The sequence below is a fragment of the Mobula birostris genome, chromosome 4, assembly GCF_030028105.1.
Source record: "Mobula birostris isolate sMobBir1 chromosome 4, sMobBir1.hap1, whole genome shotgun sequence".
NCBI lineage: Eukaryota > Metazoa > Chordata > Chondrichthyes > Myliobatiformes > Myliobatidae > Mobula > Mobula birostris.
The window spans coordinates 4,560,326-4,632,414 of NC_092373.1; the positions used below are offsets into that span (position 1 = coordinate 4,560,326).

The 72,089-nt window shown below is 43.4% G+C and overlaps 1 protein-coding gene and 1 long non-coding RNA gene across 2 annotated transcripts; both read right to left on the reverse strand.

Moving 5' to 3' along the window:
• Positions 1–10,439: 10,439 nt before the first annotated feature.
• On the reverse strand, positions 10,440–17,531 carry LOC140196134 (uncharacterized). Its single transcript, XR_011885623.1, has 3 exons — positions 17,471–17,531; positions 17,299–17,385; positions 10,440–10,972 (listed from the first exon to the last, which is right to left on the reverse strand). It is a non-coding gene; the product is annotated as an uncharacterized lncRNA (long non-coding RNA).
• Positions 17,532–19,177: 1,646 nt separating this feature from the next.
• On the reverse strand, positions 19,178–45,211 carry LOC140196961 (scavenger receptor cysteine-rich domain-containing protein DMBT1-like). Its single transcript, XM_072256898.1, has 9 exons — positions 45,148–45,211; positions 44,675–45,016; positions 39,764–40,072; positions 33,269–33,580; positions 29,532–29,846; positions 21,934–22,248; positions 21,141–21,215; positions 20,132–20,437; positions 19,178–19,317 (listed from the first exon to the last, which is right to left on the reverse strand). The coding sequence occupies exons 1-9, from the start codon at positions 45,209–45,211 to the stop codon at positions 19,178–19,180; spliced, it is 2,178 nt and encodes a 725-aa protein (XP_072112999.1).
• Between the last annotated feature and the right edge of the window lie 26,878 nt (positions 45,212–72,089).

The window sequence follows — 72,089 nt, forward strand, 5'->3', positions numbered from 1 at the left end:
CCTTTCCCTGTCTCATTGGAACGCACCTATGCAGAACTCCACGCAAATATCCCCTGACATTTGCCACATTGCTTCCGTGCATTTCCCTGAGAAAATCTGTTTCCAATTTATGATTCCAAGTTCTTGCCTGTTAGCCTCATATTTACTCTTACACAAATTAAACGATTTCCTAACTTGTCTGTTCCTATCTCTCTCCAATGCTATGGTAAAGAAGATTAGATTCGATTATTGGATTATGAGGACACGCAGTACTATTTTATTCTCATTTAGTAATCCATGCATTAAGAAATGATACGATGTTCCGCCAGAATGATATCACAGAAAACAAGAGAAGCCAAGTCTAAAAAAAAACTGACAAAAGCCAAGTAGTTATTACATACAGTAACAAAAGTGTAAAACAGTCCCGTAATTTGATAGAGACAGACCATGGGCACGGTAAAAAAAAAAGGTCTCATAGTCTCTCGAAATGCCGATCATCTCACGCAGACGGTAGAATGAAGAGGTACTCTCTTCCTGCCATAAACGTCCAGCACGGCAAACTTGCGGATGCAGCGCCCTGGAACCACACGACCACAGCCGAATCTTGAGTCCATCCGAAAACCTCGAGCCACCGACCGGCCCCCAGACACCGAGCATCGAGCACCATCTCTGACGAGCGCTTCGACCCTGGCCCCAGCAACAGGCAACAGAGAAAGCCGAGGACTTGGGACCTTCCTCTCCGGAGATTCTGAATCGCACAGTAGCAACGGCAGCGAAGCAGGCATTTCAGAAGTTTCCCCAGATGTTCCTCTGTACTTCTCACGTCTGTCTACATCACATCAGGATTGTGCATGGCCCCTACTTACAAATACGACATCAATTCGGAGCGGCCTCGCGCGCTGCGTCGCGCCGCCGTCTTCTCCTCCCCTCTCCTTGAGATTGAGATCATTATCTCCAATATGCTCTCCCACTGAAAGGCCTGACACCTGACCAGGTTCAATTCTCAATACTAGATCAACTACATCCTCTCCTCTTGTAGGCTTATCTAAATACTATGTCAAGAAACCTTGCTGAACGCACCTAACAACTCATCCAAACCTCTCGCCCTAGCCAGATGCCAATCGATATTTGGGAAATTAAAATCTCCCACCACAGCAACCCTGTATTATTATACCTTCCCAGAATCTGTCTCCCAATCTGCTCCTCGATGACCCTGTTACTATTGGGTGGTCTACAGAAAACACATAGCAGAGTTATTGACACCTTCCTGTTCCTAACTTCCATCCTCAGATACTCCGCAGACTCCATGACTTCCTCCTTTTCTGCAGTCGTGACACTATCTCTGATCAACAGTGCCACGCCCTCACATCTTTTCCCTCCCTCCCTGTCCTTTGTGAAACATCTGAATGATGCTGATCAGGCAGTAATGGGGGACAAACAAATTGAAGATGAACTTAATGAGTACTTTGCATCAGTTTTCACTGTGGAAGATACTAGCATGTGCCAGAGGTCCCGGAGTGTCAGGGGCAGAAGTTTGGCTCCAGTGATTAGTAAATTTTCAACGGTTCTTGTTTCACTCGAAGCAAGCAGCCGAGAAGGAGTGAAGACAGCGGGTAGAAAAAGTCGTTTTTTCTTTAAACACTGCTCGGGGAGAAGGGTCTGCACTGCGCAGGCGCGTGACGTAGCGCGCAAAGGTTTAAAAAGCAGACCACCATATACAACGGCCATCGTCGGAGTGGACTGAGTCAGAGTGGGACGGCTTTGGCTCAACAGGCTTTGGCGAGAACAGGCAGAGGCCAGGGTAGGTTCTGGTAAGTTTTTTGTTTAGTGCAGTGAGAATGCCAGGCAGTATGTTGGAATGCTCCTCTTGCAGGATGTGGGAAGTCAGGGAGCCCTCTGGTATCGCTGACAACGACACCTGCAAGAGGTGCATCCAGCTGCAGCTCCTGACAAACCACGTTAGGGAACTGGAGCAGGAGCTGGATGACCTGCGGATCATTCGGGAGAATGAGGAGATTATAGATCGTAGCTACAGGGAGGTAGTTACGCCAAAGGAGCAGAGGACAGGAAATTGGGTCACTGTCAGGCGAGGGAAGAGGAAAGGGCAGGCAGGGCAGGGTTGCCCTGTGACCATTCCCCTCAACAACAAGTATACTGCATTGGATACTGTTGGCGGCGGGGGGGGGTGGGGTCGGGATTACTTACCTGGGACGGGCTGCAGTAGCCGGGTCTCTGGCACTGAGTCTGGCTCTGCAGTGCAGAAGGGAGGGGGGAAAAGGAGGAGAGCGGTAGTGATAGGGGACTCGATAGTTAGAGGTACAGATAGAAGGTTCTGTGGTCGTGACAGAGAATCCAGGATGGTTTGTTGCCTCCCAGGTGCCAGGGTCAAGGATGTCTCTGATCGATTGCATGACATTCTGAAGTGGGAGGGTGACCAGCCAGATGTCGTGGTGCACATCGGTACCAATGACATAGCAAGGAAGAGTGAAGAGGTCCTGGACAGTGAATATAGAGAGCTTGGTAGGAAGTTGAAAAGCAGGACCTCACGGGTGGTAATCTCAGGATTGCTACCTGTGCTAGGTGCCAGTGAGGGTAGGAGTAGGATGCTCTGGAGGAGGAGCAAGTGGCTGAGGAACTGGTGTAGGGGGCAGGGTTTCAGATTTCAGGATCATTGGGACCTCTTCTGGGGCAGGTGGGACCTGTACAAGAGAGACGGGTTACACTTGAACCACAGGGGGACCAATATCCTTTCAGGGAGGTTTGTTAGTGCTATTGGGGAGGCTTTAAACTAGATTTGCAGGGGGATGGGAACCAGAGTGCCAGAGCTGACAGTGTGGTTGAAGTGAAAATAAATGATATTGACATTTTAAGCAAATCCGCTGATAGAAAGGTTGTGAGTTGTGGTAAAAATCTTCTGAGGTGCATATATTTCAATGCTAGGAATACTGCGGGGAAGGTGGATGAGTTGAGGGCGTGGATTGACACGTGGAATTATGATGTTGTAGCAATTAGTGAAGCTTGGCTACAGGAGGGGCAGGACTGGCAGCTTAATATTCCAGGGTTCCGATGTTTCAGATGTGATCGAGGCAGAGGAATGAAAGGTGGGGGAGTAGCATTGCTTGTTAGGGAAAATATTACAGCAGTGCTCAGGCAGGACAGATTAGAGGGCTTGTCTACTGAGTCCTTATGGGTGGAGCTGAGAAACAGGAAAGGTATGGCCACATTAGTGGGATTGTATTACAGACCACCCAATAGTCAACGAGACTTGGAAGAGCAAATCTGCAGAGAGATAGCAGGGAACTGCAGGAAACATAAAGTTGTGGTAGTAGGGGATTTTAATTTTCCGTACATTGATTGGGACTCCCATACTGTTAGGGGTCTAGATGGTTTAAAATTTGTAAAATGTGTTCAGGAAAGTTTTCGAAATCGGTATATAGAGGGACCAACTAGAGGGGATGCAATATTGGATCTCCTGTTAGGAAAGAATTAGGGCAAGTGACAGAAGTCTGTGTAGGGGAGCATTTTGGTTCCAGTGATCATAACACCATTAGTTTCAATTTGATCATGGATAAGGATAGATCTGGTCCTAGGATTGAGGTTCTGAACTGGAAGAAGGCCAAATTTGAAGAAATGAGAAATGATCTAAAAAGCGTGGATTGGAGCAGGTTGTTCTAGGCAAAGATGTGATTGGTAGGTGGGAAGCCTTCAAAGGGGAAATTTTGAGAGTGCAGAGTTTGTATGTTCCTGTCAGGATTAAAGGCAAATGGAATAGGAATAAGGAACCTTGGTTCTCAAGGGATATTGCAACTCTCATAAAGAAGAAGAGGGAGTTGTATGAAATGTATAGGAAACAGGGGGTAAATCAGGTGTTTGAGGAGTGTAAGAAGTGCAAGAAAATACTTAAGAAAGAAATCAGGAGGGCAAAAAGAAGACATGAGGTTGCCTTGGCAGTCAAAGTGAAGGATAATCCAAAGAGCTTTTACCAGTACATTAAGAGCAAAAGGATTGTAATGGATAAAATTGGTCCTCTTGAAGATCAGAGTGGTCGGCTTTGTGCGGAACCAAAGGAAATGGGGGAGATCTTAAATAGGTTTTTTGCATCTGTATTTACTAAGGAAGCTGGTATGAAATCTATGGAATTGAGGGAATCAAGTGCTGAGACCATGGAAGCTGTACAGATTGAAAAGGAGGAGGTGCTTGCTGTCTGGAGGAAAATTAAAGTGGATAAATCCCCGGGACCTGACAGAGTGTTGCCTTGGACCTTGAAGGAGACTAGTGTTGAAATTGCGGGAGCCCTGGCAGAAATATTTAAAATATCGCTGTCTACTGGGTGAAGTGCCGGAGGATTGGAGAGTGGCTCATGTTGTTCCGTTGTTTAAAAAAGGATCGAAAAGTAATCCGGGAAATTATAGGCCGGTGAGTTTAACGTCAGTAGTAGGTAAGTTATTGGAGAGAGTACTAAGATACAGAATCTACAAGCATTTAGATAGACAGGGGCTTATTAGGGAGAGTCAACGTGGCTTTGTGCGTGGTAGGTCATGTTTGACCAATCTGTTGGAGCTTTTCGAGGAGGTTACCAGGAAAGTGGATGAAGGGAAGGCAGTGGATATTGTTTACATGGACTTCAGTAAGGCCTTTAACAAGGTCCCGCATGGGAGGTTAGTTAGGAAAAATCAGTCGCTAGGTATACATGGAGAGGTGGTAAATTGGATTAGACATTGGCTCGATGGAAGAAGCCAGAGAGTGGTGGTAGAGAATTGCTTCTCTGAGTGGAGGCCTGTGACTAGTGCTGTGCCACGGGAATCAGTGCTGGGTCCATTGTTATTTGTCATCTATATCAATGATCTGGATGATAATGTGGTAAGTTGGATCAGCAAGTTTGCTGATGATACAAAGATTGGAGGTGTAGTAGACAGTGAGGAAGGTTTTCAGAGACTGCAGAGGGACTTGGACCAGCTGGAAAAATGGGCTGAAAAATGGCAGATGGAGTTTAATACTGACAAGTGTGAGGTATTGCACGTTGGAAGGACAAACCAACGTAGAACATACAGGATTAATGGTAAGGCACTGAGGAGTGCAGTGGAACAGAGGGATCTGGGAACTCCCTAAAAGTGTCGTCACAGGTAGATAGGGTTGTAAAGAGAGCTTTTGGTACATTGGCCTTTATTAATCAAAGTATTGAGTATAAGAGCTGGAATGTTATGATGAGGTTGTATGGGGCATTGGTGAGGCCGAAACTGGAGTATTGTGTTCAGTTTTGGTCACCAAATGACAGGAAGGATATAAATAAGGTTGGAAGTGTGCAGAGAAGGTTCACAAGGATGTTGCCGAGACTTGAGAAACTCAGTTACAGAGAAAGGTTGAATAAGTTAGGACTTTATTCCATGGAGCGTAGAAGAATGAGGGGAGATTTGATAGAGGTATATAAAATTATGATGGGTATAGATAGAGTGAATGCAAGCAGGCTTTTTCCACTGAGGCAAGGGGAGAAAAAAAACAGAGGACATGGGTTGAGGGTGAGAGGGTAAAAGTTTAAAGGGAACATTAAGGGGGGGCTTCTTCACTCAGTGAGTGGTGGGAGTATGGAATGAGCTGCCAGACGAGGTGGTAAATGCAGGTTCTTTTTTAACATTTAAGAATAAATTGGACAGATACATAGATTGGAGGTGCATGGAGTGATATGTTCCGTGTGCAGGTCAGTGGGACTAGGCAGAAAATGGTTCGGCACAGCCAAGAAGGGTCAAAGGGCCTGTTTCTGTGCTGTAGTTTCTATGGTTCTATGGTTCTATGGCAGAGGTGAGTGCCGTTGCAAACACAAAGGACAAAGTCCTTGGCAAAATGAAAGGTCTGATGGTGAATCAGTCACCTGTGCCAGATGGAATGCATCCCAGAGACCTGAGAGATGATGCAGAAGAAATGAAGTTTGCAATAGCCATGACCTTTAAAAAAAATCACCTGATCCTGGCATGATCGCGGATGACTGGAGAAATGGAAATATGAATCCTTTCTTTAAGAAGGGAGGAAGGCAAAATAAAGGAAATCATAGGACAATTAGTCTAAACTCAGTGGTTGGGAACCTTTTTGAGTCCAAAATCAAGGATGATGTTTCAGGGTACTTGGAAACTTATGATAAAATACGTCAAAGTCAGCATGGTTTCTGTAAAGGGAAATATTGCCTTGACAATCTGCTAGAGTTCTTCGAGGAACTAACGAACAAGGTGGACAAAGGAGAGGCAGTGGATGTCTTTTGCTTGGATTTTCAGAAGGCATTTGATAAGGTGCCTCACATGAGACTGTTCAACAAGATAAAATCCTATGTCGTTACAGGAAAGATACTGGCATGGACAGAGAAATAGCTGACAACAGGAGGCAGACAGTGGGAATAAATGTCGCATTTTCTGTTTGGTTGCCAGTGACTAGTGCTGTTTCTTGGGTGTCAGTATAGGGACCGGTAATTTTTACATTGTTTGTCAAAGATTTTTATCGTGGAATTGATGGCTTTGTGGAAAAGTTTGCGGATGATACGAAGATGGGTGGAGGAGTGGTTAGTGCTGAGAAGGTAATGTGTTTGCAGCAGAACTTAGACAAATGGGCGTATGGCAAATAAGTGTCAGATGGAATGCAGAGTTGGGAAGCTATTGACAGTGCATTTCAATAACAGAAACTATAGCGTAGACTATTATCTAAATGGGAAGAAAATGCAATCAACAGAGGTGCAAAGGGTTTTAGGAATTCTTGTGCAAGACTCCCAGAAGTTCATTTTACAATTTTAGTCTGTGGTAAAGAAGGGAAATGCAATGTTGTCATTTATTTCAAGAGAATAGAATTTTAAAGCCAGGAGACAATGCTGAAGCTTTACAAGATACCGGTCAGAACGCACTGGGATTATCTTCAACAGGTTTAACCCCGATGTCTCAGAAATTGTGCGTTGCCATTGGGAGAGTTGAGAGGAGATTCCGGGAATGAAGGTGTTAACATAGGAGGAGCGTTTGACGGCTTTGGACCTGTATTCACTGGAAATTAGAAAAATGCTGGGAGATCTCATTGAAAACCACTGAATGATGAAAGGGGTAGATGTGGAGGATGATTCCTATGCTACTGCTATGGATGGGGGTGGAGGAAGTGGCAATTAGACTACTGCCAGAAGAGTGACCGCTCCCTTCGCTTTTTTGACTTCCAGCCACATTAACAGTAGTTGATCCCTTCACAACGTACTCCGTATCTACAGCTATGACACCATGCCGGAGTAGAATTGCCACTTTCCACCTCCTCCATTTTTGCCCTTGTAAGCAGTGTAGTCTGTGTTATGGTCGCATTATTATAGATACAAGTGCTGACCAAGCTCTAATTTCAACATCCTTGTTTTGGAAATTCCTCTAAAGAAAGTAAATATATTTCAACCCATCAATTGGACTATATTTATGCTCTAATAGCAGCCTATAATTCCTCACAGTCGTTCTGCATTTTGCTTCGCCCTTTACTCCCAAATTACATCATCGACTTGTCATTCTGGTCCCTAATCCCCTGCCAACACGATTTTAACCGTCTCCAGCCGGCTCACAAGGATGTTAGACCGTCGAGCTCAGATGTAACCCGTCCATTTGGTACAGATCATACATTCCCCATAATGTATCTACAATGATCCACATATATGATGCATTGTTCCTTTCTTTCAAAATTGTCTACGTTGTCGCGGTGGAGAAGCTTGTGTGGTCCTGAGATCCCGAGTGCGATGCCGTCTGGAGCTATGCTCCTGGTAGGGTCACCCATGGCGGTGAGGTCGATGGCGAGGTCCATGACAAAGAACAATCCAACCAAGACCTCAACGTTGGAAGTGGTGGACGACGATACTTCAAACTCAACGGCTCTGATGGCGGATGAAGGCTGCAACAAATCCATCAGCTCCAATCGTCGTGGTTTCCATGCCATTGGATCTGTTGGTTGATTTGTGGAGTATCCTGTGCTTCTTGCAGTGCAACATCAAGTACTGTACACCTTAAACAAATACACACACTGGCGTCTTCGCTCTGTTCAGAACGAAGACTATCATCCTCGACCTCGAGGGATAGCCACGACGATGACGGATTGCAAAAAACATCCCAAGAGCACAGAAAATTACAGACCAGTTAATTTGACATATAGTTGAGATGGAATTGGATTTGATTCTCAAGGATGTGTTTTCGGGGTAATTTGGAGCCGTTTCCTTAAGGAAAAATCTTGCCTGACAAATCTATTGGAATTCGCTGCATAAATAGCAAGCGGGGTAAACATCCGAAAATCGTACTCGCGTTTCAGAAGGCCTTTGACAAGATTCCACACATGAGGTTGCTAATAAATTAAGAGACCATGGCATACAGGAAATATATTAGCATGGATAAAACATTTACTGAATTGTAAGAGGCAAATATTGGGAATAAAAAAAGTTGGTTGCCGGTGAGTAATTATGTTCACAGAGGTCTGCATTGGGATTGCTTCTTTTTACATTACATTCAATGACTTGGATAAGGGATTCGATGGCGATTTGACCAAGCTTGCGGATCATACGAAGATAGGTCGAGGGACAGCTGGTTTAGAGGAAGCAGAAAGGCTACAGAAGGACTTAGACATGTCAGAAGAATGAGCTATGAATTTGCAAATGGGATACAGCGAAGGAAAGTATATGGTCATTCACTTGGGCAGAACGAATAAACGCACATATTATTTTCTAAATGGAGAGGAAATTCAAATACCTGTTGTGTAACTGGACTTGTAAGTCCTCGTGCAGGATTCTCTAAAGGTTGATTCGCATGTTTAGACCGTGGCGAGGAAGGCAATTGAGATATAATTTCAAGATAAATAGAATATACACTCAATTATGTCAAGCCAAAATTTATAATGCAGAGGTGAGGCCTCGTTTGGAGAATTGTGAGCAGTTCTGGGCCTGTATGTAATTACACCATTTGAGAGTTCAAAGGCTTTTCCTGAAAGCGATTCCGGGGAATGAAAAGATTGTCTTATAAAGCGGCCTCTACTAATTTGGAAATCAGAGGAATGAGAGATGACCTCATTGAAACCTGTCGAATGTTGAAAGGCCTCGATAGCGTGGATGCGGAGGGATGTCTCCACTGGTGAGAAGTCATGTGGAGGTCATGTCACTGGGTATATCTAAGGCGGAGGGTGATAAATTCTCGATTCGTCAAGAAGAGGTGGAGCTGAGTTATGATGGCGCCTAACGGAACTCCTTTGCTTCCACCTTCGGAAAAAGATTTATTTCTATCTTTGATATCTGTTTTTCCCTTTCAAGGTTCTTCTGAAGACCCTGAAGTGGAATTATATTTTGACTTTTGTTCTTTGCGGGTATGGCACCAGCTCCAAGGGCCTCATGACCAGCTGATTTTTTCGATATGCCAAGGACGCGGCCTAGGAGACTCGCGCACCTTCAGGGTGCCGGATTTTCGTGGCTCTGGAGGCGGGCGGATTCAAGGCTGGTTCTGCCGACTGATGCGTCATGGGAGAACCAGGAAATCGGAAACAACAGGTCTACTGTCGGCTGTGTGCTTTCAACACCATAAATCAGCGAGTTGTGTTGTTATGTCTACCCTCTCGCTATGAAACGGGGACACTTCCTTTTCCCTTATTAGGGAGGGAGAGAGCCTGTGGTATGTCGAATACTGACTGAAAGTGTCGTCTTTGGGGTACTGTAAGTTTGTGTCTTTACGAATGCTGGCTGCACGTTTGAGTGCTCGGTGTGGGCGCCGATGTTTTTTCTCCTGGTGTGGGAGGGTGGTCGTTGCCTTGCTACTTCTAGTGCGTAGGTGGCGGTGTTGGTGGGTGTGGGGCGAGTGGCTGGGGGATTCTAACATTTAACTGTCATTCATTCTTTGGGGCAGTTCTCTGCTTTCTTAAATGTTTGAGAAGATGAAGACTTTCAGAATGTAGATTGCACAGATTTCTGTGACATTAAGTGTACCTATTGAACCCAACTGAAAACTATTGCACGAAGGGATAAGGGGAGAAGGAAAGAGATGGGAGCTGAGAAGGAAAAGAGATCAACCACGATGAAAATGTGTTGCAGAGTCGATGGGGCACATGCCGCATATTGATCAAATATATGCTAGCATTCTTACCCTCATGGCGGGAGGCACCGGTGACAATATAGAGATTACGACCTTTAGCCCCTTGTATTTATCGATAAAGGAAGGTTTTAATGTCCTCCAACTGGGAAAATGCACTATTCTCTGCAAAAAAAACTCGACGAGTGAGGTACGACAATGTCCCTCCTGATAGGTCCAAAGTGCTATTTACCTCACTTCAGGCCACTAGTACGTGAATCATTTCGATCCTTCTGCATTTCCATTTTAAAGGTAACAGAATTATTTTTCCTCGAACCAAAGTGCTTGTCGACAGATACCTCCACCACTTGTTCAATTTTATTCTTTTGGAAAATGTTAAATGTTATACATTAATAAAGGAAGCTTTCTTGCACACATTTCACAAATTCTGCGATATCCAAACTCTTGTTTTTCAGAAACATTATTATGAAATTTACTGAAGTTAACGATTTAAATTCAGGTTCAAGTTCATGGTTAACTGTCATTCAGCCATACACTCGAATACGGCCAAAAGAAATATCGTTCCGCCGGGGCCAGGGTGCAAAACACAGTGCCAATAGTTACATCCAGCTCAAAGCACATATAGCACATCAAATAACGTAAGCGCTAAATTCAATTTAAAGCCGTTTTACATTTTGCATCACTGGTATCTGCGAAACTGTTGAGAAGTTTTGCTTTGTTTTCCACTTCCGGAAGGATCTCACTTCAAATCGCAGAGGGGGTTGAATTCCATGTACAACATGACATTAAATGAATTACAAAACATACAGGGAAATTGCACGGTGGTTGCAAGAAAGCATAAAATGTTTAATCTAAATGATTGTAATTCGCATTTCTGCAAGCACATTATTCAATACCGTCATGTTCTTCTCCGAAATTTTCGTCAAGTGGCAAAGGGGATTCTGAAAAGTGAAAGACAATTCCTGAGTGCATTGCAGAAAATGCTGCCGCAATACATTAAATGAAGTGAAGTTAACTGCCACTAATCCACATTAAGTACCCATTCGGCTCATTCTCAACAAAGTATTTCTCACTGTCTCCTGAGATCTGAACAGTACACATGTTGCAAATAGGAAACAACGACAGAGACAACCTCCAATCGTGAGTTGGCAAGGTAGCAAGGCCGACACAGGAACAAAGTTAAGGTTATCATAAGACCATAAGACAGAAGAGCAGAATTAAACCATTCGGCCAATCAAGTCTGCTCCGCCTGTCTAATGCCGATAGAACACCACCATTATACACCATTATATCTTTGTTCTTATATTCATGTCCTCTCACGAATGTTCACATTACAATTGTCTTCCGCACCACCGACTCAACCTTACAGGCTAACCTTTACGGAATCCCACACAAGGCCTGTTCAATCCCTCTGCAACTCTGAATTGTCGAATTTTATTTCTGTTAGATAACAGTTACACATGTACTCCTTCGAGTAAGTTATTTAATCGCTCAGTAGACACTAGGCACTAGAATACGACAGTACAGTACAGGCCCTTCGGCCCTCGATGTTGTGCCGACCTATATATTCCTTTAAAAAAGTACTAAACCCACACTACCCCATAACCCTCTATTTTTCTTTCATCCATATGCTTGTCCAAGAGGCTCTTAAATACCCCTAATGTTTTAAACTCAACACCAGCCCTGACAAGTCATTCCAGGCACCGACAACTCTTTGTGTAAAAAAAACGTAAAACTTTAAATTTAAAAAATTCTTCATCCAATTTTCAGCATCAGGACGTTACTCTCGAGCCCATTTCGAATTACGTTTTACAACGTAAAGCTCAGCCTTGGCCTTGTATCTCCCTCGTCCTGCTGTGAAATCATGAACAAACTTCTGCTCTCAAACCGCTGCAGTGGAGGTTCCCAAGCCCGGCTGCGAAAGAAGGAGGGTTGGGCATTGGTTTAGCAAACCCATCCTGAAAATTCCCAGAGCTAGAGAAACGTCAACAGAAACTACAGAGTCCTTACACCTGCGAGGGAAAGGATCTATATCGAAAGGGATACACCTGAGGATTAACTGAAAGACTGGCCCAGGACTGAGATCTTGCAAACTTTGTCAGCAGCCTATGTCCCAGCAGAGCTGATGGGCTTAATTAACTAAGCTGTTTCCAAGAATGTTCCCTAGTCATTTCAAAACAGGATTGCACAACAACTGGAAGGAAGCTACAGTGGTGACAGTACGCTTCATCAGTAGCTTTAATATTTGGTGATATGATTGTTGTCTCACAGATTTTCTGTCGGAAGAACCTTGTGAGAGAAATCAATTGTTTTGTCAGCAATCGCTGCATAATGTTCCTGAAAGATATCACCGTTGTGGGTGGAGTTATTCAAAAAAGGGAACTCCTATTATATCGATGGTGTCCACAGTCTACACCATTGCTAGAGTAGCTCATATCCAGGAAAATAGAGTATATCCATTTTACTCATGATTTATAAATTGTGGATTACCCTCGGGGTCTCTTGATCGCAGATTTGTCAGTCTCCTTACTACTCTTGTAGTCACACTGCATATGTGTAAATCAGTATGTAGAGTCTCACTAAAGCAGAGACAATGCTGAACCTGATTTTGGAAATGAAGACAATCAGGTGAGTAACCATTCAGTCGGAGACAATACATGGGGAAATGCCCAACATAATGTTTAAGGTAGCCATGGAAAAGGTCGCCAAGGACTTTGCCTGAGATCATTAAACGAGACTTAGCTAACTACAAAATGATTAAGCAAGAACTGGAGAGAGTTAATTGAGAGCAGCTATTTTAGGGCAAGTCCATATTGCAGATGTGGAGGGTGCTTAAAGCCAAACTGCACTGACAGCAGTGAGAGGGAACGATAGGATGTCAAGGTAAAAGAACCTCGGATAGCAAGAGAGCTGGTATGTTAAGGCAATCACAGAAAGGAAACTAAAATAAAATCGATCCCTCAAGATAATAAAGATGATGGGTTCCATGGTTTTACATATTACTTCTCTGTCTTTCTGTATTTTATGGCTATCTAGTGAAGAGAATTCTTAGAGTTGTGTCTGCTTACGTTTTTTGATAATGAAATGAACCATGGATTCTTTGAAGATTGGAAATAACTAATGAAAAGGATGCGGAGATCCATCAAGACTCATGAAATGACATTGAGAAGCAGAATTGAAGAAAAACTTAAGACATTTTCGATATAAAGCAAGAACATAATGGGGGGCGACAATTGGAGTAGCAAATTTATAAAGAGATAGCAGATATGTTTAGTAAGCACAAGACTGTGATTGTGGGAGATTTTAATTTTCCATACATAGACTGGGAAGCCCATTCTGCAAAAGGCTGGATAGTTTGGAGTTTATAAAATGTGTGCAGGATCGTTTTTATTTGCAGCAATACATTGAGGTACCAAGGAGAGAAGGGGCAGTGTTGGATCTCCTGTTGGGGAATGAGATAGGTCGGGTGATGGAGGCATGTACTGGGGAGCACTTCTGTCCAGTGATCACAATGATGTTAGTTTCAAAATAATTGTGGAGATGGATAGGACTGGACCCAGGTTGATAATTTTGATTGGTGAAAGGCTAACTTTGAGGAGATGTGAAAGGATTTAGAGGGAGTGGATTGGGGCAATTTCGTTTATGGGATAGATGTAATAGAGAAATGGAGGTCATTTGAAGATGAACTTTTGAGGGTACAGAATCTTTATGTTTTTTGTTAGGTTGAAAGGGATGGTTAAAAGTTTGAGAGAGCCATGGTTTTCACGGGATATTGGAAACTTTGTTTGGAAAAAGAGAGAAATCTACAGTAAATATAGGCAGCATGGAGTAAATGAGATGATGGAGGAATATAAAGAATGGAAAATAATCTTAAGAAAGAGAGGAGAAAGCTAAAAGAAGATATGAGGTTGCTTTGGCAAGTAAGATGGACATAAATCCGAAGGGTTTCTGCAGTTATATTAATATCAAAAAGGACAGTGAGAGATAAAATTGGGCCCTTAAAGAATCAGTGCAGCTATGTGCGGAACCAAAAGAGATGGTGAAGATTTTGAACAATTTCTTTTCTTCGGTATTCACTAAGAAGAAGGATATTGAATTGTGTAAGGTAAGGGAAACAAGTAGAGTAATAATGGAAACTATGACGATTAAATAAGAAAAAGTACTGGCGCTATTAAGGAATATAAAATTGGATAAGTCTCCGGGTCCTGACAGGGTATTGGCTAGAACCTTGAGGGTACTTAGTATAGAACTAGAAGGGGCTCTGACAGAAATATTTCAAATGTCGTTATAAACAGGGATGGTGCGGGAGGATTTGTGTATTGGTCATGTGGTTCCATTGTTTAAAAAGCGTTCTAAGAGTAAACCTTGCAATTATCGGCTTGTGAGTTTGACGTCAGTGTGGGTAAATTAATGGAAAGTATTCTTACAGATGGTATATGCAATTATCTGGATAGACAGGGTCTGATTAGGAACAGTCAACATGGATTTGTACGTGGAATATCATGTTTGACAAATCTTATTGAATTTTTTGAAGAGATTACTCGGAAAGTTGACGAGGGTAAAGCGGTGGGTGTTGTCTGCATGCACTTTAGTAAGGCCTTTGACCAGGTTCCATACGGAAGGTTAGTTAGGAATGTTCAATCGTTGTGTATTAATATTGAAGTAGTAAAATGGATTTAACAGTGGCTGGATGGGAGAGGCCAGAGAGTAGTGTTAGATAACTGTTTGTCAGGTTGGAAGCCGGAGACTAGTAGTGTGCCTCAGAGATCTGTACCGGGCCCAATATTGTTTGTCATATACATTAATGATCTGAATGATAGAGCGGTAAATTGGATTAGTAACTATGCAGATGATACTAAGCCAGTTGGCGTTGTGGATAATGACGTAGATTTTCAAAGCTTGCAGACAGATTTAGGCCAGTCAGAAGACTGGGCGGAGAGATGGCAGATGGAGTTTAATGCTGATAAATGTGAGGTGCTACATTTTGGAAGGAAAATTAAAAGTAGGACATACATGGTAAACAGTAGGGCATTGAGTGATGCAGTAGAACAGAGGGATCTCAGAATAATGGTGCATAGTTCCCTGAAGATGGAATCTCATCTGGATAGGGTGGTGAAAAAAAGCTTTTGTTGTGCTGGCCTTTCGAAATGAGAACATTGCGTATAGGAGTTGGGATGTAATGTTAAAGTTGTACAAGGCTTTGGTGAGGCCAAATTTGGAGTATTGTGTACAGATCTGTTCACCAAATTAGAGGAAATATGTCAGCAAAATTGAGAGAGTACAGAGGAGATTTACTAGAATGTTACCTGGGTTTCAGCACCTAAGTTACAGAAAAATGTTGAACAAGTTAGGTCTTTATTCTTTGGAGCGTAGAAGACTGAGGGAGGGAGGGGGGTTGATAGAGGTATTTAAAATTATGACGGGGATAGATATAGTTGATGTGGATAGGCTCCTTCCATTGAGAGTGGGGGAGATTCAAACAAGAGGACATGAGTTGCGAGTTAAGATGCAAAAGCTTAGAAGTAACACGAGAGTGAACTTCTTTACTGTGAGAGTGGTAGCTGTGTGGAACGAGCTGCCAGTAAAAGTGGTAGAGGCAAGTTCGATTTTGTCACTTAAAAGAAAAATTGTATAGGGATATGGCCAGGAAAGGCATGGAGGGTTATGGGGTGAGTGCAGGTAGATGGGACTAGGTGAGATTAAGCGTTCGGCACGGACTTGAAGGGCAGAGATTGCCTGTTTCCGTGCTGTTATTGTTATATGATTATATATAGCAAAAGGATTACCAGGGAGATTTTATAACCTCTTCAAGGATACGGGAGGAAATATGTATTTGGAGGTGGAGGATGCGTAATTGACTGTGCGTTGGTATCTACAAAGGAGAAGGACGTGAAGGATAAGATAGCATTTACATAAAAAGGGAGACGTATGGTTGGATGTATTGAAGAAGGTGAAGGTAGATAAGTTCCACCAAGCACGGTGGGAGATATACCACATATTAAGAGAGTTACGATGTCCAATGTTTTCATGTCCTTTCTGGAGCAAATGATGTTGCAGCAAACTGAAATTAGTTAATGTTCTGTTACTCAATAGAGGACATATGAATAACCTTAGAAACCATAGACCTGTTATTTTCACGTTAGTTGCAGGGAGGCTATTGGAAAGCATTCATAGCGATAGGATTTATCAACACAGACTAACTAGGAAGCGTGATCATGACTTACTACTAGAGAGGCTGTGTCTTATTTGACTGAGATTTTCGAGTATGCAAAGGTAATAGATGAAGACAGACGTGAGGAAGATGTCTGTATTGGATTTATTGTGAGGTGTTTGAATGTGTCGCACAACTTGTGCTCAACCGGAAGAACAAAATGTTCAGGATCAATAGTGACTTGTCTGTTTGGAGTCGTAGAGGTTTGCCCACAGACATAGAGAAAAAAAAAGTATCGTGCTCTTTGGGACATTTAAGCTGGAGGTCTAATCACTACTTTAATTACTTTAGCATAACATTGTGAACCAGAAGTTCAACTGTTGCAATGTCCCATGTTCTATGGCCCGTTCAGTTGACTACGGCTAATGTTAATGGGATATGCAGAGATTATGCCGCCGTTGAACGTGCACATTTTGTTTTTACCGTCTTTCTTCCAAGACTAGGTTAATATCACAAGACATTTCTCGAACCTCTTTATTATGCATTCTCCAAAGAAGGCAGGGATAGTTTCTTCTGTCATATCTTTAAATCTATCAGCGACTATAATGATTTATTTTTGTGTTTGAGGAAAGTAATTGCATTTCAAAGTTTACGGTAAAGCATCAGAGATAAAAGCCTCAATAACAGTAATAGTTAATACGTACATCTTGACGGAAAACGTGACCGAATTGTATGCATGCTAACGAGATTTGCGTGCAGAAACGTCAGAATGTCGATTGAGATATTCCTGATGAAACTGTTTCGATATGACATATTTTCTCAGCCTTTTTGTTGTCCCTGTTGTTGATTGCTTTTGTAGGTATTGCCAAATGATTAGATTTTCCGATATTTTCCCTACTTCTCTTGGGAGTAGACTCGAAGTGCAGAAAGGCTAAAATCTGCTCCAATGCGTTATGGTATTCTCATTCAAATTTCCTCAATCTGCATTTGATTGATTCCATTTTAATTATTTTCGTTGCTGTGTGTTGTACTGTCGCTGCGTCTGGTTCTAAGACCATGACTTATTTCGCTCTCTTCTGATGAGACTAGAGTTGGGTAAAATTTTATCGAACTTACCTTCCATCTCTTCATTTTGGTAGGCATGCAAATCACCGACCAGACAATATTCTAATTTATCTGCTGAGCTGATGGATGGCGAGTCACCTGATGAAAGACAAACCTGGACTTAATATAAAATAATTCACTCACATTGAAAGATAACTGATGCATACTGTTTAAATACAACTACCGACTCCAGGCCCTGTCTCCTGAATGGCGATCTCCTCATAAAACGGCTCAGCATACTTGTGTGCAGAAGGCCGTGACTTCTTATCGGCTGAAATATCAAAAGCGAAATTTATCCGGTGAAGAAAATGGGGAAAATGGTGGGGGGGGGGGGGGGAGAGAGAGAGAAAACAAACGCGTACTTGTGCATGCACGCATAGTTACTTATCAATCATGTATACATGACTTATAACATACTTATAAGGTAGTGGGCAGTGGCTTCATATGTCACTACTACAGAGCGTGACGACCCTGCCTTACACGAGTCCCGGGCTCAGTTGGCTCCGGTTGACAGTACCCGGTATGGGCCCCTATCCAGTGTTACGGATCCCACTGCCTTGTGGGTATCTTCGGGAGAAGAGAAGGCTAAGGAGTAAACCCAACACAAATCCGGAGCGGAGCCCCTAAGGCGGTTGGATGACGTATCACGTCACCTCCCGGCAGCTCCTGCAGCCAAGCTGATGGCAAATGTTCTGCTTCGTATTCCTTTGGACCACATCGTGAGGTCGAGAGGGGGATCTTGATGTCTGGGCAGCCCAGGCTCTCCATATTCATTGCCCAGACGGACGCATCCATTGTCCACTTAGACAGACGGAGCAATTACACTATTACATATATTACTGAATTAACTTCCTCCCATTTTATCAATTCATTAAAATATCCCAAAAACATTATTCGCAACCCTCCTTCGTGTGATAGAATTAAAACTAGAACCAGCAACATCATCTGTGCCTTCATCAAAATCATCTGCATAAGTTCCAAAGTGCAGTGACCCAACAATGCTTACATCATCTCAACCACACCGAAATATTTGTCATTACTGACTGCTCTCTGTTAATCAGACAATCTTCAACATCCAGCAGTATTCAGAATTGTCTGCTAAACATTGGGTAAGGGGACTAGTGTTTTCTGTCTGCAGTGAAGGACGATAAGAAGTGGCTGTTGGAGGCATGAAAAATGAGAAGAGGCATAGAATAAGTGGATAGAATGAGTATTTATTCCAGGGCGGAAATGGAAAATACGAGGGAGCATCATTTTAAGGTGATTGGAGGGCAATATATGGCAGAACCTTTTTTTTATACAGGGCGGGGAGTGATACATCTTGATACGGGTGGTGTTGGAGGCAGATACATGATGGACACTTACAAAACATTAAGATAAACGTACAGGTGATAGAAAAAAAAATAGAGGGCTCTGTGGCGGATGGGGTATATCGAAATTAGGGTAAGTTAAATTGTCGGCGCATCATCGGAGGTAGAAGGGTCTGTACTGCGCCGTAATGCTATGAGTTCAGTAACAATGTCATCCCAATTCCCAGAATGTGTTTCTTTCTGCAACAACCTCCGCGTTACTTCCACGTGCTGTTTCGTCCGTCCATCCAGCGAGCAGATAAGTCTGACAGCATCATTTCGCCTTACATACGCTGCATTCAGCAGTACCCTTCAAGCTGCGTTGTGGCGCCAGCTTGTATTTTCTAGCTCATCTTACCAAGGAAAAATACATTTACTATCCACGTGTAAATAGTCGACACCTGAGTATTCTTGACAGCCATTTAGAGTCTATTTATGCGTTTATGGACTCTCAATTCATGGAACATACCATATAGCAAAGATTCAAGATGATGAATGTTAAATTAGTTCATAGTAATTCATGAACGCTTATGAGAATAGATTTACCAACCATTCTGGAACTGTCTTCGCTGGCTTTTGATCAAGTAGAGAGAAACGATGACCAGAAGAGAACCAAGGACGAAAGGGATGGCGTAAATGAAGGCTCTCAGATTACTAAAAGGAGGAGTATGTGGCTGGTGATCTGAAAGAAAGACGTTAAACAAATTTAAATATATTTTGTCAGGAGCAACACGGAAGCGCATAGCGTCAGAAACCTCTGTTGAATTCCACTGCTGTCTGAAAGTAGATTGTACATGTACCCCCGACAGCGTGGGTTTTCTCCGACTTTCCAAAGATGTAAGGGTTATTAGGTGAATTGGTCACCTGACTGTAATTGGCGGCGCGGTCTTCTTGAGCCAGAAATGCATGTCACCGTGCTGTATCTCCGAGTAAATGACTATTAAAACATGCCTTTCATTAATTCACGGATTCAGCTATCGCAGCAGACATAAATTGTCAGATTGCTTTAAATAACATTTCCATGCGTGTGCCAAGATTTGATTTTCATTCTGAACATTATAATGTTAAACATAAACTTAAAAGTACTGCTCAGTGAAGATAAAGGTATATAAATACCAATCTCAACTAGGCTTTTTCCGGGAAGTTCGAAGTAGTGTGAAGATTTCAATTCGAACACCAGCGACGTCACAGGGGTGCAAATAGAGCGAGAAATTTTAAGAGGTAAGGAGATGGAAAGCTGGATTTAAAACAAGGGCTTCAGGGGAAATAAATGCTCTAAGAAAATTACAGATATGCATAGGAAGAAAATTGTGTTGAACATAGATGTAGAACAGCACCATCAACTGAGGACCAGGACGACCAAAGACGGAAAGGTTAATTTTGTGATACCCATTCGAAGATATCAAGGTTTCTTCTAGGGTTGTGTTAAGAAATTGAGATATGACGAGAAAATACGTGGAATTCACGAAAAGTCGCAGCATAATTCGATTACTGACCAGAACATATCACACCGACGGTTTCTTTGCGCCCACAGTCATGACGATGCAATGTAGAAATTTGGCAATCTGACAGAAAATTCTCACTCCCTTTGCATTTGACCTCGTCCATCCAAATAGTGCCGTTTCCAAGGGGGAATAGCATTCCCCCGGAAGCCAGGACTGGATCCCCACAGTTTAATTGGCGACAGACGACAGCAGCATCGTGTCTGTCCCATGAATCGTCACAGACCGTTCCCCATGTCCCACTGAAGAAAACTTCAATTCTTCCAGAGCAATTATCGAACCCCGCCACGAGCCGCAGGTCTGAAAGAAAAGACGCACGAGTTCTTATTTAAGAATTAACTTGTATTGGAATTCCTATGTACCCACTTCTCCCTCTCAACTTCTGGAGATCAGTCATGTGTTTCATGTTTTGCGTAGCTAATTGTTCGTGGATGAAATCGGGCAATAAAGTTGAAGAACAAAATGTTCGATAGAATATGTTGATCCACTCTGATGTTGTCAATAATTTCATTGAAAACAAATATTCATACAGGTATGTAATATCCTATATTGCCCTGTCACGATGGAATTCAGAATTTAGCAAACAATGTATCAGGATTTGTAATGGCGTCATTATACTTTTTTTGTATTGAACGATGAAATTTTTTTTTGACATCCGAGCCATACGCCGGTAATGTCTGGCAAACAATTTACTGTCCTTTTGTAGTTAAACGTTCCGATACTCTCCAAATTTAGTCTGTCTCGAACTTTCGATTACAACGCGTTCAGCAAGAATCTTCTATCGTTTTTTTAAAGCAGCGAATTGGTCTACATTGTACTTAAATATTCTCTTGCACTGACGAGACAAGAAATCAAGTGAGAGAGGAAAAGTTAAATTGAGGGAGGAAAAGTCTGCATCCTTCTGAGACCAGGAGCAGAGAAAACGCCTTAAAATAAGAAGCATGAAAAAAAAAACAATGTATAGATGTCGCATATTTTGAATAATGAAAATATCAGTAATTACTGGAGGTTTTTGGAAATGAGTTCATTATCTTCTCCTTCTTGACCTTCTTAATTAGCGGTTTCGTTGGCCATGTTTCTGTAAAACATTCAACTCCTCATTTCAGTGAAATATTCCAAATGCAGGTCCTTACGTTTATAGATAAGTAATATAATAAAGATATCAATAACATTGTCAGAGTGCAGAGAACATTGCCAATTATGCCTCCAAGAATTGAGGCTATGAGTTATCGGGTAAGGGTGAAAAATGTAACACTAAGAACACGCTGGAGGAACTCAGCAGGTCGGGTAGCATCCGTGGAAAAGATCGGTCGACGTTTCGGCCCGACCTGCTGAGTTCCTCCAGAGTGTTGCTTTGACCCCAGCATCTGCAGGTTATTTCGGGTGAATAAGGTAGGACGTTATACCCTAGAACGTAGAAGAATGAGGTGAGAGTTGTTAGAGATAGCCACCATTATGATTCGCTTAGATAGGATCCATTCAAAAACGCTTTTTCCTCTCAGGGTCAGGTAGTCTAGAACTACAGCTCATAGTTTAAGGGTAAATGATGAAGTCTTTAAGGGAAACATGAGGGGATATTTCTTCGCTCAGAGTGTGGAACGACTAGTCTGTGGATCTGTGGGAACGGGTTTATTTCAACATTTAAGAGAAATTTGGACAGGTCCGTGGATGGGAGGGAAATGAAGAGCTATGATCCGGGTACGTGCCGATGGGGCTACGGAGATTACTAGTTGGGCACGGGTAGGTGGGCCGAAAGGCCTGTTTCGCAGTCTACAACGCTATGACGATATAATTACCTGAACAAATGATCCCAACATCCTCCTGATGTTTGCAGTTGTGCTGGCCCCATGCTGAAGATGGGCATTGCCATAAAAGTGAGTCGCCCAACCGACATCTCACGTCATCCAGCCAGATCGGTCCAGTCCCTTCTCCAAATGCAGCGTTGATTTCTACTAATTTTGCCGAGCCGCAGTTGAGCTGGGAGCAAACGACTTGTGCATTCTCCATGCCAAACGAATCAGAGCAAACTGTTCCCCATGTTCCGTTAAAGAAAACCTCAAGTCTGCCCTGGCAGGGATTCTCCCCATTTGCCAACCTTATCTCCCTGTGATCTGAAGAACAAAGAACAAACCTGATTCCTGATTATAGCTTCATGCTAATAATTAATTGTGATGGGGGTATATGGTGATCAGGGATGTGCAGCGCCTCTGATGATGGGGCTTATGGTGTCAAAACTCCCCTTTGGACACTCAGATTTCACCAACGACTCGATGTAGCTGTTTGCATACGACACCGGCCACACATTGGTGCACTGCTTCGACAGGCAAGCTAAACCAGGCGAGGGGGACGTTCACATGCCTCCGCTAGCATGAGAAGACAGCTCCGGCAGAGTGGACGTAAAAGATCTACAGTGAGATCCAACGGACAGGAAGATTGAATATTTTGATTCAAAACCAGTGTATTATGCCTGAGCAATCGGACGAGGAAGGATTTGGCTCGTGTGGAGTGGGTACACTGGCTATATTGTGAGATGGCTAAGGAACAGTGGAAAACCTTCAAAGAGATTTTCTAATGGTGCTCAACAAAAGTATATTCTACTTAAAAACAAGAACAGTAAGAGTGGGGATAGTAAGCCTTGGATAAAAAAGGAGAGGGGCACTGCCTTCGGAGATTCTCAGGTTAGCGAACGAGGGTTGGACACGCGAATAACTCTCCACCGCTCTCACCCATTTGACACTGCAATAACCACTGATCGATCCTCCAAAAACCCACAACAGCACAACAAAGCTCATTGAGTGTCCAACGCCATGTGTCTGTCAGTCTGTCAGCTGACCTTCTATGTATCTCACCGTGCTGAACACCAGCTGTCCATCAAACAGCTCATCCCTTCTCTCTCTGTAAGAACACAGAAGCTGCCAGTGTCCTTGCAAAGTGTAAACATGCTGCAGAGAAACCTCAACACTATTTCAAAGCAGTTTTCGCCTCTCTCTCTCTGTCATTTACAAGGTGTCTGGTGTTGAACAACTCTCTCTCTCTCTCTCTCCCTCTCTCTCTCTCTCTCATTTCAAAAGCACAGTTCATTGGGGTAATTCTGGACCCCGTCATACTGATGATATCATATTGAGTGGAAAATCAAATTGTACAGAAGATACAGAGACTCCGCAAAGACCCATAGATAGTTATAGTGAATGGGCAAGGGCGTGGCAGATGGCATAGAATGTTGGTAAATGCGAGGATATCCACTTGAAAAACGGAAGAGCAGATTATTATTGAAATGGTAAAATATTGCAGCACGCTGTTGTGCAGAGGAGCTTATGGGGACTTGTGCATGAATCTCAAAAGGTTGGTTTACAGGTACAGCTGATTATGTAAAATAATGTATTGTTTGCCTTCATTGCTAGAGGGATTGAATTTAAAAGCACGGAGGTTATGGTGCAAATGCACAGCGTATTGATGAGGTCACACTTGGAGTGTTGCGTGCAGTTCTGGTCTCGTAATTTGAGGAAGGAGATACTGGATGCGGAGGTGATAAACAGGAGGTTCAGCAGTTTGATTGCAGAGATGAGGGAATTAGGCAATGAAGAGAGATTGAAGCGCCTTGGACTGGACTCTCTGGAATTCAGAACAGATCTGATAGAAATATATAAAGTTATGAAAGGGATAGATAAGATAGACGCAGGAAAGTTGTTACCTCTGGCAGGTGACACTAAAACTAGGGGATATAGTGTAAAAACTCTGGTGGGTAGATTTAGGGCGGAGATGAGGAGAGACTGCTTTTCTCAGAGAGTGATGAATCTGTGGAATTATTCGCCCACTGAAGCAGTGGAGGCTACCTCATTGAACGAGAATTTTGCATCAGTCTTCACCGAGGAAGACATCAGCAGTGCACCAGACACTCAAGCGTGGCAGGGAAGAGAAGTGCGCACAGTCACAATTACGACAGAGAAAGGACTCAAGATGCTGAATAGTCTAAGGGTAGATAAATCGGCCGGACCAGATGGAATGCACCCTCGTGTTCTGAAGGAAGTAGCTGTGGAGATTGCGGAGGCATTAGCAATGATCTTTCAAAAGTCAATAGATTCTGGCATGGTTCCGGATTCCACTATTTAAGAAGGGGGCAAGGAAACAAAAAGGAAATTATAGACCTGTTAGCTTGACATCGGAGGTTGGGAAGTTGTTGGAGTCAATTGTCAAGGATGAGGTTACGGAGTACTTGGAGGCATCTAACAAGATAGGTAGAACTCAGCATGGTTACCTTAAAGGAAAATCCTGCCTGACAAACCAATTACAATTTTTTGAGGAAATTACCGGTAGACAATACAAGGGAGATGCAGCGGAGTTTGCATATTTGGATTTTCAGAAGGCGTTTGACAAGGTGCGGCACATAAGGCTGCTTAAGAAGGTCAGAGCCCATGGAATTACTGGAATGTTACATATGTGGATAGAGCATTCGCTGATTGGCAGGATGTGGCAGAGAGTGAGAATAAAGGGATCCTATTCTGGTCGGCTGCTGGTTACCAGTTGTGTTCTACAGGGGTCCGCTTCTTTTTACATAGTACATCAACGATTTGGATTATGAAATAGATGGCTTTGTGGCTGAGTTTGCTGAAGATACGTGGAGGGGCCGGTAGTGCTGATGGAACAGAGTGTCTGCAGAGAGACTTGGATAGATTGGAAGAATGGGCGAAGAAGTGGCAAATGAAATACAATGTTGGAAAGTGTATGGTTGTGCACTTTGGCAGAAGAAATAAACGGGCAGGCTATCATTTAAATGTGCAGAGAATTCACAGTTCTGAGATGCAACGGGACTTGGGAGTCCTCGTGTAGGATAACCTTAAGGTTAACCTCCAGGTTCAGTCGGTGGTGAAGAAGGTGAATACAATGTTGGCATTCATTTCCAGAGGAATAGAATATAGGAGCAGGGATGTGATGTTGAGGATCTATGAGGCACTGGTAAGAACTTACTTGGAGTACTGTGGGCAGTTTTGGTTTCCTTATTTAAGAGGTGATGTGCTGACGTTGGAGAGGGTTCAGAAAAGAATCACTAGAATGATTCAGGGAATGGGAGGGTTAACATATGAGGAACATTTTTCCGCTCTTGGACTATATTCCTTGGAGTTTAAAAGAATGAGAGGGACCTCGTAGAAAAATCTCGAATGTTGAAATACATGGACAGAGCGGATGTGGCAAAATTGTTTCCCCTGGTGAGGGAATCTAGTACGAGAGGGCATGACTTACGGATTGACGGGCTCCCATTCAGAACAGAGATGCGAAGATTTTTTTTTTTAGCTGGAGGGTGGCGAAGCTATGGAATTTGTTGCCACAGGCTGCAGTGGAGACCAGGTCATTGTGTGTAATTAGGGCAGAGATTGTTAGGTATCTGAGTAGCCACAGCATCAGAGGTTATGGTGAGAAGGCGGGGGAGTGGTACTAAATGGGAGAATGGATCAGCTCATGATAAAATGACGGAGTAGAGTCGATGGGCCGAATCGGCGACTTCTGCTCCTTTATCTTATGTTGCTGTGATCTTAACTACCCTATCTACCTGTGCGGCAACTTTCAGGGATGTGGACATGTACCCCGTGATCCCTCTGCTCCTCCAGACTACCAAGTATCCTGCCAATTACTTTGCACTCTGCCTTGTAGTTTGTCCTTCGAAAGTGTACCACCTCACACTTCTCTGGGTTGAACTCCTTCTGCCACTTCTCAGCCCACTTCTGCATCCTATCAATGTCTCTGTGCAATCATCGACAATCCTCTACACAATCCACAACACCACCAAACTTTATGTCGTCTGCATACTTGCCAGCCAACTCTTCTACACTCACATCAAGGTCTTTAATAAAAATCACGAAAAGTAGAGGTCCCAGAACCGATCGCTGTGGGACACCACGAGTCAGAGCCCTCCAATCCGAATGTACTCCGGCCACCACGATCCTCTGCTTTCTGCAGGCAAGCCAATTCTGAATGCACCTGACCAAACCTCCCTGGATTGCATGCCTTCTGACTTTCTGAATAATTATACTGTCAGAAGGGGGGCGCTGGTAGGGGGGCGCTGGTAGCGGACGCAAGTGCAAGACACAGACACTGAAGTACTAGGGTCAGGACTAGGATACAGGGTGAGGGATAGGACATGGACACGAAAACCGGGAACCCGGAACAGGACTGGACAAGAGAGCTAGGAGCCCGGGCATGGACTCTGAGCCAGAGACTTGAGGCGAGGCTTGAGACAAGAGACTTGACGCAAGGCTTGAGACTAGAGGCTTGAGGCTAGAGGCTTGAGGCTTGGGATGTTGAAGCTTGGCTTGGGGCGAGGCTCGAGGCTTGCGGTCTTGAAGCTCGGCTTGGGGCGAGGCTTGAGGCTTGGGGTCTTGAAGATCCTCCTGCGCAGGGCACGGTACTCCTGGGCAGGGCGCGGTACTCCTCCCGACGGAGGCAGGAGAGAGGAAGGGAAAGACCGAACCGCGGGGTAAGGGCATTACGGCCTGTCTTTCTTAGCGGAGGAAAGGGACAGGAAGGGACAGAACCAACCGCAGGGTAACGGCAAGACGGCTTGAATTACCCGACGGAGGCAAAGGACAGGGAGGGACAGAACCAACCTAAGGGCAACGGCAATATGACCTGGCTTACCGAAGGAGGCAAGGGACAGGAAGGGAGCTAGGTACAGGGTGGCTGCAAGACAAGACTATGGGCGAAGCAAAGCGAGAGGTACCGGCAAGATAAGGCGGGGCTTCAGGCGAGGAAACAGAAGGCAGGGGAAGGAATACATGGAGTAAGGACAAGAGCAATCCAGCAGCCACGCCTTGGTCTCTGGTGGTATTTATGCAGCCAGTCCCAACGAAACTCAGCTGCCTCAATTAGTGCTCAACAGGAACAGAAACAGTGTAGACAGGAAAACCTGGAGCAAGGGTCGATGGACCGGACCGTGAACCGGAATGCGGACTTCATGGACCGGACCATGACACATACGTTGTGCAACCTTGTCAAATGCGTTACTAATATCCATGTAAGTCACATCCACTGCACTACCCTCATCTATCCGCCTGGTCATTTTCTCAAATAAGTCTATCAGGCTTGTTAGACACGATCTGTCCTTCACAAAACCATGCTGACTGTACCTGATCAGACCATGATTCTCTAAGTGCCCATAGATCCCACGTCTAAGAATATTTCCCCACAGATTTTCCACAACAGACGTAAGGCTCACTGGTCTATAATTATCCGGACTATCTCTACTACATGTTTTGAACAAGGGGACAACATTCGCCTCCCTCCAATCCTCCGGTACCATTCCCGTTGACAACGAGGACATAAAGATCCTAGCCAGAGGCTCAGCAATCTCTTCCCTCGGCTTGTGGAGCAGCCTGGGGAATATTCCATCAGGCCCCAGGGTCATATCCGCCCTAATGCATTTAACAACTCCAACACCTCCTCTCCCTTAATATCAACATGCTCCAGAACATCAACCTCACTCATATTGCCCTCACCATCATCAAGTTCCATCTCATTGGTGAAAACCGAAGAGAGGTATTCATTGAGGATCTCGCTCACTTCCACAGCCTGCAGGCACATCTTTCCACCCGTAGCTCTAATCGGCCTTCTTCACTCCTGTCATCCTTTCGTTCTTTACATAATTGAAGGATGCCTTTGGGGTTTACCTTTACCCTACTCGCCAAGGTCTTCTCATGCCCCCTTCCTGCTCTCCTCAGACCCTTCTTAAGCTCCGTTCTTGCTACCCTACATTCCTCAGTAGACCCATCTGATCCTTGCTTCCTAAATCTCATGTATGCTGCCTTCTTCCACGTGACTAGATTTTCCACCTCACTAGTCACCCATGGTTCCTTCACCCTACCATTCTTTATCTTCTTTACCGAAACAAATGTATCCCCAACATTTTACAAGAGATCCCTAAACATCGACCGCATGTCCATCGACCCTGCAGAAACATCCGCCCAATTTGCTCCCGCAAGTTCTAGCCTTATAGCCTCATAATTTGCCCTTCTCCAATTAAAGTTTATCCTGTCCTCTCTGATTCTATCCTTTTCCATGATAATGCTAAAGGCCAGGGAGCGGTGGTCACTGTCCCCGAGATGCTCAGCCACGGATAGCTCTGCGACCTGACCCGGTCCGTTACCTAATACTAGATCTAGTATGGCTTTCCCCCAGTCGGCCTGTCAACATGCTGTGGCACGAATCCGTCCTGGACACACGTAACAAACTCTGCTCCGTCTAAACCATTGGAACTAATCAGGTGCCAATCAACATTATGGAAGTCAAAATCACCCATGATAAGAACTCTGTTATTTTTGCACCTTTCCAAAATCTGCTTCCCAGTCAGCTCCTCGGTATCTCTACAGCTACCAGGGGGCCTATAGAATTGAATTCTTCCATTACCATTTTAATACTGTCCTTTTGGCATTCATTTTCTATCTTGCGTTACAATTGGTAGGACACATCCTTACTACTGTTCGCGGGTCTGTATATAAATCCCATCAGTGCGTTTTTATGTTTGCAGTTCCTTAGCTTTATGGATGTCACCTCTTTCGAATGATTTGATTTAATTTTTAACCAACAGAATTATGCCGCCCCCTCTGCCTTCCTGCTTGTCCTTTCTATACAATGTGTATCCTTGGATATTATGTTCCAAGCTGTAATCGTCTTTTAGCCATGATTCAGTGAAACCTAAAACATCCTACCTGTCAATTTGCAATTGTGCTGCAAGTTCATCTACCTTATTCTGTGAACTGTGTGCATTCAAATACTGCATCTTCAGTGCTGTATTCATCGGTTTTAGATTTTGCCCACCATCCACGTTGCAACTCATCCTAGTGACTGCAATTTTGCCCTGTCAACAGCCTCAGCCTCTCCTGACTAGACACTGTCTCTATTTGCAAACCAGTGACCACTTCTCCCGCACTATTATCCGCCTTTCCCCCGTTACGTCTTGCATTGAAATATATTCAGCTCAGGACATAGACTCACCATGCTCAGCCTTTTCATTCCTAACTTTGTCTGAAGTCTTACAAACATATGCCTCCATAACCTCTCCACTAACTATTCTGGCACTGTGGCTCCCCTCCACCGACAGCTCTGGTTTCAATCACACCACGCAGGATCAACAAACCTTTCCTATGGATATTAGTATCGTTTCCCTTTAGACTACCACTGGAATCAAAAACGATTTAATATATAGCACGATTATCGATTTACGTGTAGTTAATTCATTGAACCTTTGTTGGTTTTGTGGTAGTGTTCGTGTTTTTTCAATAAGAGAATTAATGCCAATTTTATCGATTACTATTACGAAATTATCTTACACGGGAATGTCAAAATGGACTTCATCACAGTGAGGGCAAAACATTCTTTTGTCTGCATGCCTTAAGAAACTACTGACCTGAACAGATAACTCCAGCATCTTCTTTGTGAGCACAATCGTTCTCGCCCCATGGTCTCGCCGCACATTGCCACAAGGCCGAATTATTCGCTGAACACTTGAAGTTGTCCAGCCAGACAGGGCCTGAGCCTTGGCCAAACCAACTGGACTTAGTGATATTAACAGCATGTCCACAATTCATTTCTTTGCAGACAACATGTGCATCTATGAAATCCCAAGCATCATCGCACACGGTGCCCCAGATTCCGTCATAATAAACTTCTACCCTTCCGGCACAACGACTTGCACCATTCACCAGCCTTACGGGAACATTATCTGCAGCACGAAATATTATTAATTAAATGAGTTGGCTTTCTGGAAACAACTTGATTAAGGCTTGCAATCAATCAGGCTGGACAGATAATTTTCAAGTGTAACTTCAATACTCTGCTTAATATAAGTTCTCAAAACACTGGCTATTTATAAGAAAGGAGACGGCGATTGCAATCGTTCAGCTCATGGTCAAATTCAGGAATGTTTAATTTTGTTTCCAGTACACAATTGAATAGGAGAACCTAATAATTCATTCTCCGGTTCCGATGCAGTGGTGAAAAGAAAAGCCCAATCAGATAAAGAACACAACAATAAACCTGCAGAATAAATATAAAATAATGTCTATAATGTGACATAAGGCACAGGAGTGTTTGTACATAAGATCACTCTGACAGGAAATGATAAAGCAGTGTGGGTTGGGTGCGCAAAAGGTTCAGTTGGTGACTGGAGTTGTTGATCAGCCTGACTGCTTGGGAAAAGTAACTGATTTTGTGTCTGATTTACCTGGCGTAGATACTACGCAGCCTCCTCCTGATGGGGGTGGAAAAAACAGTCTATGAACAACCATGTTTCGCAAATTGTTCCTTGAAGAACTGAAGATATTTGCAATGGATATAGATTGTTCACATCCACTCAACATTTTTCTGCACTTTTTGAAAGTGCAATCTTTCTTAATTCCTTCCAGTCTGTGGTTCAAATTTTCACAGACTTGATCTGACAGGAGTGCGTGTCATACGTATTTGTTTAGATGTGATTACCACTGCCCTAAGAATGTGATTGTAAACTTGAATTATATCAGTTTGGGGCTCTCACTGTGGCGATGGCCAATCGTATCAATATCTCAACATGGATCTGTAAGTAAAGAAAACTGTAGATTGTGATATACGTAGGAGGTTTTGCAGATGTTGCAAATGAAGAGTAACACAGACAAATTTTTGGTGCAACTCAGCAGGTCAGAATCATCTTTCCAGGAATACAGAGTGGTCGTTTTGGGTGAAGACCCTTCATCACGACAACACTGTGGAAATGCTAACAGTAACAGTATTAGACAGACATCTGGCATCCTTTATATATATGGAACCAAGGAATCTAGAGGACTAATGTGGTCATAGATTTTTCTTCGTTATAATAACTTGGTGCCGAAGTTTTGTCTTTTAAACTTGAGGCAGAAAAGGTTGAATTTATTGTGGGGAACAGGGAAATGGCAGACGAGTTGAACAGGTACTTTGGATCTGTCTTTACTAGCGAAGACACAAACAATCTCCCAGATATAATAGTGGCCAAAGGACCTAGGGTAGTGGGTGGCATCCGTTTGTCTTGCGAGACCATGGATCTGCACCTGGAAAGTCCTCACTCTCCAGGGCGCATGCCTGGGCAAGGTTGTATGGAAGATCAGCAGTTGCCCATGCTGCAAGTCTCCCCTCTCCACGACACCAATGTTGTCCAAGGGAAGGGCATTAGGACCCATGCAGCTTGGGACCAGTGACGTCGCAGAGCAATGTATGATGAAGCGCCTGGCTCAAGGACACAACTCATTTTGCCTCCGCTAGGGCTCGGACTCACGACTTTCAGGTCACTAGTCCAATGCCTTAACCACTTAGCCACGTGCCCAAGGTAGTGCATGTACTGAAGGAAATTTATATTATGCAGGAAATGGTGCTGGATAGACTGTTGGGTCTGAAGGCTGATACCTCGCCGGGACCTGATGGTCTGTATCCCACGGTACTAAAGGAGGTGGCTTTAAAAATCGTGAACGCATTGGTAATCATTTTCCAATGTTCTATAGATTCAAGATCAGTTTCAGTGGATTGGAGGATGGCTAATGTTACCCACTTTTCAAGAAAGGAGGGAGAGAGAAAAGAGGGAATTATAGGCCGGTTAGCCGGACGTCAGTGGTGGGAAAGATGCTGGAGTCAATTATAAAAGATGAAATTACGACAAATTGGGATGGCAGGAACAGGATAGGTCCGAGTCAGCATGGATTTACGAAGGGGAAATCGGGCTTGACTAATCTTCTGGAATTTTTTGAGGATGTAACTATGAAAATGGACAAGGGAGAGCCAGTGGATGAAGTGTACCTGGACTTTCAGAAATCCTTTGATAAAGTCCCACATAGGAGATTAGTGGCCAAAATTACGGCACATGGTATTGGGGGCAGAGGACTGACATGTATTGAAAATCGGCTGGCTGACAGGAAACAGGGAGTAGCCATTAACCATCCCTTCCAGAATGGCAGTCTGTGACCAGTGGGGTACTGCAAGGTTCAGTCCTGGGACCGCAGCTGTTTAGAATATGCATTAATGATGTAGATGAATGGATTAAAAGTAACATTAGCAAATTTGCAGATGACACAAATCTGGGTGGCAGTGTGAAATGTGAAAAGGTTGTTATGAGAATGCAGGGTGACTTGGACAGGCTGGGTGAGTGGGCAGATGCGTGGCAGATGCAGTTTAATGTGGATAAATGTGAGGTTATCCACCTTAGTAGTAAGAAGTGGAAGGCAGATTATTATCTAAATTGAGTCAAGTTAGGAAAAGGGGAAGTACAACGAGATCTAGGTCTTCTTGTACATCAGTCACTGAAAGCAAGTATGCAGGTACAGCAGGCAGTGAATAAAGCTAATGACATGCTGGCCTTCAAAACAAGGGGAATTGTGTATAAGTACAAAGAGGTCCTTTTGCAGCTGTACAGGGCCCTGGTGAGACCACACCTAGAGTATTGTGTGCACCTTTGTTCTCCAACTTTGAGGAAGGAATTCTTGATATTGAGGGAGTGCAGCGTAGGTTCACAAGTTTAGTTCCCGGGATGGCGGGACTGTCATATGTTGAAAGATTTGAGCGAATGGGCCTGTCTACACTGGAATTTAGAAGTCTGAGAGTGGATCTTATTGAAACATATAAGATTATTAAGGGATTGGACACGCTGGAGGCAGGAAGCATATTCCCGCTGATGGCTGAGTCCAGAATCAGAGGCTAACGTTTAAGACTAGGGGGTAGGCCATTTAGAACGGAGTTGAAGATAAACTTTTTCACCCAGAGAGTGGTGGATATGTGGAATGCTCTGCCCCAGAAAGCAGTGGACGCCAAGTCTCTGTATGTTTTCAAGAAAGAGATGAATAGAGCTCTTAAAGATAGCGGAATCAAAGGTTATGGGGATAAGGCAGGAACTGGATACTGATTGTGGATGATCAGCCATGATCACGGTGAAAGGCGGTGCTGGCTCTAGAGGCCGTATGGCCTACTCCTGCACCTATTGTCTATTGTTTATTTGATTGTTTATTGGGTAAAAAAAAAAGATCACAATTGTATTTTGATCCAGAAGACCACAGCAAATGGGATCCATTTGAGTATAATATTAGCACGGAGAATACACACGCTATGTCCGTACGCGAGTACATACTTTATGAAGGAACAGAATGTTCTTACCAGAACAAAGGACACCAACATCACCACCGAAAGGTAAGTGGTCCGCTTGTGTGAAAGTGCAGTTCCAGAGGTAGGATTCATCTCCAATACAACTGACGTTGCTCATTATCACAGGCCCTTTCCCGATTCCATATTTCCCGAGGTTGTAAACATATACTGCAGATCCGCACTTCAGCTGTCTGCATACCACATCTGCGTCTTTGTAATCCCACAAATCGTCAGTTACTCTGCCCCACACACCGTGGTGATAAACCTCCACTCGGCCATCGCATCGGCCCTCTCCAGCAGCCAGCCGCAAATGCCAGTGATCCACTGAAAAATATAATTAGTTATCGATGTCCTTCCACATTCAGCATCATCATATTGTAAACAACAATTACACATCTACATGTGTCCAAACTGGTTAACATTAATTTAATTAGACTCTTTTGCAAATATGCTATGCGACTGTTACCAGGGAAGAAACAGAATAAAATGCTTCCGCTTCACCATACTTTAAGAACATGTCCGAACCGCAGTGGACAGAGGACACCTGGCAGACTCAAGGAATGTGATGATTCAGATCATTTTGGAGGGAAGGTTGGCCGGAGGTTCGTGAACCTCAGATAGGAATGTTACCAGAAATATGCGCCAAGATCTCAATTTATGTTATTTTGCTCTGTCCCTCAGAAAATAACCTCTGAAGACAAAGCTGGATTTTAATAGTATCTGCTGTAGTCTTTCTACAACTTGCTGCTGATTTTACTTGATTGGAAGCATAGCTCATCTGTCATTTTAGGCACGTATGCTCAACAGAGATGTTTACGAAGTTTAAACAATGCAGCTTAGCCGAGAACTCATTGAACTGGCATAGGTATGCATGGGCTTCAATTATTTAAATTACTTTATGCATTATCTTGAAATTATTGTTAGTTATCGGCCGAAAATGTAAGTTTGTATATGAAGCAATGTGGATTATAGATTATTAGTATTCAATAATATTTTTCTCACGAAGTTTCAGCACTGAACGTTCTTCATTTATTATCATATGTAGTTACTCAACGTTAATACAATAATTGCTTGAGCTACATTCTTAATTATATATTTATTTATTTTCTATATATTTTATTTTGTCAGGTTAACATAGATTGCCTTAATCCATTGGTTAATAGTGAATAACTGGTTATCAATATTTGTAAATCATGGATGGACCACCAAGATTTTCGGTTTTAATATAAAAGCGTATCAGCAGGTGCATCTTAATCATTGCTGTACATTGGTTAGTGAATTTCAGTATTGTTTCCGTGGCGCAGCGTCTTTGCTGTAGGAAATACACAGTCACAGTGTCATAATAAATTTAACGCCGTGTGACGTGAGAACACTGCAGAGATGAATTGCAGGCTCCATCCTTGTAAATATATAAAACAAAGAAAATGGAGAGGGATTGCTGGGAAATTCCATGTTTCACAACTAGAAACTCGTTTGAGGTATGCTATATGACAGAGTTACACACTGCTATATCTGTTTCCGTGACTATTTTATGTAATGTACCAGTGATGATCAGATATTTTCTGAGTACTACAGAAATAAACTAGCCCTGATGTTTTCAGATTGTAGAATAAAATCTTTCAATTACCCGTCACTTTAAGACAATAGCAAAGCACTTTTCCTTCTTACGTTCAGACTGCAATCTGCCGCACAGGCCTAAATCACCAAGATTTTTGAAAAGATAAATCTTGTATCACAAATCTGTCAAAGTTCTTCGAGGAAGTAGCAGTCAGGATGGACAAAGGTGCGGAAGTAATTGCCTTTTACTTGGATTTCCAAAAGGCCTTTGATAAGGTGCCATGAATAACTTTGCCATATCTAATCTGTTCAACCCTTTCAACAATCGGATTTTTTTTTCTATGAGCCCCCCCCCCACCCCCATTCTGCTGAACTCCAGGGAATACAGCCCAAGTTCCTCATATGGTAACACTTTCATTCCTGGAATCATTCTCGTGAATCTTCTCTGAACGCTCTTCAATGTCAGTACTTCATTTCTAAAATGAGGAGCACAAAACTGCACACAATACTCCAAGTGTGGGCTCACGGGTGCCTTATTGAGCCTCAACATCACATCTTTGCTCTTATATTCTGTACCTCTAGAAATGAATGCCAACTATTGCATTCTCCTTCTTCACCACCAACTCAACCTGGAGGTTAACCTTTAGGGTATCCTGCACAAGGACTCCCAAGTCCCTTTATATCTCTGCATTTTGAATGCTCTCCCCATCTGAATAATAGTCTGCTCGTTTATTTGTTCCACCAAGATCCATGGCCATACACTTTCCAACATTGCGTTTCATTTGCTATTTCTTTGTCAGTTCCCCTAAACTATCCAAGTCTCTCTACTGGCTCTCTGTTTCCTCAACACTACCCGCTCCTCCACCTATCTTTGTATGATCGGCAAAATTAGCCGCAAATGCATTAACCCATAGTCCAAATATTTTAGACATGGTAAAAAGCAACAATTACAACAGAGATCCCCGTGGAACTTCACTGGTAACTGGCAGTCAGCTAGAGTAGGATCCCTCTATTCCCACCCTCTGTTTTCGATGGATCAGCCAATGCTCCACCTTATGTTTGTAACTTCCTTGTAATTCGATGGACCCTTATCTTGCTAAGCAGCCTCATGTGCGGCACCTTGTCAAAGGCCTTCTGAAAATCCAAGAACACCACATCTACTGCATCTCAAAGAAAACAAAATCAGTACATTAGCTCGGCAGGATTGTCCTTTCAGAAAACGATGCTGGCTTTGGCCAATCTTGTCATCTGCCTTTAGGTACTCCGTAATCTCGTCCCCAACAATCGATTACAACAACTTCCCAACCGCTGATGTCAGGCTAACAGGTCTAGAATTTTCTTTCTGCTTCTCCCCAAACTTCTTAAGCAGCGGAGTAACTTTTGTAATTTTCCAGTCATACGGTACAATGCCAGTCTCTATCAATTCGGAGGTATTCATTTAGCCAGCTGAATTCGTGGTATTAATTGTCACATAGCCAAGCACAATCATTTCTTAATGGCTGACAACGTTCGGACTATTCAGGTAGTGTTTAATATTGTGTCTTTCTGGTGATTTATGCAGATTTTGCTGTGTTGTCCTAATGGTTTAATGTTACTGTGGAGTGCATTTGGATGATACTAGTTGTAGATATTACTATTGGAGCAATGTTATTTGTTTAATTCGGCAGATTTCTGCTGATTTTAACTTATTGATTTCTGTATGTTATGTGTGTTTGGAATGGCTATACATAATGATTGTGTTTGTTTATCTGTATCATAATATCTTGATGGTTATTATGAATTGTCCCTTCTGTAACAACGGATCTGCCGTGATATAATTTGTTGGACGTTGACTGTAAAACCAGATCAGGATTGTGTTTATGGTAAGGTATGACATATTTCATGAGTTTGTGTTTTAAAGCAAGAATTTGGTGAATGATGTTTGCCACCTGATTTTGCCTGTGCGAGTAATCAGATTGAGTTAAACTGCTGCATGACCCTGTAATATGTTGGATTGTTTTTGGTTTCACTTGGCATGTTCTGCATTTATCATCTTTAATTTGTTGTTCTTTTATTATGTACTATTGATAATACTTTTGTGTTAACCTGTCTTGCCAGAAGCAAACCTTTGTTTCTGGAAAAAATCTGTGTATTCCTTGTTCATGTTCTATTGCGTTTCAATCTTCTCGTTTTAGACAGCATTTTAGTCCTCTATTCTCTTTTCACCCATGACTGCTCTACCATTCACTCCACCAACACCACTGTCAAATTTGCAGACGATACCACCCTAATAGGTATCATGTCAGACTGTGATGAGACAGCCTATAGGGAGGAGGTACAGCATTTGACAGAATGGTGTTGTCATAATAACCTGGACTTGAACATCACAAAAACCAAGGAGCTGATAGTAGACTTCAGGAAATCAAAGCGCGTCGAGCACTCTGCTCTGCACATATACAGGAAAGAGGTGGCCAGATTAGAGAGTTTCAAGTTCCTCGGCTTCCACAGCTCGGTTGACCTCACCTGGACTGCCCATATCTCTTATCAGGTGGAGAAGGTCCAACAAAGGCTCTACTTCCTAAGGAAACTAAAGCACGCTCTCCTCCCTCATCACCTGCTGATCATCTTCTATCGGAAAACTATAGACAGCCTTCTGACGTATTGCTGTGCAGTGTGGTTTGCCAGCTGCACAGAACAGAACAGGAAGGACATGCAGCGGGTAGTGAGGGTAGCAGAGCGGGTTATTGGCACAACATTACCCTCCCTCATAGACATTTATAATGGCAGACTTCAAACGAAGGTTACTTATATTTCAAAGGATCCCACTCATCCTGGATATCACCTGTTTTCCCCTCTATCTTCTGGGAAGAGATACAGAGAATTAAGGACGAAAACAAAGAGACTCCTTAACAGCTTCTACCCACAAGCAGTGAAATGTATAACACCCCCTTCCCTTCTCTTGCCCCCCTCCTAAGAAGGCAGCAGATAAATGCATCACACTTCCGGGAATGGCAGGTGTGCAATACTCCTACCCCACCCCCATCCATATATTATTAATTTTGGACTGCACTCCTGAGGTTTTAGAGTTTATTTTATGTACATATTCTTTGTCATGCTGCAAAACGTTGAGCTGCTAAACTGTATTTCATTGTTCCACAAAAATGACAATAAAGATATTCTTCTTCTTCTTTCTTCTTCTTCTTCTTCTTCTTCTTCTTCTTCTTCTTCTTCTTCTTCTTCTTCTTCTTCTTCTTCTTCTTCTTCTTCTTCTTCTTCTTCTTCTTCTTCTTCTTCTTCTTCATCATTTTTCACATATAATTGATTATTATTATGATTATTATTTATTTTTAAAACAATCTGCTCAAGCTTGTCTTTCCTTCTGCACGGTCACAGCCAGCCAGCTCAATTGACAATTACGAGGCACTTTCGGACTATTCTTGTGCTGTTCAGTGTTGCGGCTTTCTGAAGATTTACATAAATATTACTGTGTAGCCATAACGGTTTTATGATATTGTGAAGTGACAACAGTTTTTATTACTGTCGGTACAATGTGCACCCTGGTCATGATCCAAAGTTTTTCAGTTTCCTCTTTTAATTTAGCAAATTTCTGGTGCTTTTCATTTACTGATTTCTTTAATATTTCTGTGTTTATATCTGTGTTCTTGCTTGTTTATCCTGTACTATTATATGTGGACTGTAATTTTATATTGCCCTATCTGTAATAAGTGATTGATCATAATAAAATTTGTAGTATTCTGACTCTAAATTTGACACTGACTCTGTTAAATTTTACTGAGGTGAGATTACATTTATGAATTTGTATTAGACAGCAAGATTCTGATAAATGATGTTTGTCACTTGGCTGTCCCTGTATAAGTAATGACATTGTGTTAAACTGCAACAGGATCCTGTAATGTGTTGGATTGTTTCAGTTTTTTCCGGGCATTTTCTACATTATCACCTTTGGTTTGTTGTTCTTCATGTGTGTATTTCTGTTCTTTTTTTATGCTAACCGCCTGGTCCTGTATTGCCAAAAGAAACCCCTCTGTTTCTGAGAGGAGGGCTCCAGCTCTGAGTCAGGCCTGGAACGCTTCTTTGTCGACACCTGGTCTGTTAGATTGTGTGGATGTCTTCCCTACAGGATCATGCTCTAGCGTCGGTTAACGTTTTCATTTTCCTGGGCTGTGGTCTCATTTAAGTTTAGTTGTGTATGCTTCTTATCGCAATTGCTCCTGCTTGCGTGGAGAGCTGATTCCAGTTTTCGTTGATGAAAGTATATCTTTACAAGGCTGACGTATTGATTTTTAATGTCACTTATTCCAGTTCAGCCTTTTGCCCTGGATAGTGTTAACCTAAGAACATTCGATGTGCATAATATTTTCTGAAAGTTGTCACTTCAGATATATATTTTTTTGTAAATGTTCCAGATTAGTTTCAGACCAAGCTATTACGCAAAATAATATATTAATGTAGGTATAGCGAAAGTGCTTATTGCCTTTGTTATATTTTTACTGTTGTGCTCTGTCTGGTAGATTGTATTGACCGTTGGGGTAAATTCTGTCAAAAAGTTTCCTTTTTCGCATGGGGATGTATTTTCTTTCCTGATTGTTATCCCAAACACTTTTTTTTTTAATTTTATATATTCATCCGTCGGATGTATTGTATCGTGCTGCTCGGATTTGGATTCAATTAGGTCTATTGCACCTATCTTTATGTTTAATATTCCGCATTTTCCAGTCCAAAATCCATGTTTACTGTGTATCGTTCGAAAATAGTTCTACTGTTTGGATTAATTGTTTTAGCTTAACTGATGAAGGAGCATAGAATTTCAAATCCTCCGTCTATAAAAGGTGTGTTAAGGTATAGCTCATTTCGTTGTTTCTGACTTGATATTATTATTATTATTATTATTATTTTCAAACTATTATTGTTATGATAAGCGTGCCCGATACTTAATGGCAAATCACCTACCGGAACAGATAACGCCGGCGTCATTTTTGTGTGTACAGGGTTGGTCTCCCCATGATGAAATGCGGCAGTCATTCAAACGCATTTCATTACCGCGACATTCAGTGACGTCTTTCCAAATCGAGCCATTTCCCTCACCAAAGAATGCTCCCGCTTTCGCTGATAAAACCGGTCCACAATGGAGATGATTGCAGACGACAGAGGCGTCCTTTAAATCCCAGAAAACATCGCATACCGTTCCCCATGTTTCACCGCGTAATACTTCCACTCTCCCCGAGCAGTTATCCATGCCGCCAGTTAACCGCAGTTGACCTTTTGAGCAAAAACATCGGGATAAAGCTGTTTTAATGTTGAATACATCCATCTATCCACCGACCTCAGCAAGCACCCCACAACCACGATATTATGATTTGAGTAAGTCTATAAGACGGTAAGTTACAGGAGCAGAATTACGCAATGTGGCCCATCGATTATGCTCCATTATTTCATCATGGCTGATACATTTCTCCTCTCAGCACCAATCCCTTGCCTTCTCTCCATTTCCCTTCCTGCCCTGGAAAATCATTAATATATGAACCTCTGTCTTAAATATGCAGATTAGCTTGGGCTCCACAGCCGCCTGTGGCAAAAAATTCCACAGATTCTGTGGCTGAAGAAATTCCTCACTATCGCCTTTGGAAAGGCATGCCCCTCAGTCACTACATGACCCCCCCCCCCCCGCCCGTTTGGTAGATGGTTCCCTGGTCTATACTGTGGGGTTCATCTTGAGAAAGTCCACGACCGTGTGGAAAGGGAATGGTCTGTGGCGCCTCAGGAGCTGCCCCTAGGGTGGGGTGCACTATCACAACTGGAGACTCGGCAAAGGAGCAGATTCGACAATTGCGTTCGTGAATCTGCACATGTCCGGTAGTTATTATTTATTATTGCGTTTTTAATTCTTCTTTTCGTTGTTGTAGCGCCTGTGGGGACTTGAACAAAGTACAGCAACATTACTCTGCCTGATTGCATTCAGCCTTGACTGACATAGTGGACAATCGAATGTACTGACTTTGAAGACGAGCGGCATTCGTTTTATATTTAGATATTCGCTTTCACGCGGTATTGGCATATAGTTCTCCGCTTGAGAATACTAGTTAACGGCCCTGTTTTACTAGCGTTCTCAGATCCGTCGACTTGCTGGCAAAGAGTGTCGGTCTTTGTATTCTTGCTGCCCGGACGATTGATGAGGATAAAATTAACCGGGTGAAGAAGAGAGCACGCCGGGATTAACGAGAGTTGAGTCTCTTTACGTCCTGAATGTAGGACAGTTTCTGGTGATCTGTACAGATCAAGAATGACGCTCTTCCCCCTCCAACCATTGCCACCATTCCCCAAGTGCCTCCCCGATAGTTAAAATGTCGCGTTTCGCAATATCGTCGTTACTGTCGGCCGGAGTCAAGCGACTGGAAGAAAAGCACATGGGTGCAGCTCGACCATACATGGCAGTGATGTGACAGGGTGTTGCAGCACAGAAGCTGTTGTGAAACTTCGCTTCAGCCCCGAAAATGTTTGGTCGACACCATCTATCGAGTGGAATCCTGACGAGTTCTTTCTGGTGAGGACATTTACGGGAGCCGAAATTCCCGATGTATTGGAGTAAAAGTTCGCAAGGTCTATGAAGCAGGGAGATGCTTTGACCGAAGGCCTCAGGAAGATTCACATATTCAGACAGAATCAGAGGCAGGTCCATATCCTCGGGCACAGAGCACGATTTAGGTGGAGCTGGATCCAGACTGGTAGACAACCACGCCGGTCCCCACTCTGAGTGCATTAACAGGCCAATTATTCCGTGGGTTACGTCGGGATATCCAGGGAAGTCCAAGCACAATTAGCAGTTCAAGCGAATCGACCAGATAGAAAGAGAATTATTCACTATGGTTGACTTCGAGCACAAATTTGACAGGTTCGGTGGAAAGTTGGATCTGGCCAGTGCTCAGAGGTCGACCGCCCATGGTCTTTTCTCTCAATTCCTGAGTTGAGAAATCCCATCTTTGAGCTGCAGAGATGTCCATGACATTCCTGGCTGCACCAAAGTCGATAAATGATATAAGTTCATGGCTCGAGACCCCCACGACAAGGAAGCTGCGACCATAACACAATTAGGGGAAACTGAGTGCAGGGAGAAGCGAACCAACAGGAGTCTCCTCATTGCTGACGTGCATCCTTTTACCGGACCCTTGGAAAATGCCGCCAGAAATTGCTCTGTATCACCACAATAGATGCAGGAAACTGTTCAGTGCTTCTCTCAGTTGTCCTGAAACAGGAGTTTGCGCCCCACTTGCATTGGCTTTTCCATGGACTTAGAAACATAGAAACATAGAAAATAGGTGCAGGAGTAGGCCATTCGGCCCTTCGAGCCTGCATCGCCGTTTATTATGATCATGGCTGATCATCCAACTCAGAAACCCGCCCCAGCCTTCCCCCAATACCCCCTGATCCCCGTAGCCACAAGGGCCATATCTAACTCCCTCTTAAATATAGCCAATGTACTGGCCTCAACTGCTTCCCGTGGCAGAGAATTCCACAGATTCACCACTCTCTGAGTGAAGAAGTTTTTCCTAATCTCCGTCCTAAAAGGCTTCCACTTTATCCTCAAACTGTGACCCCTTGTTCTGGACTTCCCCAACATCGGGAACAATCTTCCTGCATCTAGCCTGTCCAAATCCTTTAGGATTTTATACGTTTCAATCAGATCCCCCCTCAATCTTCTAAATTCCAACGAGTACAAGCCCAGTTCATTCAGTCTTTCTTCATATGAAAGTCCTGCCATCCCAGGAATCAATCTGCTGAACCGTCTTTGTACTCCCTCTATGGCAAGGATGTCTTTCCTCAGATTAGGGGACCAAAACTGCACACAATACTCCAGGTGTTGTCTCACCAAGGCATTGTACAACTGCAGTAGTACCTCCCTTCTCCTGTACTCAAATCCTCTCGCTATAAATGCCAGCATACCATTCGCCTTTTTTCACCGCCTGCTGTACCTGCATGCCCACTTTCAATGACTGGTGTATAATGACACCCAGGTCTCGTTGCACCTCCCATTTTCCTAATCGGCCACCATTCAGATAATAATCTGTTTTCCTATTTTTGCTACCAAAGTGGATAACTTCACATGTATCCACATTAAATTGCATCTGCCATGAATTTGCCCACTCACCCAACCTATCCAAGTCACTCTGCATCCTCTTAGCATCCTCCTCAAAGCTAACACTGCCACCCAGCTTCGTGTCATCCGCAAACTTGGAGATGCTGCATTTAATTCCCTCATCCAAGTTATTAATATATATTGTAAACAACTGGGGTCCCAGCACTGAGCCTTGCGGTACCCCACTAGTCACCGCCTGCCATTCTGAAAAGGTCCCGTTTATTCCCACTCTTTGCTTCATATCTGCTAACCAATTCCCCATCCACATCAATACCTTACCCCCAATACCATGTGCTTTAAGTTTGCACACTAATCTCCTGTGTGGGACCTTGTCAAAAGCCTTTTGAAAATCCAAATATACTGGTTCTCCCCTATCCACTCTACTAGTTACATCCTCAGAAAATTCAATGAGATTTGTCAGACATGATTTTCCCTTCACAAATCCATGTTGACTTTCCAATCCTCAGGAACTAATCCAGAATCTAACGAGTTTTGAAAAAATATCACTAATGCATCCACTATTTCTTGGGCTACTTCCTTAAGCACTCTAGGATGCAGACCATCTGGCCCGGGGGATTTATCTGCCTTCAATCCCTTCAATTTACCTAACACCACTGCCCTACAAACAAGTATTTCGCTCAGTTCCTCCATCTCACTGGACCCTCTGTCCCCTACTATTTCTGGAAGATTATTTATGTCCTCCCTAGTGAAGACAGAACCAAAGTAATTATTCAATTGGTCTGCCATGTCCTTGCTCCCCATAATCAATTCACCTGTTTCTGTCTGTAGGGGACCTACATTTGTCTTTACCAGTCTTTTCATTTTTACATACCTATAAAAGCTTTTACAGTCCGTTTTTATGTTCCCTGCCAGTTTTCTCTCATAATCTTTTTTCCCCTTCCTAATTAAGCCCTTTGTCCTCCTCTGCTGAACTCTGAATTTCTCCCAGTCCTCAGGTGAGCCACTTTCTCTGGCTAATTTGTATGCTGCTTCTTTGGAATTGATACTATCCCTAATTTCTTTTGTCAGCCACGGGTGCACTACCTTCCTTGATTTATTCTTTTGCCAAACTGGGATGAACAATTGTTGTAGTTCATCCATGCAACCTTTATATGCTTGCCATTGCATATCCACCGTCAATCCTTTAAGTGTCATTTGCCAGTCTATCTTAGCTAATTCACGTCTCATACCTTCAAAGATACCCCTCTTTGAGTTCAGAACCTTTGTTTCTGAATTAACCATGTCACAGTCCATCTTAATGAAGAATTCCACCATATTATGGTCCTTCTTACCCAAAGGGCCTCTCACGACAAGATTGCTAATTAACCCTACCTCATTGCTGAAAACCCAGTCCAGAATAGCCTGCTCTCTAGTTGGTTCAAAAAACCATCCTGCATACATTCCAAGAAATCCTCTTCCTCAGCACCTTTACCAATTTGGTTCACCCAATCTACATGTAGATGGTGCTGGTTGATCAGGGAGAGAGCGAGGCTAGGCGGAGATTAGATGGCGTGTCGGACGCTTGAGATATTCTTACCCTACGCCAAAGTTTCCCGGTCGTCAACGCGAAAAGCCAGATTAATTAGATCATGCAGACAATTTGCTCGTCACAGCCAACGATCTTCTGTCGGATTCCTCGATCAGTCCACCTGGAAGGCATTGAGGAGAGATCACTCATTCCATCCCGCCTCTACAGCAAGCGTGCGGAATTTGACTGCAGAGGTCCTCACCATCCCTCGCCTTGCCGCAGCTCCTGAAGTTAGTGGACGGACTGACCACGTAATGATTGGGCAGTAATCTCCTTAACTCTGCAACGAAATGCCGGAACGACTGGGCTGCAGTGTGACCTTGCTCCCGTAAGGCGTTGACCAGCTTGAGTGGAGGTGCATCTAGGAGATTGATCACGTACGTCAATTTCTGTGCATCATGACCAAAATGTACAGGCTGGTCTTGGAATGTCAGCTCGCATTGGGTAATGGAGTTTCGGCAGCAATCGGGATACCCCGGTGATGAAATATTGGGTTCATTCAGAGTCGCGTGATTCCGTGATCGTCCGAAAGCAGGAGGCATTTCTGGACCAGGCGCGAATGTGGGAGCAGTTTTGTTAGACGTTATCGGGCAGCAGGAAACGAGAACCTGCTGGATGCTGGGAGAGGGTCTGAGGCGGCCTGAGGCTTCTGAATTGATTTGGCAAGAGCGCTACTTGCTGTCAGCTGAAGCTGGCTGTTCGCAGTGACCTCGGGGACGGCGGTTGTGAGAGCGAACATCGCGGACACATTACTCCGATTGTTTGCGTTGAGTTGCTAAACAATTACTGCGAGGAATGATTGCTGTTTCTCAGCATGACGCTGGCTTGTCGGCACGAGTCTATCTGTCTCATTGCTGCAGTAACAGATTGCTTCATTCAGAACAGATTCAATTCCCTGTAGCTATTCTCCTACCTGACCAATGAATCATAGGGCCAAGATCAGCTGCTCTCCCTCTGCTGTGCCTGTCTTGTGTGTGCTTCGAGATTTGTTGTCACTACATTCAGATATGGCCCAAGTGCGGAGAGAGAGACACTGAAGCAGGTTGATAGTTCATACATTTTAATGAGTGTAGTCTTTAAAGGGAAACGAGAACAATAAACGCTAGTCCAAGCAGGGCAGTTATGTAAAACTCTCAAACTAGATGCCAACACCGCGGCTGAAAGAAAATATTTAAATTTAAAACGAATACCACTGGTCTTCAGCGTCAGTCGACTCGATAGACCACTTTCTCATCAAGGTCGAGTGTAATCGTGCTGGTAACGTTGTTTTGCTTTGCTCAAGACTCGACAAGCGCTACAACGAAAAGAAATGAATTAAGCACCACAGTGATGAAATAATGACTACCTGATACGTGCATATTAACGAGCGCAATTGCCGAATTCTACTGCAACATTTTTTTTCTATTTGCTGTGAAGACACCCAAGGAAATTAATCTTAGTGTCTTGAAAGTAAACTTACATTTGAACTTTGAAATCCAGAATTCCGATATAACCTGTGGCCTCTGATATTTACTTCTCTGTTGAAGAGTTAGCATTGACCAACCAAATCATCAGGATTTAATCATTGTTTAAAGATTATTTAATCCTGCATTCAGTTCGCTCCTCTATGTAGATCCAGCTGTATAAACGACTGAAACACTCACCTGAACAAATGACGCTCACAGCACTTCCACCCGAACAGTTGTGTCCATTTCTTGGTGTGGTTGCGCAATCCCAGATAATGGTCTCATTGCCTTGGCATTCATAGGAATCCTGCCACATGGGACCACTGCCCTCTCCAAAGTATGCCCCTCCTAACACTGATATCACTTCCCCACATTTCAACGATCTACACACCACGCGTGCGTCCTGTAAATCCCAATTCGAATCACACACGGTGCCCCACGCCTCTCCATGCTGTATCTCCAATCTTCCAGAGCATTCGTCGTATCCATCCATCAGTCTGGGCTTTCTATGTCCTGCGGTATGTTAGATGAAAGTAAAAGTCCAGATTTGAAGGATAATACGCAGATTAAAACATGAGAATAGCTAAATTCATTAGGAGTTTGAGGAGACTTAGTATGACACTAAAGACTCTCCCCTATTTCTACAGATGTACCGTGGAGAACATTTTGACTGGTTGCATCAAAGTCTGTTGTGGAGGCTCTGCTGCACAGTATCTGGAAAAACTGTAGAATAGTGTAAACACAGCCAGCACCACCATGGACTTTCCATCACAGAGAGCATCTTCAAAGAGTCTGCGTCCCATTCCTATTCTGATATGTCTATTCACGGCCTCCTCTACTGTAAAGCTCCCGATGTGGCCTTCTATATTTTGACGAGACCCGACGCAGACTAGGAGATCGTTTCGCTGAACACCTACGCTCTGTCCGTCAGGGAAAGCAGCGTCACCCAGTGGCCACACATTTTAATTCCACATCCCACTCCCATTCTGACATGTCTATCCTCGGCCTCCTCTACTGTAAAGATGAAGCCACACTCAGGTTGGAGGAACAACACCTTATATTCCGTCTGGGTAGGCTCCAACCTGATGGCATGAACATTGACTTCTCAGACTTCCGCTAATGCCCCACCTCCCCGTCGTTCCTCATCCTTTATTTATTTATATACACACAATCTTATTATCTCTCTCCTTTTTCTCCCTCTGTCCCCCTCACTATACCCCTTGCCCATCCTCCGGTTCCCCCTCCACCTTTTATTTCTCCGTCGGCCTCCTGTCCTATGATCCTCTCATATCCCTTTTGCCAATCAACTGTCCAGCTCTTGCGTCCATCCCTCCCCTTCCTGTCTTCTCCTATCACTTCGGATCTCCCCCTCCCCCTCCCACTTTCAAATCTCTTACTAGCTCTTCCTTCAGTTAGCCCTGACGAAGGGTCTTGGCCCGAAATGTCGACTGTACCTCTTCCTAGAGATGCTGCCTGGTCTGCTGCGTTCACCGGCAACTTTTATGTGTGTTGCGTTACACGTTGAAAACGGGAAAGGATCGGTATGCCACCACCCACACCGCGGCCTGAATTGTAGCCGAATGCATAGTCACCGTTGCAGATATAAGACCTGTCTTCTATTAACACGGATACCATATGGCCGGAATATTCTCCTAGGCCGCGAATTTAACTCCTCTACAGATCAACATTTCGGTGCATTCCCAAATATTTTACCCCTCCTTGGTTCAGTCCACAAGGGATGCAGTGTAAAAAATATACAAAGTTTGTACAGTCGGTATGCAATACAGCAGTACATTGAAGTACCAAATAGAGAAGGGGCAGTGTTGGATCTCCTGTGAGGGAATGAGATACGGCAGGTGACGGAGGTAGGTGTTGGGGAGCACTTCGGGTCTAGTGATCACAATACAATTAGTTCCAATATAATTCTGGAGAAGGATAGGACTGGACCCAGGGTTGAGATTTTTGATTGGAGAAAGGCTATCTTTGAGGAGATGCGAAAGGACGTAGAAGGACTGGATTGGGACAATTTGTTTTATGGGAAGGATGTAATAGAGAAATAGAGGTCATTTAAAGGTGAAATGTTGAGGGTACAGCACCTTTATGTTCCTGTTAGGTTGAAAGGAAAGGCTAAACGTTTGAGAGAGCCATGGTTTTCAAGGGATATTGGAAAGTCGGTTGGGAAAAAGAGAGGGATCTACAATAAATATAGGCAGCTTGGAGTAACTGAGGAATAAAAAGAGTGTAAAAAAAACTTAAGAAAGAAATTAGAAAAGCTAAAAGAAGACGTGAGGTTGCTTTGGCAAGTAAGGTGAAAATAAATCCAAAGGGCTTCTAAAGATATATTAATAATAAAAAAAAGGACAGTGATGGATAAAATTGGTCCCTTAGGGAATCAGAGTGGACGGTTACGTGTGGAGTTAAAAGAGATGGGGGAGATTTTGCACAATTTATTTTCCTCGGTATTCACTAAGGAGAAGGATACTGAACTGTGTAAGGTAAAGGAAACACGAAGGGTATTTATGGAAAGTATTGTGATTAACGAAGAGGAAGTACTGGCGCTTTTAAGGAATGTAAAAGTCGATAAGTCTCCGGGTCCGGGCAGGATATTCCCTAGGACCTTGTGAGAAGTTAGTGTGGAAATAGCAGGGATTCTGACAGAAATATTTCAATTGTCATTAGAAACGGGATGGTGCCGGAGGACTGGCGTACTGCTCATGTTGTTACATTGTTTAAAAAGGGTTCTAAGAGTAAACTTAGCAATTAGCGGCCTGTGAGTTTGACGTCAGTGGTGGGTTAATTGTTTGAAAATGTTCTTAGAGATGGTATATATAATTATCTGTATAGGCTGGGTCTGATTAGGAACAGTCAACATTGATTTGTGCGTGGAAGGTCATGTTTGACAAATCTTATTGAATTATTTAAGGAGGTTACTGGGAAGGTTGATGAGGGTAAAGACATGGATGTTATCTCTATGGACTTCAGTAAGGCCTTTGACAAGTTTCCACACGGAAGGTTATTTAGGAAGGTTCAGTCGTTAGGCATTAATATCGAAGTAGTAAAATGGATTCAGCAGTGGCTGGATGGGAGACGCCAGAGAGTAGTGGTGGATAACTTTGTGTCAGATTAGAGGCCGGTGTCTAGTGGTGTGCCTCAGGGATCTGTACTGGATCTTGTTTGTCATATACATTAATGGTCTGGATGATGGGGTGGTAAATTGGATTAGTAAGTATGCAGATGATATTAAGATAGGTGGAGTTGTGGATAATGAAGTAGGTTTTCAAAGCTTGCAGACAGATTTAGACCACTTAGAAGAGTTGGCTGAAAGATGGCAGATGGAGTTTAATGCTCATAAATGTGAGGTGCTACCTTTTGGTAGGACTAATCAAAATAGGACCTGCATAGTCATTGGTAGGGAATTGAAGAATGCAGTAGAACAGATGGATCTAGGAATAATGGTGCATAGTTCCCTGAAGGTGGACTCTCATGTGGATAGGGTGGTGAAGAAAGCTTTTGGTATGCTGGCCTTTATAAATCAGAGCATTGAGTATAGGAGTTGGGATGCAATGTTGAAATTGTATAAGGCATTGGTGAGGCCAAATTTGGAATATTGTGTGTAGTTCTTGTCACCGAATTATAGGAAAGATGCCAATAAAATTGAGAGAGTACAGAGGAGATTTACTAAAATGTTGCCTGCGTTTAACCTCCTTAATTACAGAGTGAGGTTGAAAAAGTTAGGTTTTTATTCTTTGGAGCGGAAAAGGTAGAAGGAGGCTTAATAGATGTATATAAAATTATGAGGGGGATAGATAGAGTTGACGTTTATAGGCTTTTTCCATTGAGAGTGGGGGAGATTCAAACAAGAGAACACGAGTTGAGAGTTAAAGGGCAAAAGTTTAGGGATAACATGAGGGGGGACTTCTTTACTCTAGTGTGGTAGCTGTGTGGAACGTGCTTCCAGCAGAAGTGGTTGATGCAGATTCGATGTTATCATTTAAAGTTAAAATGGAAAGATATATGGACAGGAAGGGAATGGAGGGTTATGGACTGAGTGCAGGTCGGTGGGACTAGCTGAGAGTAAGAGTTAGGCACGGACTAGAAGAGCCCAGATGGACTGTTCCTATGCTGTAATTGTTATATGGTTATATATACTTATATGCATCGAGGTTTTTAAGGCAACGCGTTTGTTTGTAACAAGTATGGTCTCCGAGAATTGCTAAACATATTCAGTTAGACTCTACTTACTTGCTGTATATGTCTTCACAACTGTTGCCAAAATAGTAACTTGACGAAATTTTGCTATAATCTTTCACAGAGATCACACATTAAATATTGCGTTTATCTACACGTGGGTTATTTATATTACACAATATTTTTTTTATGGAGAATACAATAAGTAGGAATTTACCCGAACAAATAACGCCGGATGTTTCGTTTTCCTTAGAGCAGTCATTGAGAGCTAAGAGTCTCCTTTCACACCTGAATGGGTCGCCCTCTGTACCATTGCAATGAAATTCATCTGGCACTATGGGCCATTGTCCATGTCCAAATTGTGAATTCCCGGATGCTGATATTGCATCACCACAGCCGGCGAAGTTGCACACAGCCTGGGCTTCATTCATACCGAAATTACGACCACAGAGGAGCACGAAATAAGGTAAGTAGTTGGCTATTTCCACTCGCCCTGCACAAGGACTGCCTCCATCTGTCAGTATTAAGTGTTGCTTATCTGTTGTTTAAAAACAAGAATGTATTGAGTTAGTCCTCCACAGATACAGCTAAATTTAAACATGATTCAAGGCATTCATAGAAAACCACACTGCACAGCAATACATCAGGAGGTCTCTACAGTTGTCCGATAGAAGTTGATCAGCCAGTGACGAGGAAGGAGAGCGTGCTTTAGCTTCCTTAGGAAGTAGAGCCTCTGTTGGGCCTTTCCCACCTGATAAGAGATATGGGCAGTCCAGGTGAGGTCAGCCGAGATGTGGACGCCGAGGAACTTGAAAGATGTAAAGGCTACAAAACATTTGAAACGAATTTACACATTCGGCAAAACGGATGGTCTCCACCAAACCGTGGCTGAACTATATCCCCTCACAAACTCATTCTCCTGCCTTGTCCCGTAAACTCTGACACTCTAGCTAACATAATACCGAACAACTTCTGTTTTAAGTACATACAATGGTATGTCCTCCACAGCCACCTGTGGCAATCAATTCCACAGATTCATCTCACTTCAGCTGAAAATAAATCCTCCTCATTCCTGTTCTAAGTCGACGTCCCTCTATTCAGAGGCTGTGCCTTTGTTCCGGGCTCCCTCACGAGAGGAAACAGCCTCTACCCATCCTCTCTATATGTGTCTTTCATTATTCGATATTTTCAATGAGATCCTTCCTCATTCTTCTAAATTCTAACGGGTACAGAGCTAGAGCCATCAATCATTCCTGGTGATTATGTTCGTCAACCTGCTCTGGACCCTCTCCAATGTCAACACATTCAGAATTAGATTAGTGTCACAAAACTGCTCACAACCCCTCATGTGAGGTCTGTCAAATACTTTATAAAGCCTCAGCATTACACTTTTGATTCTATAACTTAGTCCTCATGAAATTAATGCCAAAATTGCGTTTGCCTAAAGAAATCCAAGAGATCAAAAGAGGATGGGACTACTGGAGTTCCTCAGAGTGTAATCAGTTTCCAATGCCTATGGCTCAGTACTGATTTCCTTTAGCATAGATATAGGAGAATATTCGGCCCATTTGGCTTTTTTCATCATGGTTGATCCACTTTCCTCTCATTCCTAATCTCTTGCCTCCTCTGCGTACTCTTCCTGCCCTGACTAATTAGGAATCATCAACCTCTGCCTTAAATAAACCCTTTGACTTTGCCTCCACAGTCGCCGTGGCAGCGCATTTCACATACTTACCACTCTCCGGCTTAAAAAGAAACCTGATTATCTTCGTTCAAAAAATGACGTCCCTCGAAACTGCAGCTTTGTCCTCTCGTCTTACACTTGTGCACCATAGAAAATATGCGCTCCGCATCAACAGTTTGCAGTCTTTTCACCATTCGTAAGTCTCAATGTCACCTATTCTTCTGAATTCCAGTGAGAAAAGGCCCAGAGCCATTGAACGCTCGTCATATGACCATCCTTTCGATCGGGGAGTTGTTTTTTTTTTTTGTTAGCCTCCTTTGAAACCTCACCAATGTCAGCTTATCTTTCCTCAGATAAAGAGCCTATAACTTCTCACAATACTCCAAGTGAGACGTCACCAGTGTCTTATCAATTTTCAACATTACATCCTTGTTTTTATATGATGACCCTGTAGAAATGAATGCTAAATCGCATGTGTCTACCGCATCACGAATCAACCTGCAAATTAACATTCATGGAAGCTTGCGGAAGCACGACCAAATCCATTTGCGAAGGTCCGTGATAATACAACTCATGGCACCGTATTACACCTGCCATTACCATGCCCTTTCTCTCCATCTCTCTAAGTCCTTCTGTAGCCACTCTACTTCCTAAAAGCTACCTTTCCCTCCACCAGAAAAGGCTCCATTATCCCACTTCTTGCCTCTTGGCAATCTGCCACTGTTTTATTCGCGCTGGTATCTTTCCTGTAATGCCATGGGTTAATTAGTTGTTAGGCAACCCCATGTATAACAATTTGTCAAAGCCTTTCTGAAAAATCAAACATCTACTGATCCACTACGTGTATGACATCGTGCACTGATTCTCCTTTCTCTATCTTGCTTGGCATTTTTTTCAAAGAATACCAACGATTTGCCAGGCAGAGCTTTCTCTGAAGGAGACCATATGGACTACAGTTTATTTTATCATGTGCCTTCATGTACCAGAAATTGATATTCTTACAGGTTGCGGCGGTAATTCAAGCCAAGTCGCTGAAACTTTAGAGCATTGTGCTATCCACCACGCTACCGTGCTGCTCAAATGACTTATTTTAGTTGTGATCTATTAGTTCTTAAATGCCAATATTCTTCTAACTTCTCAGTAATTGTGTTCTAGTATATAATCCGTCTATTTGTTTTTTTGTTTATGTTGGCTTTGACTTCTCTTTTCAGCCGCGGTTGTGACAATAAGGAATACTTCTTGCTCTTTGGGATGTACATTCCCTGCGTCTTCAGAAGTGCTTCCAGGTATTCCAGCCACTGCATCCCTGTCGTCGTCAGTTTTGGCCCATGTGATTACTTTTAATTCACTGTAACACTGATACCACAGAAATCAGCTTCTCTTTCTAAAATTCCGAGGTGAATTCTATAATATGATGATCTATACGCCTAAAGGTCCCTTTACCGTGAGCTGTTCAATAGAATCCGCTTTATTATACAACATCCGGCGCGGGACAAATGACCCGATCGTGACGTCAAAGGCGAGCTGCTCTAAAAAGTCATCTCGTAGGCTTTCTACAGGCAACCTGCATTTTAAAATCCCCCATGACTATCGCAACGTTGCCCTTTTGATATGCATTTTCTATCTCCCATAGTAATTTGTAGCCCACATCCTGACTACTCCACCCGCAACTATTCAACACAGTCCGATCCTTTGCAACCACTTTCTCATGATCTGATTTCTGCTTTTACCAGCAGAGCCAATCAATCCACTCTGCCTACCTCCTTGTCCCTTTGATACAATGTGTACAGTTGGACGCTAAGCTCTTTGCTGTGATCTTCTGTCAGCCAGGATTCAGTGATGCCCACAACGTCATACATGCTAGTCTGTCAATATAGTACACCCATTGAGAGATAGCACCTTCAGACCTATATTCATCCTCTTCTATTTTGTCTGCCATTTAATTTGTAACTCATTCTTTTTTTCTGCAGTTTGCTCTATGATCAGCCTCTCCTTGCTTGCAGACTCATTATGCAGTGCCTCTGCTTGTTACCCCGTTTCCGACTCTCAACACTATCACACGAAAATTATTTTAAACACTCCGGAAAAAAGTCTAGCAAAAGTACCCACAATGATGTTGATCCCCCTCTGATTCAGTCGTAACCGCACCCCCCCTCCCCGACTCTTGTACAGGTCGTCCCTTCTCAAGAAGAAATCCCAATGCTCCAGAACTGAGCCTCTGTCTCCTCCATCATTTCCGCAGCCACGCATTCACTTGCGATATTGTGCTATTCTTACGTGTATTGACGCGTTTTTACGGCTAGCAATCCAGAAAGTAGTACCCTGGAAGTACTGTTTTTCAGTTTACTATCAAGCTCCCTAAAATTTCTCTTCTAAACCTTCTCCTTTTTTCTACATTTGTTTCATTATGTAGCACGACATCTGGCTGCTTATCCATACCCTTTAGAACGCCTGAGACCCATATATGATATCTTAGATTCAGACTCCTGGGAACATGCGAGTGTCTCTTTAGAGCCCAATGAATCTCGTTTATGTTCTTCTCTCTCTGGAATCCCCTCTCTCCATTGCACTCCACCTCATCTATCTTCTATTCTGAGCCACAGCACCACACTCATTGCCAGAGACCTGGTACTGTGGCTCTCTCCTTGTGGGTCTTCTGCCGTACAGTATCTAAATTGTTATAGTTATCGTTGAGGGGAATGGTCACAGCGTTACTCTGCACGGGCTGCGCTTTTCCCTTCCTGAAACTGACAGCCACTCAGTTAACTGTCCCTTTGCTACCTGGGGGCGATAACCTCCCTGTATTTCCTGTCAATCACCTCTTCATTCTCCCGTATGAGCCGGTCTTCGAGCTGCAACTCCTGTCCCTCGATACGACCTCGGAGAGCTTCAGCTTGCATCACCTGGTGCAGGTGTGTTTATCCGGAAGACTGGAGTTCACCCAGAATTCCCACCTCTAAACACAGTCCAAAACACAGCTCATGTTGCCATTCACGGCACTGACCTCAAAGACCAGGAATGAAAAATTAAGAACAAAAATTGAAACTTGTCAGATACTTCACCCCGCCTAAGCCGATGTCGTGAATGCCAGTGAGCTGAAGACACTCTAAGTACTGCCACACTTACAACAATGGCCGATCCACTTCTGCTTGCGTTATTCTTCGTAACTTCAGGAAATATATTTAAGACAAAGTTCGGTAGATTTTTCATAGGAGAGGAATTAAGGACTATGATGAAGAGAGAGGTAGTTAGAAAAGGGACCGGGGGCAGATCAGCGATGATCTTATTGAAGGGCAGAGCAGGCTCGATGAAACAGATGGCCTAACGCTGCTTCTATTTCTGATGTTCTTATCCTTGTTCGAGTGATTACCACTGAGCGAATAGCCGCAGTCCAACTCTGGAAAAGCTGCTGCAAATTCACCCTATTTTAATCTTGAGAACGGACCTGATTTAAAAGATAACTCTGTTCTCGTATTCTCACTTAGCGATAAGCGCCAGTGAACTTCCAAAAACCTGCACGAAATACTGCCTTCGTAATCTTCATTTTCGGAGATTCAGTGTTCCTGAGGCGCCCGCCCCATCGCCCCAGGCCTCTGTTGCTTTTGGATGTGAACATGCTTTTGGGAATAATGTGCCCAACAATTCAGCAAGTACAACAGATGCGACAGATTGTAAGCTACCTCAGGTCGGCAGTGCATGTTATTTTAATGTGTGGGACTCATCAGCAAACTGGACTACAAATGAAATACTGTTTCATCATTAAACAAATAAACATTCAAGCGCCGCAGGTCATGAACTACCAGACTTCTTTTTGGCTGCAGCATAAGTTCATATTTTCAAAAGGTTGTGAATTTAAATATGTATTAAAATTAAAATGTTATCATTTATATTTGTTTCATAAGACATTGTAGCAAAATTCGTCCATACATTCTGTCCACACAGCCCATAATGGCTCCGCCATGTCATTATAGATAATTTATCATCTCTCTCCACCCCATTCCTCTGCATTCCCCCCATAACCTAACTAATCAATATCCAGTCAACCACATTGCGTCATTAGGTTTAAATATGTCCAATGGCTCGGTCCCCAAGGACGTTTGTGGTGATGAGTTTCATAAATTCACCACCCCCAAATGGAAAAAAAAAAGAATTCTCTTCATTTCTGTTTTGAAGGAACGTCATTGCATCCTAAGGTTGTGTCCTCTGGTCCTAGAGTCGCCCAAGTACGACGGATGCTTCTCAAATCTATTTGATAAAGTTGAATTTAAATAGATTGAATTTTGATAATAAAAGCCTTCACCATTTTTCATATTCTTAATGGATTGTATACGATCGTTGTCAGTATTTGCTTGTGGATCCATAGATGAGGGGATTTCTTATCACGACTGCGGCATAATTGCACTGGCTTATGCATCTTGGGATAGAGAGGGCGGAAAAAGGGGAGGAGCGGTGGCATTACTGGTCAGGAATACTATATCAGCTACAGAAAGGATGGGTAATGTAGCAGGATCCTCTTTTGAGTCAATATGGGTGGAAGTCAGGAACAGGAAGGGAGCAGTTACTCTACTGGGGGTATTCTATAGACCCCTGGTTGCAGCAGAGATACAGAGGAGCAGATTGGGAGCCAGATTTTGGAAAGGTGCAAAAATAGCTGGCTTGTTATCATGGGTGACTTTAACCTCCCTAATATTGATTGGCACCTGATTAGTTCCAAGCTTTAGATGGGGCAGAGTTTGTTAAGTGTGTCCAGGATGGATTCCTGTCACAGCATGTGGACAGGCCGACCATGGGGAATGCCATACTAGATCTAGTACTAGGTAACGAACCGGGTCAGGTCACAGATCTCTCAGTGGATGAGCATCTGGGGGACAGTGACCACCGCTCTCTGGCCTTTATAATTCTCATGTAAAAGGATAGAATCAAAGAGGAAAGGAACAGTTTTAATTTGGGAAAGGCAAATCGTGAGGCTATAAGGCTAGAACTTGAGGGTGAGAATTGGGATGATGTTTTTGCAGGGAAATGTACTATGGACATGTGGTCGATGTTTAGAGATCCCTTGCGGGATGTAAGGGATAAATTTGTCCCGCAGAGGAAGATAAAGAATGGTGGGGTAAAGGAACCATGGGTGACAAGTGAGGTGGAAAATTTAGTCAGGTGGAAGAAGGCAGCATACATGAGGTTTAGGAAGCACGGATCAGATGGGTCTATTGAGGAATATAGGGAAACAAGAAAGGAGCTTAAGAAGGGGCTGCGAAGAGCAAGAAGGGGGCATGAGAAGGCCTTGGCGAGTAGGTTAAAGGGAAACCACAAGGCATTCTTCAATTATGTGAAGAAAAAAAAGGATGACAGGAGTGAAGGTAGGACCGATTAGAGATAAAGGTGGGAAGATGTGCCTGGAGGCTGTGGAAGTGAGCGAGGTCCTCAATGAATACTTCTTTTCGGTATTCACCAATGAGAGGGAACTTGATGATGGTGAGGACAATCTGAGTGAGGTTGATGTTTTGGAGCATGCTGATATTAAGGGAGAGGAGGTGTTGGAGTTGTTAAAATACATTAGGACAGATAGGTCCCCGGGACCTGACGGAATATTCCCCAGACTGCTCCACGAGGCGAGAGAAGAGATTGCTGAGCCTCTGGCTACGATCTTTATGTCCTCGTTGTCCACGGGAATGGTACCGGAGGATTGGAGGGAGGCGAATGTTGTCCCCTTGTTCCAAAAAGGTCGTATGGATAGTCCGGGTAATTATGACCAGTGAGCCTTACGTCTGTGGTGGGAAAGCTGTTGGAAAAGATTCTTAGAGATAGGATCTATAGGCATTTAGAGAATCATGGTCTGATCATGGACAGTCAGCATGGCTTTCTGAAGGGCAGATCGTGTCTAACAAGCCTGATAGAGTTCTTTGAGGAAGTGACCAGGCATATAGATGAGGGTACTGTAGTGGATGTGATCTATATGGATTTTAGTAAGGCATTTGATAAGGTTCCACACGGTAGGCTTATTCAGAAAGTTAGAAGGCATGGGATCCAGGGAAGTTTGGCCGGGTGGATTCAGAATTGGCTTGCCTGCAGAAAGCAGAGGGTGGTGGTGGAGGGAGTACATTCAGATTGGAGGATTGTGACTAGTGGTGTCCCACAAGGATCTGTTCTGGGACGTCTACATTTCGTGATTTTTATTAACGACCTGGAGGTGGGGGTAGAAGGGTGGGTTGGCAAGTTTGTAGACCACACAAAGGTTGGTGGTGTTGTAGCTAGTTTAGAGGATTGTCAAAGATTGCAGAGAGGCATTGATAGGATGCAGAAGTGGGCTGAGAAGTGGCAGATGGAGTTCAACCCGGAGAAGTGTGACGTGTTATGCTTTGGAAGGACAAACTCCAAGGCAGAGAACAAAGTAAATGGCAGGATACTTGGTAGTGTGGAGGAGCAGAGGGATCTCGAGGTACATGTCCACAGATCCCTGAAAGTTGCCTCACAGGTGGATAGGGTAGTTAACAAATCTTATGGGGTGTTAGCTTTCATAAGTCGAGGGACAGAGTTTAAGAGTCGCGATGTAATGATGCAGCTCTATAAAACTCTGGTTAGGTCACACTTGGTGTATTGTGTCCAGTTCTGGTCACCTCACTATAGGAAGGATGTGGAAGAATTGGAAAGGGTACAGAGGAGATTTACCAGGATGCTGCCTGGTTTAGAAAGTATGCATTATGATCAGAGATTAAGGAAGCAAGGACTTTACTCTTTGGAAAGAAGGAGGATGAGAGGAGACATGATAGAGGTGTACAAGATTATAAGAGGAATAGATAGAGTGGATAGCCAGCGCCTGTTCGCCAGGGCACCACTGCTCAATACAAGAGGACATGGCTTTAAGGTAAGGGGTGGGAAGTTCAAGGGGGATATTAGAGGAAGGTTTTTTACTCAGAGAGTGGTTGGTGTGTGGAATGCACTGCCTGAGTCAGTAGTGGAGGCAGATGCAGTAGTGAAGTTTAAGAGACTACTAGACAGGTATATGGAGGAATTTAAGGTGGGGGCTTATATGGGAGGCAGGGTTTGATGAACGGCACAACATTGTGGGCCGAAGGGCCTGTACTGTGCTGTACTATTCTATGTTCTATGAAAAGGTGATCGAGGACAAACTAGGAGTTAGAGGATGATTTGTTTGACCTTATCTGACGAATCGCTCTTCGTCGTTGGGTTGCCTGCTTTCGCCAACATCCTACTGCTAACACTGGAAGGATCCTACAGAATCGAGCCTTTCATTCTAACGCCATCGGTGCCCCAGAACAGTTCGAGTATCACGTTACCAAGGGGAGTAAGCAGACGGAGCCACCCGGTCAGCGAAATCGAGCAGTTCGAGTCCAGATGGCTCCGCTTTAAATATGTCATTTTCTTCAAATGCGGTTTTTTAATGGCTTTGGTGAAATTTGCCGAAGCAGTCAGATGAACCACGGACTAACAGGCGGAAGATAAAATATTAGAGAAACACCATCTCCATTGAAAAAAAAATCAACAAGACATATTACTATTGCAAAACATAGAAAATCGAACATACTGTTGAAAATGTGCAGCGCATTACAGGCCGTTCGGCCTATGGTGTGGTGCCGACCATGTAACCTGCTCTAGAAGCAGCGTAGAGTTCCCCTACCACTTAGTCTTTTTTTTATTTAAGCTCCAGGTACCTATCTAAGAGTTTCTTTAAAAAAAACCCTGTTGTATCTGTCTCTACCACCGTTGCTGGCACTGCATTCCACGCACCCACAACACTCTGTGTGAACAACTTTTCACCTCCACCCCCTTTGTATCTTCCTCCAGGCACTGTAAAACTACGCGATGGAAAAAAAAAAGCTTCTGGCTATCCAGATGATCAATGTTTCTATCAGGTCGCCCTTTATCCTCCGTCTCTCCAAGAAAAAAAGGCCACGTTCACTCAACCTATTCTCATAAGGCATGCTCTCCAATCCAGGCAGCATTCATATAAATCTCCTCTGCTCTCTCTCCATAGTATCTACATCCTTCCTGTAGTGAGGTGACGAGAACTAAGCTTAGTACACTTCCTGGGGTCTAAAGAATGTTTTCTATTGCTGTAACATTACCTCAAGGCTGTTGAACTCAGTCCTACGGTTGATGAGTGCCAACACACCATTCACATTCTTAATAGCACTATCAACCAGCGTAGGAGCTTTGAGTGTCCTATGGATCCGGACTCCAACATCTCGCTTATCCTCCACACTACCAAGAGTCTTACTATTAACATCATATTCTGTCTTTAAATTTGACCTACCGAAATGAACTACTTCGCACTTATCTGAGTTAAACTTCGTCGGCCATTTTTCAGCCCAGTTCTGCATCCTATCGACGTCCCGCTGTAACATCTGACAACCCCACAGACTATGGACAACACGCCGAATTGCTCTATCATCGGCAAACTTATTAACCCACCATTGTACTTCCTCACCATGTAATTTATTAAAATCACAAAGAGGAGGGGGCCCAGATCTGATCCCTGCGGACCATCACTGGTCATCAAATCTCCGAGCTGAATATAGACCATCCCCAACCACCCTCGCCTTCTGTGGTCAAGCCAATTATGGATCCACAAAGGAAGGTCTCTGAATGAGCGTGGGAAGGAGAACCTTATAAAATCTCTTCCTAAAATCCATATGCACCACATCCACTGCTCTACCTTCATCAATATGTTTTGTTTCATTGTCAAGAAATTCAATGAGATTGGTAAGTCATGACCTGCCTTAGGACCGTGAACCGGAATGCGGACTTTACAGACTGGACCATGATACTGTGAGTACACTTAAAGTGGAGGGTGCTGTGTTCTTGATTAATCAGGGCATCTAAGGTTATGGAAGATGGCAGGAAAATGGGGTTAAGAGGCATAATAAATCGGCCATATTCGAGTTGTGGAGCAGACTGGTTGCACTGATTGGGAGTTAGATATGGCCCTTGTGGCTACAGGGATCAGGGGGTATGGAGGGAAGGCTGGGGCGGGGTTCTGAGTTGGATGATCAGCCATGATCATAATAAATGGCGGTGCAGGCTCGAATGGCCGAATGGCCTACTCCTGCACCTATTTTCTATGTTTTCTATGTTTCTGTGTAACTAACACTGCTCATTGTGTCCAAGCCAGCAGAATGAAGGCAGGGACTTCTGAAAGGTGGCAGAGAGCTTGGCCTAAGTACCAGCACCAATCGCCGGGTAAACAAAGGCAAATGTTAACAAAATTCCGATTAAATATCAAAGATCCACTCCCAAAAGAAAATTCTAGCAGCTTTATTTTGCTGTTTTCTATGAGATGGAGAATGAAATTTATCTCATAGTCTGCACTATTCATTTCGTGAAATCGATCTGGTTGATTCCCATAAATAAATACCCTTTAAATCGAAGGATCAAGGTTAGTGAACGATAATATTAAAAAATAAATGCAGAGCCCAAATACCTTTACAAAAGATGTATCCGGTGGCACTAGATTGACAGTCCTCCTGGTTCAAAACAGTGAACGAACACTCAGACAATGATGTTTCAGTTCCATTGCACTGAAGCTTACTCAACAGGGCAGCTCCGTCTTTGGAAGCAATAGATCTGATTCCTAAAGTTTCGTAAGAGGTACATCCAGTCTGTCGACAGTACATTTCTCCATAGGCTGCTTTCCATTGACTGCTACAGACGGGCAACCACTGACTTCCATATTTAATTTGTAAATCTCCTATGCAAGGTTCGCCCAGGCCCACAACTCTGACTTCTCCGAAATCTTAAAGAAAGAGATAATGATTAACGGTGTAATCTCAGCCCAAGTGATAAATTAGTTATTAATACAACTTAATTATACTGAAATGAAAGTGCCAGCTAGAATACATGATAGAGTTGTGAAAGTGGAGGTATTAGTGATGATCCTTCACTAATGACTAGATTTTAGAATGGCTTCGGGGGACTGACAAGTTGCAAATGTCACTCCACTCTTTCAGACGGATAGCAATCAGAAAACAAATTAAATTAGAGGCCACATTGACTTTATTTACTGGTTGGGAAGATGCTGGAGTTCATTCATAACGAGAAGGTTTTAGGGTACTTAGAGACACGTAATAAAGTAGGCCGAACTGAGCATGGTTTCCTTAACGGGAAAATATTGCCAGATAAATTTATTGGAAATCTATGAGAAATAATGTGAAGCATAGAAAAGGAGCGTCTGTAGAAGGCGTATCGATGAATTTTCATAATCGTTTTGAAAAGGTGCACAACATGAGGATACTTAACAAGACAAAAGAATATGGTACTCCAGAAAAGATACTAGCATGAATAAGAAGGAAAAGTTTTGACTAGCACAAAACAAAGTGGAAAGAAACGGGGGCGATTCTGGTTTGCTCTCTGTAACTAGTGATGTGCCGTAGGTTTCCGTGCTGGGACAACTTCTTTCATGTTATCTATCAATGAATTCGATAAGGATTTGATGCATTTGTGGCGCAGTCTGCCCTTCGTACGATGGGGGTGGGGTGTGGCAAGGTGGTGCTGAGTATGCAGGGACTCTGAGGAATGACTTCAATGGATTAAGAGAATCGACAAAGAAGTCGCAGTTGAAATATAGTGTAAGGTAGAGTATAGTCTTTATTCCTTCTCCCAAAAACTGCAGTTTTGGAGAAGGAATAAAGACAGAAACTATTTTAAAAAAAGGGAGAAAATTCTGGTCTGAGTTTTATTAAACAAACAAAGCAACTTGGGAGTCCACGTGAAGCGTTTTCGAAAGTGTAACCTACAGGTTGAATTGCTAGTAGGGAAGGTAAATCAAATATTAGCATTCATTTCCAGAGCATGAACGCTGGTAAAGTGGCAAGACTTTATATGGCATTGGCAGAAACACACGTGGAGAACTGTGAGCTGTTCAGATCGTCATATATGAAGAACAACATGCTGCAATTGGAGAATATCCGGAGAGGTTTCACAGTTATGATCTCGGGACCGAAATGGTTAACACATGGCTTGAGCTTGGAAGCTCTCCGCCTGTACTAGTTGAAGTTCAGACGAATGAAGGGATAACAAACTGGATATTGAAAGGGCTAGATAGAATGAAACCTATGAACATAGTAACATAGAAAAGCTACAGCACGATACAGGTCATTCGCCCCACAATACAATGCCGAACATCTAGTTACTGTAGAAAGTGCCTAGGGTTATACATAGCCTTCTATTTCTCTGAGCTTCATATACCTATACAGGAGTCTCTTAAAAGATCCTATCGTAAACGCCTCTACCAACATTTCCGGCAGCCCATTTCATGCACTGACTACTCTCTGCGTATAAAGAAAAAAAAACTCACCCTTGGCACCTCCTCTGTACATACTTCAAAGCACCTTAAAACTGTGCCCTCTCGTGCTAGCCATTTCAGCTCTGGGAAAAGCCTCTGGCTATCCGCACGATCAATGCCTCTCATCATCTTATAAATAAAGGCATCCATTTGTCTTGCGAGACCATGGATCTGCGCTTGGAAAGCCTTCACTCTCCAAGGAGCAGGCCTGGACAAGGTTGTATGGAAGACCAGCAGTTGCCCATGGTGCAAGTCTCCCCTCTCCATGACACCAATGTTGTCCAAGAGAGGGGCATTAGGACCCATACAGCTTGGCACCGGTGTCGTCGCAGAGCAATGTGTGATTAAGTGCCTTGCTCAAGGACACAACACGTTCGCTCGGCTGGGGCTCGAACTCACGACCTTCAGGTAGCTCGTCCAATACCTTAATCACTTGGCCACGTGCTCACATAACATCTTATGCACCTCTATCAAGTCACCGCCGCTCCAAGGGGAAAAGGCCAAGTGCTCTCAATGTATTCTGGTAAGGCATGCTCACCAATCCGGGCAACATATTTGTAAATCTGCCCTACACCCTTTCTATAGATTCCAAATCCTTCATGCAGTGCGGTGCCCACAACTGAGCACAGTACTCCAGGTGGGGTCTGACCAGGGTCGATAGCTGTAACATTACCTCGCGGCTCTTAAACTCAATCGCACGGTTGATGAAGGCCAATGCAATCTCTCTTAACCACAGATTCAACCTGCGCAGCACCTTTGAGTGTCCTATGGACTCGGACTCCAAGATCCCGCTGAATCTCCACACGGCCGAGAATCTACCATTATTATTATATTCTGCCATCATATTTGACCTACGAAAATGAAACACATCACCCTTATCTGGTTTGAACTCCATCTGACACTTCGCAGCCCAGTTTTGCATCCTATCGATATCACGCTGTAAACACTGACAACCCTCCACACTATCCACAACACCACTACACTTTGTGTCATCAGCCACTTTACTAACCCATCCGTTCGCTTCCTCATCCAGGCCATTTATAAAAAAATCCCAGAACAAATTCCTGAGTCACACCAATGGTTAGTGACATCCATGCAGAAAATGACCCGTCTACAACTGCTCTTTCCCTTCTGTGTGCAAGCCAAATCTGGATCTACTAAGCAATGGGATCCCTTTTCATCCCATGCGCCCTTACTTTCTCAATAAGCCTTGCATGGGGTGCTTTATCAACTGCCCTGCTGAAATCCATATATACTGTATCTACTGAACTAACTTCATAAATGTGTGTAGTCACATCCTCAAAAAAATTAAATAAGCCTCCAAAGGCATGAACTGCCTTTGACAAAGCCATGCTGACTATTCTTAATCGTATTATGTCTATTTACAAGGTCATAAATCCTGCCTCTCAGGATCTTTTCCATCTACGTACCAGCCACTGAGGTAAGAATCACTGGCTTATAATTTTCTGGGCTGTCTCTACTCTCTTTCTTGAATAAGGGAACAACATCTGCCACCATCCAATCCTCTGGAACTTCCCCCATGGATAGAAAGCGAATGTTTCCTATCGTGGAAGGCTCCATGAATGAAGAATAGAGTAATGTTCCTTGTAATAAAGTTTAAAAAGGAATTTATTTCGCTTGAGGATAGAGACATTCTAAACGTCTTTTCACACGACTGTGGAGGTCATTCGTTATATTCTGAGTGCAGGCTGATAGATTATTGATTAGCATGAACGTCAACGTTGCAGGCAGAAGGCGGGTGAATGGACGTCAGGAGGCCATAATGGATTGACAGAGCAGACTTAAAGGGTCGAATAGACATTTATCTGCATTTTATCGTGGTCTTCAATGTGACACCACTAGTAACGATAGCGATGTCCTCTGTTTCATTACCCTAATAGCGTGCTTTGAAACATATTGTGACAGTTTAATATATCTGGTGAGCAAGATTAATCAATGAGATTTCCAGTTGAAAAATGTGGAAGGGACAATTGGAGAAAGTCGTGTGGTATTGCACGAGATAAAATGGTTATAATTCATTTATTTATTCAGAGATAAAGCACCGAACAGGCCCTCCCCAACGAACAGAGCAACCCACCAATTTACTTACATAATTCTCGTTAGTTTTCTGGCGTTTAGGGCAGGTATGAAGGCCCTTGAATTTGACATTATTTAGGGCTGCCTTGCTCATGTCAATAACATACTTTCAGATTTTACTACTGTCAGTCATGCAAGTCCCAGGTGGACACAGGAATGAGTAGTTTTCGGATGTGGAATGGTCATGTTTGCTTTCCCATAACATTTTAATTTTACCACTGTGGGTTGCTAGCCCTGAGCTGAAAACCCGAAACTGGAGTACCGGTGGACCACTCTTTGTCTGGCCTCTACCTTTTGATCTGCAAGAGCCAAATTATAAAGATCTGACACGTGCCAACGCTTCTCTCCAGGTCATTGAGGAGCTCAAACTTTCAAATCACGACAAAGGTGTGGTCCTCTGAAGGCCACGTATTTAACCATTACCTAATCAGAGGACTCTTTGCAATGTCCGATGAACCCACTGACCAGAATGGCTTACCTACTATGCCGTACAAGATCATCTACATTATTCCGTTTGAAGCGTGTACTTAAACGTAACAACCCAAATTGTGTCTTATTTTCCCGATTCTATTTTGTCCCCATGTTACACTGCAACATCCCACTTACTCTGCAATTTTGCCCTATCGTGTTTCTGTGCATCAGGGCGAATTTTCGTTCCTTTCCTGTCCTGCCGAAGTGGCTGTGCCTGAAATGGGGACTGTTTCGTAGTTCTGTGGATGCTCCAGCACTCCAGCATGTGTATGTTGCTTTCGATGTGCATTATCCATAGACTGTCTTAAGTGTATGATATGCCTGTCCTTCCTGATAGTCTCACTGCACAATGAAACTGGCTGTGTACTATCTGCCACATCCGCAGCTCGTTCAATCTGGTTCCACCCTGACTCCATGCCAAATTAGTTTAACCCCTTTCCAGTCGATCTAACAATACTGAGAGAATAAAGGGATTAGCCATGATTGAGTGGCGGAGCAGACTCTATGGGCTGGATGGCCCAATTCTGCTCAAATGTCCTATGGTCTTCTGGTCTAATACTGCTGCAAAGAAAATGTACCCTCCTGAGTTCCCGTGAAACGCGTTCCTTTTCCCCATAAGAGATTCCTGTGATCTAGATGTCTGAAACCCTGTCCTCAATATTGTTCTCGGTTTCTCTGAATTTGGGATAAACCAGAGGCTAACAGTGATCGGCACGTTCAAGTGATGGTATTCTGGTTATTCAAAGGGATTTTCAGGATAAACATTGGGAACAGCAGTTATAATGGGTGACTTCAATCTACATGTAGATTGTGTGAACCAAATTGGTAAAGGTGCTGAGGAAGAGGATTTCTTGGAATGTATGCGGAATGGTTTTTTGAACCAACATGCCGAGGAACCAACTAGAGAACAGGTTATTCTGGACTGGGTTTTGAGCAATGAGGAAGGGTTAATTAGCAATCTTGTCGTGAGAGGCCCCTTGGGTAAGAGTGACCATAATATGGTGGAATTCTTCATTAGTGACATAGTTAATTCAGAAACAAAGGTTCTGAACTTAAAGAGGGGTAACTTTGAAGGTATGAGACGTGAATTAGCTAAGATAGACTGGGAAATGACACTTAAAGGATTGACGGTGGATATGCAATGGCAAGCATTTAAAGGTTGCATGGATGAACTACAACAATTGTTCAGCCCAGTTTGGCAAAAGAATAAATCAAGGAAGGTAGTGCACCCGTGGCTGACAAGAGAAATTAGGAATAGTATCAATTCCAAAGAAGAAGCATACAAATTAGCCAGAGAAAGTGGCTCACCTGAGGACTGGGAGAAATTCAGAGTTCAGCAGAGGAGGACAAAGGGCTTAATTAGGAAGGGGAAAAAAGATTATGAGAGAAAACTGGCAGGGAACATAAAAACGGACTGTAAAAGCTTTTATAGATATGTAAAAAGGAAAAGACTGGTAAAGACAAATGTAGGTCCCCTGCAGACAGAAACAGGTGAATTGATTATGGGGAGCAAGGACATGGCAGACCAATTGAATAATTACATTGGTTCTGTCTTCACTAAGGAGGACATAAATAATCTTCCAGAAATAGTAGGGGACAGAGGGTCCAGTGAGATGGAGGAACTGAGCGAAATACATGTTAGTAGGGAAGTGGTGTTAGGTAAATTGAAGGGATTGAAGGCAGATAAATCCCCAGAGCCAGATGGTCTGAATCCCAGGGTGCTTAAGGAAGTAGCCCAAGAAATAGTGGATGCATTAGTGATAATTTTTCAAAACTCGTTAGATTCTGGATTAGTTCCTGAGGATTGGAGGGTGGCTAATGTAACTCCACTTTTTAAAAAAGGAGGGAGAGAGAAACCGGGGAATCATAGACCGGTTAGCCTAACGTCGGTGGTGGGGAAACTGCTGGAGTCAGTTATCAAGGATGTGATAACAGCACATTTGGAAAGCGGTGAAATGATCGGACAAAGTCAGCATGGATTTGTGAAAGGAAAGTCATGCCTGACGAATCTCATAGAATTTTCTGAGGATGTAACTAGTAGAGTGGATAGGGGAGAACCAGTGGATGTTGTATATTTGGATTTTCAAAAGGCTTTTGACAAGGTCCCACACAGGAGATTAGTGTGCAAACTTAAAGCGCACGGTATTGGGGGTAAGGTATTGGTGTGGGTGGAGAATTGGTTAGCAGTCAGGAAGCAAAGCGTGGGAATAAACGGGAGCTTTTCAGAATGGCAGGCGGTGACTAGTGGGGTACCGCAAGGCTCAGTGCTGGGACCCCAGTTGTTTACAATATATATTAATAACTTGGATGAGGGAATTAAATGCAGCATCTCCAAGTTTGCGGATGACACGAAGTTGGGTGGCAGTGTTAGCTGTGAGGAGGATGCTAAGAGGATGCAGGGTGACTTGGATAGGTTGGGTGAGTGGACAAATTCATGGCAGATGCAATTTAATGTGGATAAATGTGAAGTTATCCACTTTGGTGGCAAAAATAGGAAAAAAGATTATTATCTGAATGGTGGCCGATTAGGAAAAGGGGAGGTGCAACGAGACCTGGGTGTCATTATACACCAGTCATTGAAAGTGGGCATGCAGGTACAGCGGGCGGTGAAAATGGCGAATGGTATGCTGGCACTTATAGCGAGAGGATTCGAATACAGGAGCAGGGAGGTACTACTGCAGTTGTACAAGGCCTTGGTGAGATCACACCTGGAGTATTGTGTGCAGTTTTGGTCCCCTAATCTGAGGAAAGACATCATTGCCAGAGAGGGAGTACAAAGAAGGTTCACCAGATTGATTCCTGGGATGGCAGGACTTTCATATGAAGAAAAACTGAATGAACTGGGCTTGTACTCGTTGGAATTTAGAAGATTGAGGGGGGATCTGATTGAAACGTATAAGATCCTAACGGGATTGGACAGGCTAGATGCAGGAAGATTGTTCCCGATGTTGGGGAAGTCCAGAACGAGGGGCCACAGTTTGAGGATAGAGGGGAAGCCTTTTAGGACCGAGATTAGGAAAAACCTCTTCACACAGAGAGTGATGAATCTGTGGAATTCTCTGCCACAGGAAACAGTTGAGGCCAGTTCATTGGCTATATTTAAGAGGGAGTTAGATATGGCCCTTGTGGCTACGGGGGTCAGGGGGTATGGAGGGAAGGCTGGGGCGGGATTCTGAGTTGGATGATCAACCATGATCATAATAAATGGCGATGCAGGCTCGAAGGGTCGAATGGCCGACTCCTGTACCTATTTTCTATGTTTTCTATGTTTTAACACGGCCTTAGTTTTATTTTAACTGAGAATGCATGCAGCCTGTTTGCCGTGTATAAGCAAAGTCGCGACATGTCAAAAAAGCATAAATTCTGGGACTTAATACTATCATCATGGATTATGTAGAGTTTCTGGTGTGTGGATGATTTGCATTAGACTCTAGTCTTACTGTGCTTGAGTCGTTAGATTCTTTGAACATCTTGATTGCAATAAATAGAACTATTGTAGGAGAGCCTTACTGACAAAACATCGTAATGTACGTGAACACAAAAGAATCTGCAGATGCTGGGGTCAAAGCAACACTCACAACACGCTGGAGGAACTCAGCAGGTCGGGCAGCATCCGTGGAAAAGATCGGTCGACGTTTCGGGCCGGAACCCTTCGACAGGCCCCTGCTCCTTCCCCCTACAGTCCTGACGAAGGGTTCGGGCCCCAAACGTCGACCGATCTTTTCCACGGATGCTGCCCGAGCTGCTGAGTTCCTCAAGCGTGTCGTGAGTATCGTAATGTACGTGTTAGGTGCGTAGGTGGCACATGTTTTTTTTTAATTAAGCGCTTAAAACCGTCTCCCCTTCATCTTGTGAAATTGCGCGAAAAAAACTGCATGGATGCTGGAAAGCGATAAAATTGAAATTTAAAGTATGTCTGGAAAACAATAAACAGTTGATACATTAAATCTGCAAAAAGATTTATGAACATTTCAGTAGTACAAAATCTGCTTCAACATCTGTGAATGTTACCGCTCGTAGTGACAGTTACAGGCATTATACTGTACATAGGGCAGTATGTACAGTCAGTTCACCCTTTGGCGAGGTGTTACAGCTGCGTAGCACCCAGGATCAGTGTCTTCTGAAGCCATGGGAGAAGGTGGTGAATGATCGCATGAGTAGTTTGTGCACATCACAAATCCTGGTTATACGACTACTCGACCACCGACGCCAGGTATACAATATATGAGGATCATTAACAATCGCTGGGGTTACCGTTTGGTAAAGACAGGCTCAGAGGAAGACAATGGAAAATCCCTTCTGTAGAAACATTTGCCAAGAACATTCATGGTCATTAATAAGACCACGATCGCCCACGTCATACAACATGGTACATAATGATGATGCTGATATTGTATGTGTGTGTGTGTTCGAATACAGAAAACTGGATTCTGTGTACATACATCTACTGATGCTCCTGGACACATCTTCAGTGATTTTCCTGGAATCGTTGGGTGTTTCGGGTCTTTCAACATCATACACCTTCCTCCAGGTGACACAGCTGGGGTTGATCAGAACCCATTTGTGTCCAGATGTCTAGCTACTTATGACTAGATGGATAGATCTAGATCTCCCCTCTTTTGAGCCAGATCCATCTTGAGGCCGGGTTTGCCGCATCGGCGGTACTGCGGATGGCTCTCCTCTTCCTCTCGCCCTCGATGCCCAATTTGCTGAAGGCTCTAACTAAGGAACTGGCTGCGAATCCCCTACAACTAACCTCTACTGGGAGACACCTCGCTCTCTATCCAGCCTGCTGACAGTTGCTGACCAGTCCTGCGTACTTGGAGAACTTCCTTTCAAAGGCCTCTTCCAAGCGATCTTCCCGTAGGACTGTCAGCTCCAGCAGCACCACTTGCTTAGTAGACTCAGACACAAGGACAATGTCTGGTCGCAGGGTGGTGGCTGCGATATGGTTGGTGAATTTCAGCTGCTGTTCGAGGTCCACCAACAGCTGTCCCTCCCTTGCAGAGGTCAGGATGCCTGCAGATTTAGTACTTATACATTATGACATATTGCATTGAATATTCAAAGTAGTGATATGGATAAAAGAGACATAAGAGTCATGGAGACACAGGGAAATACAACACCGGAACCGGACTTTCTAGCACATCCAGTCCATGCCGACATAATTTAAGATGCCTTCTCCCATCGACGTGCTGCGGGACCAGATCTATTCATATACTTACTATCCATGTACCTATTCAAACATCTCTTAAACGGTGAAACCGTTCTGGGACGCACCACTGGTTCTGGCAGTTCATTCCTCCATCTCAGAGAAGATGTTTCCTATCATGTACCCCTTAAACTCCTCACCTTTCACTTGTAACCTCTGACCTCTGGCTGTAGTCATACTGAACCTAATGGGGAAAAGCCTGTTTGCCTTTAACATAATATCGCAACTTCTGCACTCAGCAAGTTGATTTACGATGGCTAATATGCCAAAAGTGTTTGTTTTATGTCTCTCTCTACCTGGACGCCACCTTTTGGACCTTTATCTCCAAATGCCGTCGTTCAACGACACCTCTCAGTGGCCGTAAAGCACCGATCCTGGTTGGACCTACCAAAGAGCAAAAGTGCACACTTGCTGCACTGATTGAGCACCAATTTTGACCCAACCATTATCTATCATTTCGATAGGAAAATCATCTTCAGAAGTTAGCGCGTTAGACTGTCTTATTCCGCAATATTTCACCCTTTCTGTGTCCCTCAAAAATAATCTAATTGCTCCAGTTGTGCAAAATATTTGAAAGTGGATTTATCCGCAGCCTTGCACAGGAGAATGAAGTCGGCATTGAACGTTTGTTCTGTGAATGGAATTCAGCTGCTGCAACAGATTATTTATTCTTCCTTTCGATGATGTCATGATTATTCTTAGAAGTAATAATCTGAAGAACGCAGTGCTTGTGAAACGCCCAGCTTAATATTACCAGAAAATTGTTCACAAATAAACTACTTATTTCACGTCGTAGACGCTTCCTGATCTGCGGAACTGCTTCAACATTTTATATGTTGTACTCGGCATTTCTACATCGGCAGAATCGCTTGTGTTTTTTGGATGGCTAAGACCAACAATGGTAATATAAAGCAATAAATATCAGGTTTTCTATGTTCTAAAGACGTAGCAAGACAATCGCACGATCTCCTGCAGCAGATTGTATCCTATTCGGGGAACGGAAGGACAATCTTTAAACTAACAATCAGAAATAAACAGACAATTGTGTAACTTCCTTTTCAAATTCTCCAGAAATAATCGACAAAATGTAACAGAACAGCCCCGAAAATCGGTAGCAATAACCTTATTAATCCTCAGAGTCTCCATCAGAATATAAAATCTGATTTCCAAGCATCACCCTTTAAAGTTTATTTTCTGCTAGTATATTATCTGCAGCGAACA

Bases quoted from the DNA above. Each gene is read 5' to 3' on its own strand.
- LOC140196961 (XM_072256898.1), bottom strand. From the start codon at position 45,211: ATGTTCGCTCTCACAACCGCCGTCCCCGAGGTCACTGCGAACAGCCAG. The intron at 29,847-33,268 runs GTAAGAACATTC...TTCGTGCTGCAG, and splicing joins TGTTGGTGTCCTTTGTTCTG to ATAATGTTCCCGTAAGGCTG. The intron at 22,249-29,531 runs GTCAGTAGTTTC...TTTGTTCTTCAG, and splicing joins TGCTGGAGTTATCTGTTCAG to ATCACAGGGAGATAAGGTTG.